We start from the raw sequence: 72,089 nt of genomic DNA on the forward strand, positions 1-72,089 counted from the left end.
TTATCATACTTTTTAAATTCATAAATGACAATACTCAGACTACCGTGTTAAATGGCAATAAAATAAAAGTTGTGGTATGTCACTTGGTCCATGGGCCATAAGACACAAAAAAAGGGTTTGCATTACATTCAATTGATTTGCACCTCAATGAAGTGTTAACCTACAATTCTAATTGTGTTTACATCGTTGCTCCACAATGCTCTTCGTTGCCAAGTACGAGGAAAATCATCCACCTCAAGGTCTGCATTCAATTCAAGCAAAGTACATCCACCAAGCTCACAGAACTCAAGTTCTTTGACTGTCATCTCTTCCCCTTGCTCCTGATCATCTTCATTCATAAACACAGTCCACCGTGGTCTATCTTCTTCATACTTTCTGATTGATATTGCTAAGTAGCCTGTGATTGCAATATAGGTAAACCAATTTCTCGGCTCAGTCACCAAGAAGCCGATTACGAATAGTCGAGTGTACATAGCTGTGCGTACTCCAATTTCTCTTGGAACTTGAATTGGCAGCACATTATGCAAGAACCCTAACGGCCAATCGATGCAATGTAGGCACCAAAGCACCATTCATGAGCCACCATCTCTATGTTGACTGCTTAGGCTTGATCATCTCGATTGTTGTAGAAATTCCTTACCACATCATAGAAGTCTTCATACCTCCTTATCTAAATCATCACAATCATGTTCTACTACTCTAGATCAAGCAAAAAAGCAACATTGTGTAGTGGGCTATGTCCACTAACCCATCAAGCATGTACATACTTATTTAAGATATCTATTTTAGCCTTATTAAAAGGTGCTCTCCATCGCTTGATCAAACTACTTTTTGGCTCTGAAAAAATTTCAAGCTCTCCTAAACATTATACCAGCCCATGTACACCTTCCCTATATTAGGTAACTTAAGATCAAACTGACGCAAAGATATCATCACAAGCCTCCTCACCAAGTATGTGTCCCCAACATCAGACCAAAAGTGTCTATCATCAATAAGCACTTTCACAGATTGAACCTTTGTTTTTACTCGTACTGGTTGCTCTGCTTTCCCACTCATAGAAGCTTGCAAAAACAAATGTCTCCTAAATAGTATTTTTATTTTGCAAAAGACTCTCCACAATGTAGAAGTAAGTGTAAAACCTGGTTCACATGGAAGCTTCAATATTGTGTACATACGTTGCCGATACATGTCTAGCACACGTTGTCTCTTCAAAATAAACTTCACCACCTTCCTTGCATTATCTATAATGATTTTGAACCAATCAATGTTGTCTTTATTATACCAATCCTGCAACATAAGATTCAAGTGATGTGCATTGCAACCAAACCTGTACAAGCTACAAAAGCGCTCCTCCAAAGCACAACTCGCTGCTTTGCAATTTTTGGCATTGTCCATTATCACCTGTACTACATTTTGGACACCAACTTTATGAATTGTTTCTATGATTATATCGGCTATATAGCTCCCTAACTTTATCTCACCCGAGTTGTCAACCGATTTAATGAAGCACTTCCCTTGAGGACTGAATATCATTACATTAATCAACGGCCTGTGTTACACATTTGACCATCCATCACTGACTATAGTGCATTTTGTTTGATCAATCGATTTCAAGATCAATCTATCAACTTCTTTTTGAGTGTCTACAAAGCATTTATCCAAGCATGTTGTCTTCATTTGATGATATGAGGCAATGGAAAAACCAACCCCATACTCACCAATCTTCTTCCATGCATGCTTCCATGACTCTCATGTGACCATCAACATAGAACCACGTGTAAAATAGATAGCTTGTTCAAGAGCAGATTGTACCTCTTCAAGAGAAGTTGATTAAAAGCTTTGCTCTAGACTTACTTGCCTCATTCTATGCATTTCAAATTGGTACTCGGGCGATCCATCTTGAATGCTAGCTCTTTGTGTGTGTGTGTGTGTGTGTGTGTGTGTGTGTGTGTGTGTGTGTGTGTGTGTGTGTGTGTGTGTGTGTGTGTGTGTGTGTGTGTGTGTGTGTGTGTGTGTGTGTGTGTGTGTGTTGGCCGGCATGGAGGGTGCCAATATTTTTTCCGCCTTGTGTTAAGGTAGCACTACCTTGGTGCTCTGAAGCATAACGGCTTGGAGTCGGTATTCTAGGTCACCTGCCTTGGCTACACCTCCTAACAACTCTCTCAAGTGTTTCGTATCACTCTCATGACCTACATTATTACATCTGCCTCCATTAGACCTTTTAGTTGTTCCATTCCCTGATCCAAGGAAGTGTTTCCTAATACGAGGTGCACCTTCTGATTTTTCTTTGCCACATAATTTGCAATGCCAATCCATAAATAATCATACAATTCTTAGCAAATTGCCACTCAGGCCCTGGCACCTTACCAGTGACGGTCTTGCGCTTCCCTTTATTGGAAGCTCCATTGTTTGATACTTCACCACCAGTCGATGGGCGACTAGAAGTAGTTGCATTGATGTTTTGACAGCAAGCATTGGCGTCCATGACAAGTTCACAAACCACCTATACATTCATACAATCGTAAAACTATTAGGTTTTTGAAAAACAGTATTTAATTGAACAATTGTATAATAAAGTAAAATAATATACATATAAACATAAAGCAAAAAGAACTGAAAGTTTGATTTCAGCAATAGAAATGGGCAGACCAGTATGCCGGTGTAGTGATCACGAGCACTCCATCTCAACCATAGAAATGGGCCCCACACACTTGCACCATCTAACCATTCACAAGGATGCTCCCTATCCAAACCTGTTTCCAGATGGATAGACACCTAGGGAAGGTAACTAAATGTAACAAACAACTATGCCGGTGCAGTGATGAGAAGCGCTCCATTCCAACCATAGAAATGAGCTCCAATTATTTGCACCATCTAATCCCTTCACGAGGATGTTCACTACCCAAACCTATTGTTAGGCGGATAGACACCCAGGGCAGGTAACTAAATGTGACAAACAATATGTAAGTGTGGTGATAAGGAGCGCTCCATTCCAACCATAGAAATAAGCCCCAAGCACTTGCACCACCTATACCCTTTGCGGAGGCTCCCTACCCAAACATGTTTACAGGCGGATAGACACCCAAGGAAGGTAACTATACGTAACAAACAATACGTAGGTGTAGTGATAAGGAGCACTCCATTACAACCATAGAAATAAGCCCCAAGATCTTACACCACCTATACCTCTCGGAAGGATGCTCCCTACCCAAACCTGTTTCCAAGCGGATAGACACCCAAGGGAAAGTCAGTTGTAACTATTCTTGATGTTAAAAAATATAGAAATCAAAGCTACGTGAATGAAAACCAACACCTCAACTAAGCCAACAAGTGTGCCAAAATAGACGGATGCAAGGATGAGACATCATTTATATAGCCACCTCCAAAAATGGGGGCAAGAGGAGGATATAGCCGAGCCCGTCGGGCATGACAGCTTGCCTGCCGGCCCCGTAGGGCTTGACAAAAAGATGGTCGGGCTAACTTAGAAGGGCCGGTTCTAGTAGGTGCTTGTGAATTTGATGTTATTATCACTCTCCTGGAGTGTTAATAACATGAGTGATTACCACTTCGCACTTCACGTGAAGACGTGAATGAAATCCTTGACTATAGGCCATATGCTTCAATTTTCTTTTAATATCTATATTCTGGTGATTTGTAAAGACTATACACTTTGGGTAGAGTGTTGACCAAAATTAATCGATGTTATTTAAATATAAAGATGAATTATGAAGCTCAAATGGCTTTGTAAAATCTTTTCTCTATACCTAGGATCTCTCTAGAATTCCAAAGTCGAATGAAGAAGATTTTTTATAGCATAATAATCTAATCATGTTTGTCAATGGCCAAATGCAAATCGATACTAAAGGCATCACCTTAACCGAAGTATCAAACTTGCTTGATATTTGTCTAAGGAACCCTTATGCTACTATGCGTAGAGTTGATGGTGACATGAGATCTTCAAGCATTTCTCCATTGGACTCATGTAAGAGACAATCCCTACATGGTAATTTATCTCAAGAAGTGAAGGAGATGGTTGTTAGGTTTTGGATAGAACATACTAGAGCACCTGTTACATGAATCTACAGCACTCTTAATTCTACTTCAATCTACAAATTTTATTTCTATGACATTAATCAAATGATGATTTTGTTGTTGACCCTCATTTTTAAGAACTTGTTTAGCATTTTACAGTTTGACTACTAGCCATTTCTTTGAACCACCTCGAGGTACGTGATATCTCAATGTTTTCTAAAGCATTTTAATTCTCTTTAATGAGTTAGTTCCTAAAGATATATATCGCTATCATATGTCTTGAGATCTCATCATTATGAACCATCTCTCATCTGTCTATATTGCAATGTACTTGCTTAATACACTACTATGATAATATTCACCTTCGCTACTTCCTTGTAGTGAATATTTTTCCTTCTATGCTTGCCTAGTCCATTGGTCATATGCACACAGATTCTTTGATTTAAATAGTATTTAAATAATCATCGTGGTGTAGATTCGCCAATTTAGGCAACACCAAATATATGTGCAATCCACCAATTTAGGCAGTGCGAGTGCAAATTTTCCGATTTAGATAGCACACCAACAAACTATAGATTTATTATTTTAAGCAATATTAACTACAGAACTGCCAATTTAGGCGGCACAAAATTGAATGCAGATCCGTTGATTTATGCAGCATTAATGCGGATTCGTCAATTTAGGTAGCACATCTCATTAGTGTAGATTAATTGAGGCAACACCGATCACAAAATCGTGCTACATTGTCCGACCACCACTGTCCTTAGTATGAATTTGTTACTCGGGTATATAAAATTCTAGATATTTGGATTTAGATTTAAATTTGGATTTGGAATTAAATTTGGTATATGATGATTTATTCTCGTTACAATGTTTATGGAATTGGAATTGGAATTGGAATTTATAAAGATTGATTACTAAATGATGAGTGTGATCAATGATATCCTGATTCATTAGGGTATGACATATACTACTTATTCTAGTGGCATGGGACACTAAAATATGCACTATGTGAAGGACGGTAGGCATAAGCAAATTCATTTGTTTAAATTATGAGTTTTATTTTTGACATGTGATTTTAACCATTATTTTTTTGAAAATTTTGCACAGGTAACTTAGCACCGAGGATATTTGCCTTTTCTAACGGAGAGGTATGTAATAAAAATTGGTAATTATTTATTTATTGTAGATGACATGTGGCAAAAGCACAAGTACTCTTTGGATTATGCACAAGGATATCACATTTATGGATATTTCATTATTTAAGTGCTCTTTATGAGCTATGGCCATTTTATGTCCGAGCAACCAATTTGTATTCATTTTGAGCATTCAAGAAAGCTATAAATATATACGTCCAAGAAGAAAATGCTCACTCTTGCATGGAGGGAGATCATTGCACCCAATGTCTATGTCTATATTTGTCTCCTCTCCTCTCTTCTCTCTCATTGTGCCAGTGTAGTACTCCGCTCTAGGAGGTGCATCGGCACATGATTTCTCTCTTTTGCTCGCTCTTTGCCTCTCTCTATTCATGTGTAGCTTTGATTATGTGTTGTGGGATTAGACAGCTATGCATATCTATTGTTTTATGCAGTGAAGTATGTTGTTTTCAGTATTTTGCAAGGCCTTCTATACTCCCACTTGTAGCAGGGACAATTGATGGTGAGTTGCCCACCTAGGAGAGGGGAAATCCAAGGTATAATAGGAAAGGGAATGAGGTTCAACCCACCACCCAATTAGCCCGAAAGAGGGCATACAGACACCAATATAGGCAAAACAGCTCTAACCATGAAACAAGGGTGTGAAATCGCAAAAACCAGTGAGCACCTAATTTATGGGCCATTGATTTTGTGTCCACAAGCATTGAAATAGATCAAGATGCTTGTAAGGATCTTTGCAATGATTTTGTAACCACAAACAAACCATTAATATTCAATGTATCCAATTATGACAATAGCAATCTATACATATCATTTTTAAGTCGTTATGTCGATTGTTATGACATAATTGTAATCACAACAAACCATTAATATTAACATACTTGAATTTTAATGTTTTTTTGTGATTAACGTAATCACAAACAAACCATTAATATTCAATGTACCCTCTTATGAAAATAGCACTCTATAGTTAAGTCCATATGTCAATCTCTATGAAATACTTGTAAATATTAGGAACAATTTTTAAGTCTCTAGAAATTGGCTTGTTTGTAGAATTGCTACAGACATTACTATATTTGCAGCAAACTATGCTGCTATAATTGTAGGAAAAAGCACGATTCATTCAAAAAGTTTTCCTTTCCAAATCTTGCACTCATTTTGTAAATATTCTTCAACTTATTTAGCATGTGACCTATTTTTTACATTTTTTGTGTTTTGGAATTTTTTTTTAAAATCCTATCTATAAAAGTGCATAGACAAAGTTACTAGCAACTCTTTCTCTGATTGCATAATCCCCAACCTCTTGCTTTTTTGCTGTAAAGCCACCCCCATTACCTCAAGAGAAACCTAATGACACTCACTCTATCAACTTATCTCACCACCACCGTGAAGAATGGAAGCCTTTATTTCACATATGTAATGGTGGATGTCACCTTATGCGTTGATATTCTTGCATGTGGGGGTGTATCCTATGGATCAAATTGCCTCCCCTCATCTCCCACAGCCGATGTAAAGCTCATACCTATGGCCCTGTGTGCTCCAATCATGGGCGACAAAACCCTTGCCGCAAACGCCCATCAAGGATGAAAATTATACAGAAATAGTATGATGGCCATGAAACAACAATTATGTGCATTGCATACATATTTTGTTTGCCAAAGATTATGCCATTTCATAAAGACGGTCACATTGCTATCAAATCCAAATGAATGTAAGGTTTTGAATTTTTTTTTACAATTTTGGGCATTATAAGTAATGGATTAAAGTGATTAAAGTGTTGCTTAAAATATTGGATTAAGCTGTAGATTTATAACTTTTTCGAAAAATTGATAACACGGTTACAACTTTTTTTGAGATTGTGGCTATGTTCGTGGTTATGTACACGGTTATCTTTATGGTAAATAACCATGCAAATTGCATCTAATATAACCGCGCCACTATCCGTGCATGAAGGTTGCACCAATCGAAGATGTATTGCATACATATCCGCAATCTCTATGTTGTAGTGTGAAGCAAGAGGAAAGATACATGAGCAAGATCACATCTCATCTACCAACCTGACCTTAACAAATCAATGGTACGATGAACACAAGCCTTATTTTTCCCGCTTGAAATATGGGCCTTCGTTATCTAGCAAGCCTCAACAAAATCGAGAAGAATGGAAGAATATGACCCCTACTGCCAAGGGTTACACTTGAGAAGCAACATTCCCCCACGTTCATGGCTAGAAAAAGTTATTTTAAAGAATTAAATCTTATGTTTTATTGTTGTTAATAACAAGAATATCAATTTCTATTTTTCTCTTTTGTACATTCTCTAGATATTTACCAATGTCATTTGTACCAATGTTCTTAGATTTTTCAAATATATATTGTAGAAGACACCTCTGTTCCAATGTGGACACCCTAGAATTTGTATTAATATTCAAATTTTGAATTTATGATTGGTGTTTTCTTTAGTATACCAGTACCCCGCAGTGCAATGCCTGCCTTCGTGTTTTTATCACTTAACCTTAAAGTAGATTTCAAATATATGATAAGGTCTAAAAGTTTACCAAATTTCAATATCCACTCATTTTCTTTGCAACAATTCATCATTCAATTATTGTCCTTCCACTTTATACAGTGTTCAATTCATGCATCACGAACCTCCTCCCAAGAAAGGAAAAAAATTAACATACCAGTAACAACCAAACTACCATCCACTCAGCTACACATATTATCTACCCTAGAGTATCTTTTCCATAGCATCATACACTTCATCACCATGTTTTCAATATGTGCCTCCACCTTCACCTCTTACGACCAATATAAGGAAACATAGGCAAAACTAAACTCTCATCGCCTAAAGGGTTCAAATTTGGTGATAGTTTTCTCAATATTCCATAGTGTATGCCTTCTTATTTTTGGTACTAGGCATACATTTCAAAGTAACATAAATTAACTAACATTATTTTCAAAGTAAAGTAGCGAGCATCGTATCCTGCATCATATATATATCAGTATTGTTTTTGCTCTAATCTGCTTTGCCTTTAATGTACCCATCTTTACCTTATTTTTAATATTGTTCATAAAAAGCGTGATGTCAGCTTAACCTTCTATCTTAAAATTATTGGGTTGTTTTTAGTGCTGAATTACTTTAAACAATTAAATACCATCTGCCACTTTTAGCAAGATTCTCATCCATTCATATAATTCCAATACATTTTGAGACAATACCGTGAAGTTTTATTTTACTTTTTAAAAAATATCTACCTAACTTTAACTATTTCCAATAAATTATTTTGGTTTTAGAGGTCAAGTTCAGTTATGTAGGTAAATTCATACAAATAAGCAAGGGTCATTTGGAACAATACAGGTTCGAACGTTTTTAGAAACTCGCTCGTGTTTATATTCAATATGATAGAAAATGTATTATGCTTATGCCATACCCTATCTATTGGTCACTTGCACATAGATTTTCCGCTTTAGGTAGTGTGAAAATGTTGATCTTGGTGTAAATTTGTCAATTTAGGCAACACGGCCATCTCATACTGCAGATGCAACAACATAAGTATAGATTTGTCAATGCAGGCACACTAGTGTATATCTTCCAATTTAGGCAGCATGAACACAGACAACAAATTCACCACTTCAAGCAGTACAAGTGTGGATCTGCTCGTTTAGGCACCATAAGTGTAGATTCACTAATTTAGACACAGCACACCCAAATTGCTATCGATTCGTCACTTTAGGCAACACCAATTACAAAATCATACTACAATGCTTGGTCATCAATGCTATTAGTATGATTTTGTCACACAAGTATATGATGCACAATGATTTGGAATATAGGGACTTGGATTTGGTTTCTAAGAAGATGATATTCACAATGTTTATGATTTTAGACTTGAAGTTACTGGAACTTGGGTATTGAATGATGATTGTGACCAATGATATCCTGGTACATCACGATATGATATATATTGCTTATTCTAGCTGTATGGGACACTTGAATATATGATATATGAATGATCCAAGAACAAATTAGTTTATTTAAGTTTTTGAGATTCTATTTTGATACATGATTTTTTGATATGTAATTTTAATCAATATTTTTTTGCAAGTATGACTTGCAGCCTTATGAGATAGCAATCGAGGGCAATTGCTTCCTTAACAAAGAGGTATGTAATGAGATTTGTATATGAGGCATTAACAATAATTTGTTGTAGGTGACAGTTGGAAAAGACACGATTGATCATGGCTTAGGAAATTGGAAGACATTTTATAGTTATTTTTATTGATTGAGATCTCTTTATAGCAATGGTCATTTTTATGTTTAGGCAAAAAATTGTAATCATTTCTAGGCATTAAATCAAATCTATAATAAGTACATGCAAGAGTGAAATGTTGACTCTTGCATGGGGGGGAATTTCACCCAGTGCTTTGTATCTATCCTCTTCGCTCTTCTCCTCTTTTTTATCGCCGTATATGTAGCACTCCAATTTTGGAGGTGCACATGGTACGCTCTCTCTCTCTCTCTCTCTCTATATATATATATATATATATATATATATATATATATATATTCATGTGTATCAATGAACAATGTGTACAAACAATTCTGTAGGTATGTGTGTCCAATATCACGTACGCTATGCTATTTTTCATGTATTTGAAAGGTCATCTCACATCCGTCTATTGCAGGCACTATACATTTTGGGCTATTTAATCCCAAGGGGGGGATCATTGCCACCAAGTTTACATGCTTTTTCAGACTCCTATTGGAGTGGTTTCTATGATGCATAAGTATCTCCTAAAAGTCTTTGTTTCATGATCAATAGTTGATTCATATCTTGGTTGAGCAAGAAGCAGCATACATTGGCAAGTTCTAGTTATGAGGCTGAGTATAGGGTTTTCACAAGTAACCTTGAATGTGTTCATCTCAAATGACTTCTGGCTAGCTTGAGAGTTGGATAGCAATATGCCACCACGATCTTCACTAATGGTTATAGTACTTTGACAATTGCAAGAAATTGAGTGTTCCGTAATTGCACAAATTAGCACATCAAGGTACGTTATAATAATTTCAAGAAGACTTTGCAAGAGAGGTTAGCTTGTCTTGTGTGCCTATGCAAGAAAACCTTGCTAATCCTTTCCACAAAGGTGGTGCCTCGTGAGAAGTTCCAAGCTTTTTGTAAAGATTTGGTATAGCCCTTTGTGGATTGATCACATAGAGTGATGTTTGTCGCATCACTCCTGGATGGATTGGTTACCATATCATGGTAGTGATATGTGTTCACACACTTAGAATCGCATTTTTTTCCCTCTATAGGAGGTTTTTTCCCCAACTTGTATAAGTGATTATCATTCTTGAAGACTCCTATTTTTGTGTTAGGACACAATAATAGTACTTCTAGTGTTGTGTGATATTGAGCTTCTCCTTTATCTTTTTCATTTCACAAGTATTCTCACATTCATATTTCAAATAGGAAATAGTGTGGGACCCCAAAGATTAATCACCATCCAAACCCATTAACACCTAAACAAAGTTATCTTGAAATTCTCAGGAAAAAAATTGATCTTGAAATTTGGAGCAATAAATGACTAGCCAATAGAAAGCAAGAAAAGAAAGTAGAAAAGAGAATAGAAAATCTAATGGAAATAAGAAGAAAAGTCACGAAGGAATACATAAAAGGATGAGAAAGATTGTGTGTAACTAGCAGTTCAATGTTCTTCTTTAGAAAGCTAAGAAAACAAACATCACCTCTATCTCACAATGGGCCATGTATACAAAAAGAAGATGCTTAGTTACATTAGGGAAAGTTTAAGGTCTTTTTTTTTTCCTTTTAACATTTAGAGAGAGAGTGCTCTAGGCCAATGAGAGGAGGGCTTCAGTTACGGAACCTTCACGTTTAAAATTGCTTTTGAATTTCTAAAATGAATTTTTTTGGAAAGAATATTTAAGGTAGCTTTCCATCACGTGGTCCTTTTACCTCAAAAAGTCTCCATCATCGACCAAAAGGTGTTTTTGAATCTTCTTACGACCTTCTTTTCCCTCCTATTCCCACCTCTCTTTTGAATCTTCTCACGGACTTCTTTTACCTTCTATTCCCACCTCTCTCCTCATTCCACCATCTTCTTCTCTCTCCTCTTCCTACTATCCTCTCTTCACTCATCTTCTGTGTGTCATCTTGCTCAATCAATGGAGTCCACCTGGTCTAAACATGCACCCTAGCACCTTGGTTGAAACCATTGCCACCTATGCCACATTAAAGGAGAAAAAATAATTGATACCAACATCCATAGTCAAGGTTAGCTGGATTATGATGTAGCAAAACAAGAAAAGAACATACTCCTCAAAAAACCAATTCTTGTCATGTTCGAAAGAAAGAGTGAAAAATTTTAGACTTTCTAGAGCCAAGAACATGTTTACATGCACAAGGAGCTTTATCTCCATCCCAGCAGCTCTAATCTTCCTCTGCACAAAGATAATTGTAAGTGATTCATATGGTGACTATTATTTCTAGTTTTCTTTAGGTCGTTTGTGATACTTTTTCTCTTATGATTTTTATAATTTTTCTTGTTTTGTGCTACTATGTTTCTTGCACATATCTATCCCTAAAGCTAGAGGAATGGAAATTGGTGAAGTATGCCATAGACATTTTGAATGTCTAGCCTTGGCTTCATTGGGAAGGAGATTTTCAAAGGGAAAACTCATGGGTCTTTGGCAGAGAAGGGGGTATTCTTCCATGTTCTAGGAAATTGATATGTGGATGAATAGTGCATACATGGTCACTTTGAAGATAAGATCCATGTGCACATTGCACTAAATAAGGCAAGATCTCCACAATGCACAAACAAATTTTTCTACAGCTTTTGCTTTGCACATAGATGGAAAGGTATGTAGATAATGATGCCTTTCTTTCTACCATTCTTTGCTTCTATGAGGCATAGTCTCACTTTTTTTTAATATGGCTTCTAGATCTTGATAAGGATTGAAAGAAATTTATATGCCACAAAGTTTCATAAGTGATTGTCCATCTAATGCCAAGCTAAATTGCTCCTTAGTTAGAATCCTACACTATTGCTAGTGCTAATGGCATTTGTTTTCAATTTTTTCCTATTTTGTACAAAATATTTTGATATCAATGACAATTAACTTTGTCAATTACTTGTTTGGTGCAAATGTCTCATACTGTTGGTTTTCATTTTGTAAGGCTTCTTTGTGGTTAGATGGAAAAAGTTGTGTCAATGTCATGCACTCAATATTTTGAGGTTTTTGTAAAAAAGAAAGTTCTATCATACCACAGACTTATCATGCCCTTGCTTTATAACACTATAAGTAGCTCAAGCCAATTTTCAAAAATCACCCATACACACTTACAATGGGCAATACAGATACAAATATGGGTAAGGATACATGCTCCTCTTCCTCATTACCTATGAGCAAGAACAAGGAGAAGAAGAAAAAGAGAAAAGAGGATAAGTAGAAGACCATAGAGAAGGAGGAGGAAGTAGAAGAAAAGGTAGAGGCATACTTTGAACCAATTTTCATCCTCTCAACTCTTAGGCCCTCCAGGTGTAGACCTGGAAGATGGCATGGATTATGCTTTGGGGCTTTACATGTTAATTTCAACAAAAATAGATGGGACTAAACAATGCAGAGACATAACCAAGGAGTGTCACAATTGCAACAAAAATTGAAAGACTGTATTGGAAGTCACACTTGACTTGGAGACAATGAAATTATAAAAATGGAAGCCTTTGGTTAAATTTACTTGTATTTACTTAATTTATAATCAAAATGTTTGATTTTACAAGGGGTTTATAGCTATAAAAAATGTTGATTTTCACAAAGAGATATTGTAAATTCTTTACAAAATGTTATGTGCTCTTTACAAAATGTTCCACCTTATAACTATTTTGAGTTGTTCTACACCATGCCTACAAAGTTTCTAGAAAGGAAGCTTAAGAATTGCCACAATGAGTGTCTTCTGTGCTCTACTAATCTCTCTGAAGCATATCACTCTTTGGAAAAATCTTCTCAACTGTGAACGAGAATGAAGTGGAATCTTGGTATCAATCCCTTCCTTAAGCGATAGATTTTTAGGTGCAGCTTTTCTTCTTGCTTTGAGCTCTCTACTTGGTTTTTTTTCTATTCATCATGTAGCTCCTTCTTCTTCCTCTCCTCTTTAGGAATCTTCCTAGTAGTCGCTTGGTATTTTCCATTAATGACTTTCCCTCCATGTATCATCAACCATAGCATGAGTAAAAGGAAGCATATAATTTAGAAGAATACTTCTCTTTCATATACATATGGTGAATAGCATCCAAGGTTATTATCAGGGTGAAGATTGTTTTTAGCAAAGGGTGTCCCTTATGAGTAGAGTACCCTTGAAATTCTTTAAACAATGTACTAAAAAAATTCTTTTTAAAAAAACTAAGAATGTGACTCAAAATATGGTGCTTTTGACCTTGCAAATGCATTTGAAAGGCCCCAAAACCCTAAGAATCGACTCCTCAGTCGCCTCTTTTGGACACCCAGAGAGGGAAAAACGGAAAAAAAAGCCTCTAAAAATGTTGTGTCCTCTCTGTGAAAATTTAGTGTATGTGAAGGGGCCTCCACATACATTAAATTCGTACAAAGAGGACACAACATTTTCAGAGGCTTTTTTTACCTTTTTCCCCTCTCCGAGTGTCCAAAAGAGGGAAGATGGTGAGTATTATCCAAGTTTATTATCAAGGTAAATATTGTTTTTAGCAAAGAGTGTCCCTTTTGCACAAAATTAGAGTACCCTTGAAATTTTTTAAACAAGGTACTAAAATTAATAAGAATTTAAAAAAAAACAATGTGACTCATAATATGGTGATTTTGACCCCACCAATGCGTCCAAAAGGCCGAAAAAGCCAAGGATCGACTCCTAAGTCACCCATTTTGGACACTTGGAGAGGGAAAAACAGCAAGAAAAGCCTCCGAAAATGTTGTGTCCTCCCTGTGCAAATTTAGTGTATGTGGAGGCCCATAGGGAGGACACAACATTTTTGGAGGCTTTTTTTGCCGTTTTTCCCTCTCGGAGTGTCCCAAAAGTGACGACTTAGAAGTCGATCCTAGGGTTTGGCCTTTCGAACGCATTGGTGACGTCAAAATCACCATATTTTGAGTTTTTAAATCAATTTTTTCTTGATTATGTCCTCCTTGTACTAAAACTATGTATATGGGTGGCTTTCCATTTTCACTTAAGGAGAAGTGCCATTAAAAAACAATTATACAAAAGCCTTTGTGGCGTCCCTATGCGAAAATAGCGTAGTTGGACATGCATTCGGCTACACTATTTTCACAAAGGAGGATACCATCAAAAAAAATTATACAAAAGGATTTGTGTTGTCCCTATGCAAAAATAGTGTAGTTGGACAGGCATCCGGCTACACTATTTTCGCATAAGGAGGACACCATCCAAAAAATTATACAAAAGCCTTTGTGTCGTCCCTATGCAAAAACAATGTAGTCAGACATGCATTCAACTACATTATTTTTGTGTAGCAACGATATGGATTGAGAAAAAGTTGTGTTGCAAAATTTACAAAGAAAGTATTAAAATTAAAAAATTTCACCTTACAATGAGCATCCAAAGATTTTAGTATAGAAAATGAGTTGAAGGTAGGGTTGAAATTGACTTTCTGAAGCATTGTGAAGCAATAGAAGAATGGAGTTGACAAAAGACAAAAAAAAAAAAAGTGAAAACTATTGTTTGGGTGCGAACGCCTCTATATATAGTAGTGCACAATTACCTAGGTAAAATTTGAATTGACACAATTTACGATGTATGGACTTGATCGTTGTGCATGGATTTTATCACTGTGCACGTGTTTCGAGGTGCATGATTGAAATACTATTTATAGCTCTCAAAGTGCTTATAGATGTCATTTTTTATCCATCCTTTGTATTTTGTTAAGATTTTTGTATAGAACATAAATCTCAAGAAAGCTCAAAACGTTGTTGAGAAAGCACAAAGGTACATATTGTCATTGGAATTTTTTTTGTAGAATATTTTTTCAATGCAAATCTAAAGTGTGTCATCCCTACGTGAGCATAATGTGCATAGATACCTTGTCAAATACACATAAATCGCATAGCAACGACCCATCCTTGTCAATATATTAAAAAAGTGTTTTTTTCTTATGTACCGTTGTTTTGCTATGCAAAAATAGAACACTCGGACATGCCTCCGAGTGATTTAAAAAAAATAACAATTTTACCTCACTGCTTTGATTCTTTTGTTGTAGCCTCCACCTCCTTGCTTGAGACTCTCTATATTTTTCAACTTCCTGTGTCTTTGTCTAAGCCCAAGCTATGTCCTCTTTCTTCTCATTGTATTCAAAAATGATTGGAGATTCTTTACCTTCTCCTTGCTTTCTTGAAGCTGAAGATTAAGAGAATCCTTCAACTGTAGTAGCAAATGATTTTCTAGCTTAAGAATGTCACTCTCTGCTACAAGGTTTTGTGTACAGCATAATTCTTTCATACCATCTCCAACAAATCTCATCAATGAAGAACAATTGAAAAATGGTGGGGTACATTTGGTGATGGGGTCTATGGGATACAATCTACCATCTTTCCATAGATCAATGTACTTCTTTTGTTCTAATCTCAATGCTTCTATGGGAGAAGGAGGAGTTTTAAAATGCCCGTTTCTTTTTTGGAGAGGGGAATATTCATCTTCCAACTTGACATGGAGATGATAGATACCTCTTTTAGCAGAATTCATGGAGATAATGTGGGGAAGATGACGAGTTGGATATGGTGCAGAGAAAGGGCAGAATGAGCAGAGGAAAATTTGAGATTTGGACCAAAGAGAAAACGGTACGTTGGGAGGGAGAATTTTTGTAAAAGAGATACATTCCCGAGAGATTTGAAAACAACACCACATGTGGGGCCCCGAAAAGTGACATCCGTATACCCAGTAAAAATATGAAGTTTTCTCCCCAATTTTGGGTTTTAAATTTCTTTGTTCATTTTTTCAAAAATGAAAAGTATTTTCTCTCTCTACCATATCTTACAGGACAAATTTGAGACCTCAATTTTTCCCTAATTATGTCTCTCTTAGCCATGGTTATGTGACCAAAGACGACCCCAATACCAAAGGTAGTCACAAAGAAGATAATGACAATACATCCTTAACTATCCCTATAGTTACTATGAGAGCCCGCTTCCCAAGAAGAACTAGCATGGCCTATCACCTACAGACGTACCAAACACAAAACTTGTAATAGCAAGCAAAGTGTCCTATTGATATGAAATAACAATGCATGAGGCATAGCAAGGCCTTTCATAGAAAAGATGCAACCAGTGTTGGGATTTGAAGGGCTCACTATTTAAATTAGTGTACTAAGTAGTACCCTTCCCTATGGAAGAGAATATTTTGAATTCTCCCAAATATCACAAAAAATACAAGCTAATTTTTATAACTTAGAGACATGTTTGGTGAGGAATATAAGATGGCATGTTTGGTGAACAACCCTGATGTAGGTAGAAACATTATCCTACGTAGTTTTAGAAATACGTGAAGATAAAGACTAGAAGAGACTCTTATTTTACATAACCTTTTTTAATCTTATGGGCTTTATACTATGCTTTGGTATACGTAATACCTCTTGTTTGTTCAATGCTTAGGTGGCAAAAATCATGTGGAAGACACCTTACCTGTGTAGGTACCCATGAGGCGCATTTATAGAGGGTATGGACTCTCTTCAACTTAGTAAAAGGGTTGATAAAAAGGCTTTTAAGAGTACCCACAATTTCTCTAATGGATTTGGGTTGATTTGGAGCCTTATGATGTCATGTATGATGCCAAATGAGATGCCTATTCTAGCTCTATATAGTGAGCCTCTTTGTACTAAATTTCATTCAATCTTATAATCGATTTTTGTTTACACTCTATTGTAATCTATATTGTGTGATTAAATAAGTGATTAGCATATTAATGCATGAATGGTACCCATGAAGGGCATTCCTACAAGATGTGGACTCACTTGGACTTAGTAAAAGAGTTCATAAAAAGGCCCAAAAGTGCACCCACAAGTTGTCTAGTGGATCTAGGCTGATTTGGAGCCTCTTACGATGTCACATATGATGCCAAATGAAATGCCTATTCTATCTCTATATAATGTGCCTCTTTGTATTCACTTTCATTCAGTCTAGTTATCATTTTGTGTTTACACTCTAGTCCAATATCTATTATGTGATAAATTAAGTGATTAGCATATAAATTCATGAATGGTTCTCTATTTTATCATCCCTAATCTCTAAAGATGGTACTAGTGCCATTAGCGATATTTAGCACCTCCTAACCATTAAATTAAGACCCCAATGCTAGATCATGTGGCACGTCTCTCTTTGTTGTCGTGGTTGATTCATACCTCTATTGGATCTCCACATAGGCTACATTTCAATCTTCGCTAATTGCCTCTTTTGATTGAATACGTACGCACCGTGTCCCACTACCCATGTTAGGGCACAATCTAGTGAAGAAAAATTGCATAATTTTCATTTTCTATAGGATAGGCTTGTTGTATGTGTTCAAACCCCTCTGCATCACCTTCATTTTGAACCATCAAGCTCGATTTTTGGAGCCAATTCGCACTTAATCATCCCATTAAAGGATTGCGAGGTTGGGGGGCGGGGGGGGAGGAGGAGAACACTCTACAAAGCCAAGCTTAAAGGTCTCCTTTTAGGCTTTCCCCGCGTGCTATCCACAAGGCTAGGTAAATTAAGGCCATTTGACAATGGATTGTGGGGTCAAAATGCTCACGGCTATTTTGGGATTGTGAGCAGACGTCAAGGCCTTGGTCGAATTGAGCCTACAGCTCCTAGCGGGTTCACAAGAGGCTGCTCACATGCATAGAGTTTTTAAGGCACTGTCAGATGCCACACGCCCTCAAACTTGGCTCATAAGCCCATTCGGGTCCTCCTAGCCGCCTTGGTTCCCACATCGCACCTGTCCTTGCTAAAGTCCCCCAGTCCCATTGCAATAGCCTCCAAAGGCTCAAGCCTTTAAACCTTTGCTTAGAACCCGTTCCCGAAAACTATCTCCTTCCAAAGGCCCCAAGCCTACAAGGACAGCTTCACACCATCCTTTTTGGGTGTTTTCCTCACCTAAGAAAAATTTCTCACAGGACTTCCGAGCTTCATTTCAAGGCTGCCAAGGTACTATCAAAGAAGCACGATGGTTACCAAGGAGATTTCAAGCAAGTTGAGCGGCTCTCTCGAGAGTTTGGAATTAAGGATAATTGGCTCAACTCTCTCCCTCTCTCTCATTCTAAAGAATTAAACCCAAAATTTTGCCAATCACTACATAGAAATGTATGTCCTTATATGCATCTGCGGGGATGATCTAGTCTTGATCGTGCCTTTGTGAAGAGGATAGACCTTGGCTTTGGTAGAGCCTTGTAAACTAAGACCCTTCTAATCACACAATGGAAGAGAAAGGGAGCGGAAATTTCAATGGGGTTGGGTTTTGTTGGGTTCAAGCCCTTATTGGTCAGCCCGTGAGAACAAGTCTCAAGGCATGCAGGTATAGACCATTAGTTAGTTGAGTTTGCATGTGGAAAAGGTGTGGTAGACATCACCTTCCAAAGACTATGTAAAGGCTTCCCTTTAATAAAATTAGTGTAGCGTGTGATTTTCTCTGCATATTGTGTCGACTCCTTCTCTCTCGTCCCTCTTCTTGCTCTGCACACTCTGCACCATCATGGTTCCCTAGCACGAGTTTACAACAGGTTTCACACATGGAAAACTAAATTAAATGGTTACCTAATGAAGAAGTGGTTATGGATAATAGTCAAGCCAACAATTGGCAATCCCTCTTCGAGTGATGGGGCACAAGTACAAACACGGGTTATGAATCCATAGAATCCAACAAAAGATAAGTTATGAATGCACAAAATTGAGCAAAAGATTAGCAAGCACTAAGAATCATAATCACTCAGTGCACGATAATTATTTACATTTCACAGATAATAGTGAAACCTCATTAGCTGCATGGGATTCCGTAGAAAAGAATTTTGGGGATAGGAGAAAGAAGAGTAGGGTAAGCTTGAAGGAGGATCTTTACAAACTAAAAATGGACCCGATGAAGATAATGAGCCTTGTCAACCGCCTTAAAAGCATGATCACACAACTCCCCTGTGTAAAGTGTGGTGTACTTGAGGAGCACAATATGGCCATCCTACTAGGAGCCTTGCCATTTAGCTTTGAGTGATGGGATATAAGTGTAAACATGAGTTATGAGTGTGCAAATCAAAGCAAAAGATAAGCAAGCACTAAGAATCATGATCACATCGTTGCACGACAATTATGTACATTTCACATATTATAATGAAACCTCATCAACTATATGAGAAGCCTTAGAAAAGAATTTTGAAACTAGGAAGAGGAAGAGCACGGTAAACCTAAAGAAGGATCTCCACAAGCTAAAAATGGAGAAAATTGAAAATCCGAACTTTATCCACCACCGTAAAAGCATGATCAAGTAGCTCCCCTATGTGAATTATGTACCCAAAGAGTACGAGATTGTTGTCCTACTAAGAGCCTTGCCATGGAAGATTGAGAGAGAGAGAGAGAGAGAGAGAGAGAGAGAGAGAGAGATGCATGGATTAGAGAGAGAGGGAGAGAGCATATGTAAGATTATTCCTACTTGTTATATAAATTGAATCTCTTTTAAGCTTAAAAGAAAGTTATGTTATAGTACTCTTTATCTATTAAATTACCTCTCTTTTAATATTATCTCTTTTATGGCTTGTGCTCTCAATTTTCATGCTTTCAATCAAACTTAAATGTTATGTCTCTTGGCTTGACAATTAATTTTTTGTATTAGGGATGCTCTTAAAACAAAAATATTATATTGCTCTTATATTGGTGTGTTCAAGTTGTCAAATATTATAGTCTAAACCCCAAGGAGAGCATTGTTAGATTCATAGGCTTTATCCTATGCTTTTGTATGTAACATCTTGTCAATTGGATGCTTAGGTGACAAGAATCATGTGGTAGAAAAGGACACCTTAAGTGTGTAGATACCGATCTAGAGAATTTCTAAAGGATGTGGACTAACTTAAGACTTAGAAATAGGGTTCATAAAAAGGTCTAGAAGAAAAACCACAAATTCTCTTATGGATTTGGATTGATTTTAAGCCCCTTTGTGTCATGTAAAAAGCTTAATGAGATACTGCTCTAGCTCTAAATAATAAACCTTTTCTTATTTCCAACCTCTAATTATCATTTTGAGTCTACACTCTACTCCATCCTCTATTGCGTGCTTGTTTTAGTGATTAGCATGTTAATGCCATAAATAGGTCACTATTTTATCCACCCTAATCTCTACATCTTTACCCCGTTTTCGTTTTCAACACCATAGCATGTCCACATTTCCAAAATTAGATGGGCATCATGTACTACTTGCCTCACTCAACAAGTACCCTATTCTACCAGATTCGTTCTCCCAATTTGGCAAAAGTGAAGGTTGGTCTTTTCGTTGTCGTTCCCGCGTGCACCGAAATGCCCCCCCCCCCCCCCCCCCCCCCCCCCCCCCCATTTGGCTGCCTTGATGTGGTCGCGCAAGAAATAATGCAAGGTCACCTTGACCTGGCCTGGTCTACCATGCACTACACTCGTGATTACTGCATCGCCTCTCGCCGATACCTCCTACTCTACAGTCGAGCTCGCCTAGACCGCTGGCCCTCCCCAATTCCTATCTGTGGCATACGTGAAAAGAGAGAGAGAGAGAGAGAGAGAGAGAGAGAGAGAGAAACCAATAATGCCCTGTAGCATCCCTGTTCCTCAGTTCCCGCTCCCCCGGCCCCCATCCTCTGCTCATATCTTTTCCAAAGCCACCATTAATTTGGCTCCTGCCTTGCTATCGCCAGCTCCTACACCTGTGTATATGGCGCAACGTTGCTGCTTTCCTTGCGGTTACGCACCGCATGCACAGAAGCCACGCAAAAAATCTCTCTTCCTCTCTCTCCGCCACCTTTACACATGGCGATAAAATCTGCCCTGTCTGCCCTCCACGTGCCCTCACCGTCGAATGAGGCCCTTTTTCAAAGTCCCTCAGCTCCCCTTTTCCTTTCCATTGTACACAGGGTATCCATTAACTTCATTTCAATCCTCAAAAGTGAACTTCCCTTTTCCCTTTTATAAGCTCCAAGGGATCTCCCAAGATACTGTATAATATTACTGAAAAAAGCATTTATGAGACCTACTAATAAACCACTTTTCAAAATCCAGCACTCAACCAATAGCAACACCGCACAAAAAAATTGGGCTCCAATGCATTTTAACATACCCTGGTTGCTTTTCATAGCAGAGCGATTGCTATTATACAGGATGCTAAAACTAAAATTTGAGTCGGTGATGAATTTCATTTTTTGCAATTTAATTTACGACAAATTACATGCTAAGCACTCAAAAACAGATCCAACCAAAATAGATAAAGGGCATTTTGGAAATTTTCGACAAAATACAAGAGGGGTTTTGGGAATTTTTTAAATTTGAGAAATGTTTTTTTAATTTTCTTGAATCAAATCTCCAAAGATAATACCGTATCTTGGCTAGCGCAACAACTATCCCTCCTCACCCCGACTCGCACACCCTTCGTTGGTCGCCTGCATAAAAACCCCAAACAAAAACCTCAAATCAATAAAGGAAAAGTTTCCCTTTTGTTTTGCTCTTTCTCTCAACCCACCCAAGAATCTTTCAATATTCCCTTTAATTGAACTTAAAAAGAACGTTTTGGGCACCTACCTTACTTTTCCTACCGAAGGGCAATCTTTGAACAAGCCCTTCAAATGGAAGACTCCTGAAAATTTTGCCCTTCATGCGACAATTAAAATACCTATAGACAAGCAAAGAGGGGCATCAAAGCCTATCGCTGGATACAACATTTACTTAACAAAACAGCTACAAGTCACAACCCACATGCAACGAAGATTCTATGTAATTGCAAAAATAGTATTCACAAAAGGACTCCAGTAACCTTCTGCTTACATTGTGCCCATGTACATCCACATCGGCTCATGTTGTACTCATGTGCACACTACAGCAATGCAGCTCCCAGCCCACAACAGTGACCAAGTTATCAAAGTACTACTTCAAAAGGCATTCTCCTAAAACGTTAGCCACACAATCATTGACTGCTCCAAAAACATCTTCAAGAGCACAACGCACAACTCAAAAACTTCTCCTAAACTTAGCTGTATTCATGAACAATTCAAATTAGAAGATTCCAATTTTCTGTGGTTGAACGAAGCTGGACAAATTGTTACTGTTTTCTCAAGTCAGGCAACATCAAACCACCTAACTGATATGCTACAAATTTCTAGTGTGTCTACCTTGAGGAGAAAGAGCCCAATAAGCCACATGGCTACAACTCATGAATGCTCCCAGAGTGATACAGAAAATCAATCTTAAGATGTTATGAGAAAAACAGAGAGAAAAAAAGAAGCAAAACAAAAGGTAGCTTGTGGCTAAAATAACAGGACAAAACTGAAAAAGTCTCTGAGCTTCTCTGAGCGTTGTGATCACTTCCTCCTCTTTACTTTGACAAACTTCCTGCCTGCCTTTTCTAATCCAGTTCCTGCCGTTGAGAAGCTTGCAGGAGTGTCAAGCCCTGCAGGAGCTTGTGAATTTTCCACGGAAGAAAAAGGACTAGAGGGTGCAACTCCAAATAACTGCCCACCAAGCGTGAAAGACTGCTGTGGCAATGAGCCGGACACTTCCCCAGACCCAACCACCTGCCCACTAATAACAGAAGCTGATTTTGCAGCTGAGCCCCCAGAGGAAGGTGATACACCCGAGCCGAAGCAAAATGTTGATTCTGACCCTGTCACTGCAGTTGGGAATGGTAGTGCCCCAGCACCAAAAGTGAAGATTGGAGCTGCTAAAGACGTTTCTTCAGATGCAACCACTGGTAATTCCCACCCTCCAGATGGCGCTGTAAAACTGAACACTGGAACTGTAGAGACATCTTCAGGTTTGGATAAAGATGCCTCAAAAGAGACATTAACCGACCCTGCACTGCTGCCAAAGGAAAAAGTGGGCGTTGAACATGAGACAAGTGGTGGCGGTGGTGAAAACGTGAATGGAGTGCTTGAAGCTTCTAAAGTAAGGGGGGCAACAAAAGCTGGTTTAGTAATGGACGATGCACCAAATAGCTGGCCTGAAGGAGACACCTTGAACAGTGGAGATGACCCTGGCAGAGACCCAAACAAGGACTGGGCAGATGAAACCGGGGCATTGGTAACTGTAGTAACACTAGACAGCCCAGAACTAGACATAAAATGTGGTGAGATAGGGGCTGTAGCTTGAAGTGACGCCGAAAGGGGGGAGGGCGACTCGGACTGAGCTCGAAAAACACCATCCTGCCTTGATGTTGATGGAAGCCCCTTTGCTGTCAATGATGAGTCAGCTGCACCTACTTTAAAAGCAAAAGGAGATCCCAAGAAAGGAGATCCAAACTGAAGACTAGCAGAAGCAGGCCTCTCTCTCTGTCCAATGTCAGCCCTGTCATCATCTTTGTCAACCCTGTCAGACCCCAAGGAGAGGCCATCTGTTCCAAAACGGTCTTCTTTTACCAAGGAAGGTATCGAAAATGGTGCCTCTACATTGGAGAGTGCATTTACAGATGTCATCGATTTACACGGTGATGAATTAAACTCTGCCACTTTAACCAGAGCAGGAACTGCAGAATGCAACCCTGCTTTGTTACTGCTACCTTCAGGATTGATCGGAGGCAGGGTAAAAGCAAACAGGGGTTTACTTTCGGGCTGGATAGAAGCGATTGGAGCAGATATACTGGATAGAACAGCCGAACTGGAATGGACCAGAGATGCGGGAGTTGCAGAAGATCTCATAAGGCTGGTAGTGCTTGCAGCCAATCCAGCTTCATTCCTTGGAAGAAGCCTGTTTACCAGATTCTTGTCCTCAGAAAGTGATTCCTAAAATGAAAAGACCAGGAAATAAGAACAGAATCAGCACCCAGAAAGAATGCAAGCTAACTAAAATTTTATCCAAGATACTGTAGTGGAAATAGACTTACCTTCTTGGTTCCTATGCTTGATGCTAAGTAGTTGATAGGGCTGCCAAACTCGAGCCTTCCATTGGAAGGGCGGGCATCTCTTACACTTGAAAAACTAAAGCTCTCTGTTCTACGCACACTTTGACTTCCATGGATGCTAAAAATATCTGAAGTTCCGACCTCTTTGAGCCCATCACTCTTATACTTTGCCTTCGGGGAAGGTGATAGCATCTCTAGAGTATCCAAGATTTTTCGCGCTGTTTGACTTGATTGCACTGGTGGAGACGTGTAGGTTCGGGGCACCGCATGATCTACTCTGGGCAATGCCCTTGTATAAGGACTGGAATTCATATGAAATAGTTTGTGCCTTGTCCTCCTCACAGGTCCTACAGACATCCATTCTTCGTCTAGGACAGGGCTCCTTTTAGAAAATTGTGGTGCTGGGCTACGAGTCGTTGACCTCAAAACTGGAAATGATCTATATCTATCCTCGGCTAAACCTAACCCAGGAGGAGGTTGGAGCTCTGCAACTCTGTCCATTGGCTGAGCAGTAGCTCGAAAGGATTGTGTTAAGCTGGACTGTAAGCACGTCCGCTCCCCCATGTATGCTTTGGCTACCTCAACTGGCACACAATCAGTGCGCGCTCGTTTAAGTTCCTCACGCCACCTCTGAGCTTCTGAAATTGGTGTGGCCATGGCCATGTTCTCTTCATCTCTACGAGGGGTCAGGTCTCCTGCACTTGCAGCTGCAGCATTTGATTGAAAACCAGCTTCTGCTAGCCTTGAAATAGTAGGAGGATGCTCTATCAACCGTGTATTTAAAAGATCTGTAAGTCGACTTACTTGCTCCCTGCAGCAAACAAGAATCCCATGAACATATAGCAAGATGACAAGCTAGCTAGCTAAGAAACGCTAATGAATATGAGCTCTAAAAGACCCACCTAGACCAAGGCTTCTGCTTCAACATGTCTTCCACGCGGGCAAGATCGAATTCCCTTTTCTCAGTTTTGCCAGTACCAACTAGTAATTGTTCTCCCCCTTGAACCATGGCATCATTTTTCTGAACCTATAGAAGCCCAAAGTCACATGCTTGTCCAGTATATACAAAATGGATGTTGACAGAACTTACCGTAAATTGAGTTTCTTGATTGATGAAAGGCTCTGATCCCTCTTGCTTGTCCTGTTCTTCTGCAGTGGCCTCTTGCACTAACCATATGGGAAAAAAAAGGAATCAAATGTTGACATAAATCACCAAAGAGCACAGAAAACAATTGGAAAACAGCACCAGCAGTGGAGAAAAGCGTTTCCACTATTTCAATTGAATTGTTAGGATAAAAGTCTTTGATCAATCAATTGTGACATTTGACAAGATTTACTAATGTATATATGGGCACACCGAAAAACACCTCTGCCAGTGTTAGGGCTTGGCAGGGGCATATTATGATGGATTAATATGGCAAAAGCATCCAAAACAGTAAAGTACAACAATACAAGCTTCACATTACCTAAGACATGGTGAACTCTACTGCAGGAATTTTGACAAAAAGAGTAGTAAATTGGCATTACATGCACCATAAAATGAGAACACTCAGGCTACACAATGTCAATACAGGAAGCCTCATGTAATGAAACTTGAAAGATAATTGGTTTGTATCTAACCTTGATCAGGGTTACCGTGTGGAAGTGCAAGGGTTCTCCGACCAAAAAGGGACGGGAAGAAGTAGGACGCTGAAGAGGTAATCAAGCGTGAAGCAGAACCAACAACACGGGAAGCCAACGAAGAGGACGGCATTGCAGAACCAGGCAAACTAGGGAGCCCCCCTGCCATAGCATGCCTTCCAGAAGCAGGACGATCATAAGGTGTTGCCTTCTTAGAGCTCCTGCGTGATGTGCGAAGCTTGCCCCCAGCACCATGGCCCGAGTATATCCTGGGTTCTTCACCATCCCTTTCCTCTGCAGTATCTGTTGCGTTCCTTACAACCAGAGCAGAAGGCCCGGGTTCAAATTGCATCTCCATGCCCCAACTCTGACTGCAACTGAGAGCCCGTCCAATTAAATCTGTGATACTGTGTAAAGCATTGCAAATGCGAACCGGGCTACGGACCTCATTAGAACTCACATCGCTAGGGAAATGGGAATATCTGCTGACTCTTTCGGCACGCAAAGGTGAAAGAAGCAGAACATAAAGCCGATGAATCAACTGTTTCCGGCTATGGGGCCTAAGCGGGAACTCCAGACCACGTAATCCGCAAATGAAGAAGAGCTATCCGTCCAAAATGATAACCTCCAAGGAATTCCGCATCTTCGAATGGCGATCTGCGAGGGCACGCGTCGCGATTGTTAGCAACAGCAACAGCAGCAGCAGCAGCAGCAGAGGGTGAAGGGAAACCAAACCCTAGGTGAAGGGGGGATCGATCTCAGCAGAAAGGACTACGTATAAAGTGTCGTACATCAAGCCTTGAAAATACACGTACCACTAAAACGTTCACTCTAATTCAAAATGCAACAAGTCGTTCAAACTCCTCTAGGTTTTCAAAATAAACTGCAACCTAATTTTTGTATAAATGCCAGATACTTCAAAATGAAATAAAAGATGTTATGAATCACATTTGCGAGGCTAAATTGTAATTGTTAGAATAAAGTCAAATAATCATTTTTGTGTGAAGCACGGCTGCAAATATATCCATGATGTCAGAGCACTAACCTTAAGAGTAGTGTGTTTACTGAACGAAGTATGCAATTCCTTTGAGAACAAAAGCAAACAAGTTAGCCTTTTTGAACTATGAAATTGTTGAAAAAACTATAGAGTGAAGTCGGGAGTTGTTGTTGCATGTTGAAACTGAGAGTATGGATACACATCCTTTTAAGGTTGTAGTGCGCTCACTTTGATCTATAGTGAAGTCGGGAGTTATTGTTGCATGTTGAAATTGAGAGTATGGATACACAACCTTTTTAAGGTTCTAGTGTGCTCACTTTGATTAGCCTTGAAGGTAGGCCCCAAATAAAAGTTGTAAGTACTCTTGGCTGTTGAAAGAGAGAGAGATGTTGTTGTTCAATAGCATCCCATTTAACCAAGGACCGAACTCAAGTCTCTGATTATAATAAATCCTCCCCCACCTCATAGAAAAGCATATGATGGCTATAGGTCCTAATTGCTGGGTCGAACAGCCTCATGGTTGGTGGACATTCCGCGACTATAGCGACATCAGGGAAGTTAGGTGCATAAATTATAAGCTGAAGATGCAATTTCAGCTTGTGCAGAGCTTGTGGTTTGAGGGTTTTTGGTAGATTTAGGAAAAGAGTCACGAAGGCGTTTACACACCATCGAAGTGGTCTCTTGAGAGACACGGTTTTTGGAGCACACAAGTGGAGCTTCTTTCACAGGTTTTCACAAAATACTTTGGCAGCGATTTTGTGCTTGGATTCATGGTCTTTGCGAATGGTTTGCATATGGTGATGGCACATGGTTGATGCTCATTGTACATGCATTTTGGCGAGCACTTTCAAATGCCGGTGAGAGGATTGTTTTCGCATTGATCAAGTTTCCTGATTGCAACTCTTTTGGCGCTTGCTTATGCATTGTCACTCTGTTGATGTATGTTGAGTGCGGATTGCCATTATATGTGAAAATGTGAAGCCATTTTGACATTTTTACTCATTGGCATTGAGTAGTGTTATGGTTTATGATAGAGAATGTACTTGAGTTTTTGCTTAGTTTTCAAGGGAAACTCTGTCGCATTTTTCCCAGATTCTCGCCATGGTTTATGCGTATCCGTAGTTTGCTCTCTGATGGTTTAGTGGTCGAGTTTACTCCCACTCTGGTAGTTATCTGTAGTTTTTTGGCTTATGGTTTGCGTTGAGTTTTGGCTCATTTTGCAAAGGAAAGCCTGTTCGTTTTCCACTGTCTTCTCGCCATAAAAGTTTGCAGTGTTATGCTAGTGGTCGATATATTCCCACTTTGACAGTGATCGAGTGTTTACTCTCTCTTTGAGAGGTTTTGTAAGCTTGGACACAGTTTGGTATTCTTGTACCCACTCTCGCAAAAGTGAGGATTGCATATGCTTGTGTGGCTACAGTCTTTGCTAGTCACAGGTTTCACAAGTATTTTGCAGATTTTTGCGAGCAGTTTCTCTAGTGGGATGCATTTTGAGCTAGTTTTCTTTCTACTTGCGTATATGTTTATGCGCTTTACGCTCGGTTGAGCAGTTTGTCCCAATTTGTGCTTGCATATAGCAGATTGTGGAGTTGGTTTATGCATATGTGAGCATCAGTTTTGATGCGATTGATCATGCTTTTGAGCATTGTCTAGTGGTTGAGTTACCTCCCACTTTATTGCCAGTTTTGGGCATGGTTTATGGTTGAGATTGTACTTGAGATTTTCCTCAATTTACAAAGGGAGATTCTGGCAAATGTTTCCTAGATTTCTTGCCATACTTTGGTTCTTAGCCATTCACTTATGGTCGCAGATATATGTGACAGTGTAGAGTCCACTACGGTGACTTTTGAGAGACGGCGGTCTCGTACTTGCTGATGCTTGCGTTGTTGGCATTGCGATCACATAGGGCACATTAGACGTCATTGTTTCAGATGTATGAGACAACAGCGGAGATGTATCCCAGATGCAGATACGGCTTTAACACAGGTTATAGAGGCAGCTCTAGTGGCAGTCTATGCTAGTGATGGTGATGTCATGCTTGCCTCGAGTGTATCTCTTGCAGATTTGTCTATGGTTTGCACACTTTCTCCACAGTGTTTACTAGATAGCGATGTTGCTTTCCACGTCACACCATGTCGTGAGTGGTTTAGCACATTTTCTAGTGGGAGACTTGGTTGTGTGCACTTGGCCGATGGTTCGGCGTTTGACATAGAGGGTGCAGGAGATGTTTGTTTGTCTTTGCCAAGTGGTGCGTCATACACGCTACCGTATGTGCTCTATGTTCCTCACCTGAGATAGAGCTTGATCTCAATGAGATAGTTGACAACTTTTGGTTGTCAGATACTGCTTAGAGGATAGTATTTCCAGATGCATTGCCGTTCACTAGTGATTACTAGAGGAGCCCGCAGTGGACTGGTATATCCTATGCATGTGTCTGAGGTTCGAGACGGCATAGTCTCGATTTTGTTGCTGGCATGCTTGAGTGAGAAACGAGACGTGTCTCTTTCGCCAGTGATCTCCATCATGCTCAAGAGACAAAGCATTTAGCTGTGCAGGACATGCCAGTAGACTCTGTAGAGACAAAGATAGAGCGGTAGTGCTCTAGTGAGACACAACAGGTGTTGTCAGAGTTTGTGCACGCAGAGGTAGAGCAGGTCTGCTCCCTAGAGACATAGACACAAATGACAGATATGGAGTTTTTTGACATGCTCATGCTAGAGGCTAATGACACAGTTTCACCTATGGATGAGAGGGACATAGCTACCCCATTGTCGGTAGTGACACATCCATACGTGATGAGTAGTCCTGATGATGCAGTACATGCACATAGCACAAGGGAGGCAAGTACAACCAGGTTTCCGCTGATTTCATCATCGTTTGGGCGTTTCATGTTCTACTTGTTACTGTCGAGGCCCGACCTAGTAGCTGCAGTTGGAGCATTTGCAGCCGGGAACGTCAATCGTACGGTGACTGACACTAGCATGACGCTTCATGGAGCTTTGTAGACCATACAAAGTTGTCTGCAGGATGTACATGCAGGCTCTAGCATGGGTACGCACACTCGCTTACCAGCGGAGCCGATACGACTGCGTGTAGATCGAGAAAGTGAGCTAGTAGGCATAGGTTGAGAGAGTCTGTCACCTAGTTTCTTGTACATACTAGTAGTTTAGCTAGTAGGTCTCACTTATCGGCACATCGCCTTTAACTGGGAGATTGTTGGGGGTAAAGGCGCTACGCCTTTGCCCGGGGTCGATTTGCCTGGGGTCGGACGTCCTGTGTCCGACCGCCCATCCACTGTGTATACACACTTCCTTATTCTTTCTATATATAAGAATAAGGAGCATCTCACTCACTTGAGTTAGTTCCTGAGGTTGCTCCACACACATCCTCTGTACTCTCTCTCTCTCTCTCTCTCTCTCTCTCTCTCTCTCTCTCTCTCTCTCTCTCTCTCTCTCTCTCTCCTCTTCTCACTCTCCGTATACGCATTGCATTTGCGCACTCACATCTTGCTCCCAACAATGGTATCAGAGCGAGGCGATGCTCTTGGAAACGTGACGACCATGGGGATGAAGATTTAAAACTTGCCGTGCTTCCAAAAGTGCATCAAACTCACACACTATGCAAACACACAAAGCCTGCAATTTCTGTATACAGTCAGTTTGAGCTGAATATCAGCAAAACGGTGAGGAATTTGTAAAAACTTTCTTCTGCAAAGTTGTAGACCACATTAAAACGGATGGAACAACCTCTTACACAAGAATATCACACAGTCAAGCTCCATAGCCCAAGACATAGCTTAAGAAAGTGGAAAGGAAAAATTAAGAGAATCTACACAAGAAAGGCCTAAAGATTCCAACCCCAAACTCCACGACACCTCTTGTGGAGTTTGATATTTAATATTTTATATTGTTGGTTGGTGCCAAAATTTGGAGGGCCCTCTTTTACACTTAGTTCCACTTTAATTATGAGTGGAACACATTACTTATTGCATGACCCTCTTAGGGTGAGTTCTCACTGTCCTACTTACAAAGCATCCATAGTGGCTTATTGATAAAAGATCTAAAACACTGTGCAAAAGTAAAATGACCGAGAGGATTATTATTTGCCGACGCCTCCTTCTCAACTCCCAAAATTCCAATCTACAAATCATCATGCACTCACTATTAGTAAAATCAAATAGATAGCACATATTAACCATTAAGCCACTTGTCCCAATTGCAATTAACCACATACAACAGAAGGGTGCCCAATCTCATAACACAACAACGTTGCTACTATTGTGGGGTCAAAGGTAATGTCAACATTCAAATCCCGCAGTATCCGCCAACAATTTTTCAAAAAGACCAAAAGCATTTTCAACCTTCGAGAGTATTTTGTCAAACTCTCTCTTTTCTCTGATGAATTAGTCGGCCTTCATGCAAAAAGATTTCACTAGGAATTTATTTGCTTTGTATACAGATCCCTAAAGGTGTTAACCACAGGCATCCACTTCTAGTAGTCATGGGTCGGGCTTGTCGGTCCAATACGAAAAGGGTAAGAGTAATCGCCGATGAGAGATGCACTCTAACTGGAACATTCAAGGGTTAGTTGGCTAAGCATGGGCGCCCAAGTGTGAATGGGCGACCTCATATAAAAGTCACATAAACCTAAAAATCACTTATTTTCTCATTTGTGCAATTAAAGAATGCTCTTGCTCCATCTCCATCTTCTTCTTCATCTCCTCGTGTGTGTGTATGAGAGAGAGAGAGAGAGAGAGAGAGAGAGAGAGAGAGAGAGAGTGATCGAGCATTGCGACGGCATGGCGGCAGCGAGGCGGTTGAGCGTGGCACGACGGTAGCTCCCTCTTCTTCACAGCGAGGAATCCTCTATGAAGGCAAGCGTAGGGCGGTGAGTGGCACACCCTTGCTCTTTTGAGCTTGCTATACTAATCTGGTTGTGTGCTCGCAGCCATTTGTGGCTCGCACACAGTGTATGGCAAGTCCCTTGCTTTGACACGTGCGACAGATGCGCATATTTTTGGCTCCGTTGCCGGGGAGATGCCCTGCACTAAGCTCGAATAGCACTCTATGCTGCTTTGTGGTGCAATATGAGATGTAGGAAAGGTAGAGAAAGAAGGTGTATGGCTGTTGAGAAGGATTTGTAAACTTTGTTTTTGTTGTAGTGTTCTGTTTTCTGTTAATAAGGTATTGCAATGTACTGTTTTCTGTTCATAAAGTGTTAGAATTAAGGTATTAGATCTATAATGTTAGATCTATAAGGTGCAGTAAGTAGATCTGTTAGTTGATTAGTTGTTGTAGTATTGTGTTAAACAGTGTGTAGCAGTAGCTCTTTTAATTGCAAGTAGGTAGGTTAGGTGTGTAGGTGCACGCGCGGTGCGGCGCGGCGACCTTATCCCAAAAAACCCAAAAAAAAATAAAATTTAAAAGGAAGGACCGGGATCGGGAACATTTCTCAAGCCCAAAACCAAATGTTGTGTTGTAAAGCACACCACAACCCCTTGAGCGATATGCTCGTTTCGAGCTATCATACGCTCTAATCCAAAAACCGATCGTAAAAAGAAAACATCAAAAAATGAGTGAAAACGGGGTACAAAACGCCCAAAAAATCAAGCGGTTAACCCTCAAGGGTATTCGCCGACGCTTGTAGGGTGCCAAAGGCACATGCATCTGTGCTCTGGTCGTGTGCTAGAGGCCGAGCAACTAGCGAGCACTTCGACTTACGCAGGTTCTCAATACCCACCTACCTTAGGTTCCGGGTGAAGGTGCCGCGAGAAGCATGTGCGAGTGCAAGAGAGAGAGAGAGAGAGAGAGAGAGAGAGAGAGAGAGAGAGAGAGAGAGAGAGAGAGAGAGAGAGAGAGAGAGACCTGCTTTGGGTGGAGCGCATAACAACGTTATCCTGTTTTTGCAGCTCCTTATTCTGTTGTATTAAAGAATAAGTGTATACATGGTTGAGTTAGTAGATGGGTTAGTAGTAAGTGGGATGTCCGGCCAGTTGGCCTGAATCCCAACAAACTCCCACTTGACGGCCAACACAGCCCAAGTGACTTGGTATGTACAACTGTGAAGCAATCTAGTGGCTTCAACCTATACCCATCAACTCACTGCAATGTGTAAACCACTCCTTGATAGGTTGTTTATGCATCTTTGACTCATTGAAGATCACATCTGAACTACGGATGACTCGATGAGATTCCGGGTGCCAGAGACGATATCCCATCTCTCCATATGCACCATATTCAATGAAAATACATTTGTGTCACTTTGGCTCTAACTTTTGGTGAAGTTGTTTAGGCACGTGAGCATAAGCTTCACAACCAAAAACACGTAGATGGTCATAGTGGGGCTTACGTTTAGACCATAATTCTTCTGGAATCTCATAATTCAATGGCGTACTATGCGAACGATTTATAATGTGCACTGCGGTCAAGACGGCTTCTGCCCAAAAGCTTTGTGTGAGATTTGCCCTAGAAAGCATGGTTGTGACTCTTTCCTGAATCGTATGATTCATGCACTCAGCAACTCCCTTCTGAGGTGGTGTGTATGGTGCAGTAAACTGCCTTTTAATCCCCCTTTTAGCACAGAAAGTGTCAAACTCCTTGGAGACATACTCTCCACCGTTGTCAGTCCGCAACCTCTTGAGTTTCTTGCTAGACTAATTCTCAACGAGTGCTAAAAATTTCTGGAACATGGGAAGAACTTGATCCTTATGTTTCAAAGGATATGCCCACACCTTTCAAGTAGAGTCATCTATGAATGTCACAAAATAGATGTCCCCCCCTAGAGATTTGGTTGACATAGGACCACAAACATCACTATGCACTAAATCTAGAGGTTCAGCTCGCTTTTGACCCAATGGTAAGTGCACGGACCTAGTCTGTTTGCCATAGATACAGTGCTCACAAACAGGAAATTCAACATAAGACAAGACAGGTAAGTAGCCAAAACGAGTCAGAGTTCTCATTCCTTTTTGGCTAATATGACCTAGCCGGCAATGCCACAACACAATAGATGGCAGCTCGCCTATAGATATGTAATCATGACCGACATCTGACACATGCATGAAATACAAGGTACCATGCTTCTGACCTCTGAGTACAACAAGATTACCTTTGCGTACTATCTAACGAACCATTGCCAAATGTGGTGTTGTAGCCCAAATCATCAAGCTGACCAACAGAAATCAAGCTTTTAGTCGACTTGGGCACATGTCTGACATTACATAAAGTAAAGTGCATGCCATTCCTTAGATGCAATTTGACGTTTTCGACACCCTCAATGTCTAGTTCATAAGCATCACCAAATCTCTCTTTGCCACAAGAGTGAGAATAAGTAGAGAACCACTCTCTATGTGGTGTCAAATAGAAACTCACAATTATGTGCATAGTATTCACAGAATTATAATTCTATCATTAAAATACAAAACTTCGATTAATCAACCTCCCTTAACACCTGCTTCTTCTCACCTTCATCATCACCCTCTCCTCTCGTCTCTTCGTTAGAAACGCTTAAGAGCAATTTGCCCACTCTTGCGCCCAAGCTCCTCCTCCTCCTCTCTGCTTCACGCCCTTCCGCTCCCCTGCCCCTCTCCTCTCTCCGTGCGCGTCTGTGTTTCTCTCTGTGTTACATACGCTCAGATACGCCTTCTTTTAGCTTGTTAGTCGCTCCCGTCTCACCCGCCGCAAGATAGCTTCTCCGCTTCCTCCGTAGCCAAATTTTCTTAGCTCTTCGGAACTCTCCACCGCCACGCCCATATGCCATCTTCGTTTATGACACTGACAAATTACCACTTGATATTCTCCTTCTCAATCCGCAAACTATTGTCGTCTATCAGGCTCATAGCATGAGGTAGGTTTGATTTTGTGTTACATTCTGTTCTGTGCCTGAAATGGTTATGATTTTTAGCGTCGCACTTCTTCCCTTAGTTTGGATGCACATATCTGAGAGATCGCGTCTTTCCTGTTGTTACCTGGTGACAGTTTTAAGTTGACGGACCTTGCTGCAATCAGCAATGTTCGATTTTCTGAGTTGACGAATGCGACTAGGGGATTGAAGATTGCTTATGTGACTAGGTGATGTGAAGATTGCTTGTGTGCAACTTTATGAATTCGGTATTCTCTAGCGTGCGTGCATGTGTGTGTGTTTTGGGGGGGGGGGGGGGGGGGGGGGGGCGCAGACACTGTGTATGCTCTTCTTTCTTGCAGTTGCCCTCTGTCATTCTGCGCCTTAAATTTCGCTTGTGTAAAGCTTTCTGCGATGCAGGTTTCCTCAACACATTTGAGGATCTTGGAATTTGTGTTTGTGTGGCTTTGAGAGTGACCAGCAGATTTGTTATGCTTCTTCAAATTATGTGTGACTATCCAATTATGTGCATACTACGCATCTTCTGTAATAAGAGCCTCGACAGGTAGATCTGATGTGAAGACCAATACGTCAGAGGTAAGTGGCATAACAACTGGTGGAAAAGTCTCTACAATAGGAGCATTTGAGGACTCTAGCACATTGATCTCCTCTAACTTTGCTTTGCCCTTGTTTGAATCATCAGACTTAGAAGTTTCATCGGATTGTTTATTCTACTTGCTTTGTTGCCATTTCCTGTAATCCTTCTTCACATGCCCTTTTTTATGGCAGTGATAGCACTCAACATTACGCATAGAACTCCTGAGACTTACTGCGTGATCCCCAACGTTCCTTGCTTTTGGCACGACTTTGAGTGCGACCCCTCTGTCTATCACTAGCAACATATGCATCACCATCCTTCTTGCCTTCGAGAGATTTCCTACGAATCTCCTCGGTAAACAGACTCCCAAGGACGTCATTGTAAACTAGACCAGTACCAGGTGTTGAGTTGCTAATTGCAGTATAGAACGTATCCCAAGACGAGGGTAAACTACATAGCAAGAATATACATTTGATTTTCTCATTGAAGACCAAACCCTAAGTGGTCAACTGAGTGAAAATGATACTGAACTCATTAATGTGAGTAGAAATAGTGCCCTCTTCCTTCATACGAAGGTCAAACAACTTCTTCATCAAGAAAACCTTATTAGTGGCACTTTTGTTCTCATAACTGGAACACAACTTATCCCATACATCTCTAGCAGTATTTTCTCCAACTATAGTAAAGTACACATATTCGGCCAAATGCAAACGGAGGGTAGATTTGGCCTTAGCGTCAAGTTTCTCCTACTCAACATCCGTAGACATTCCCTCTGGGCGCTCCATGATAGGATCCAGTTGGCCTTTTTGTATAAGAACATCTTGAATCTGCTCTTTCCAGATAGCAAAATTTATCCCATCAAAGTTCCGCATATTGTAAATATCCTTTTCACCACTAGATGACATGGCTACAAGCTAAAGATAATATGGCGATAAACACTGGTAATTCTGGAAAAATTTTGGCAGAGTTTCCTCAGAAAAACTGACAGAATCTCAATCCAAAACTGTCACAAGAGATTAGTAACGCATCAAAAGTAATGCTCTCAAAGCATCAGTCACTAACTGTGCATAAAAAGTCAAGAGCTGACCAAGACTGCCAACACGGCGTCAAATGCACCTAGCCCTCTCTATGTATGTCCTATGGCGAGGCCATGACAAAGGGGTACTCCAGCAACCTGTATCACCGAAAGGATCTCAACATTCGAGAATCCCCCAGCTCCAGAAAACCTCATGCTATCGACCCTCACAAAAGGTTATGTAGACAAGAAACCAGTCCAGTCTCAGAAAGAGCCTCCGACCCGAGTCACGGTCGAGACTGCAAAAAACAAGCCAAATCGGCTCCACAAAAGGTACATATGGCAGTTTCCGCAACTCAACGTACATCCACTATCAACAATACTGCAAGGTGCAGTATACGCGCTCAAATAGGTGCCAAACGAAATGTGCAAGCAATAAACTGTTGGGAGAAGAGGGGGAGATCGACCGCTTAAGCTATTCAACATATACTCCAAAACATCACCATCAACATGTCCACCTCTTCTTCCAATTTCCAAGCGCGCACACACACACACACCTAAACTATGACACACACACACACACACACACACAAACATAGAATTCACATAGACATGCTTGTAAGAGAGTGTAAGAGATGTGTAAGAGATGGAGACTAGATTAGAGAGTACACATCAAATAACCATAGCATAAGAGAGTAGAGAAGAGAATCTGCAAAAGAAAGGCATAAATCTAGCCCCAAACTCAAGGCACCTCTTTTGTGGAGTTGGTATTTAATATATTATTTTTGAGTTTAAGGTGACAAAAATTGAGGCCCCTCTTTTTACAAACACTTCACTTTTCTAAATGAGTGAAGCTCATTAGTTTTTGCATGACCCATAAGGGGAGTTCCCACTACAACTATTTACAGAGCCATAGTGGCTTATTGAAATGATATTCTAAAATACTGTGCAAATATAAAATGGCCAAGAGTAATTGCCGGCGCCTCTTCATCAACTCCCCGCATTCACTCTACAAAATCATCATCAACTCAATTAGAAAATAAATAGACAACACATAATTAACCATTACGCCAGCTATCCCAATTGCAGCTGACCACTACAATAGGAGGGTGCCCAGTCTCGTAACATCCCTCCCACCAGGGATAGCAACTGTCCTCAGTTGCTCAATAGAGAAATCAACTGGTCCGTGAGTGATGAAAACTGTGGAGAAGGTCGGGGAAGTTGAGAAAAAACTTTTCAGGCATCCATTTGGCATCCTCTCTAGGGTGGCCCTTGAAAGTCAAAAGGTAACGGTTATAAACCATTACAATGCGTGTAGTGGTGGTCTCGTGATCAACTATTTTGTTAGGGATGAGTTGCTCGTCTTGGTCTACAAGTGAAGGTGGGTCTTCATAAATGTGGTGTGTAGGTAGGGGTCCTCTGAACGGGCGTAAAAAACTAATGTGAAAGGCATTGTGAATGTGCCAACGTGCAGGTAAGTCTAAACAAAAAGAAACATCATTAATGACAGCGGAAATTTTAAAAGGTCCATAAAAACGAGGAGCGAGCTTAACAAAGACATTGGTATCAACACTTTTGATTCTTCGTTTTTCGATGCGAAGTAAAACATGATCACCTTCTTTGAGTTGGTGTGCCTTGCAGTGCTTGTTAGCATGCTTGGCGTAAAGTTCTTGTGAGTGTTTAATGGCACAACGTACACTTGCATAAATATCATGAAAGTCATAGTGAAATCATCAGCAGGCACAACCTTAGAAAGACATGAAGCAGGAGTAGGAAGAGAGTGACCATATACAACTTCAAATGGAGATTTACCCGTGGCAATGTGAGTGGTGTTGTTGTATGCAAATTGTAGAATATGCAGGTAATCATCCCATTTCTTAGGTTGAGAAGAAACATAAGCCTTTAACAAGTCAATAATAGTGCGGTTGGTGACTTCGGTTTGACCATCAGATTCAGGATGAAATGCAGAAGTGAAGTCAAGTGTAGTGCCAAGATTTTCAAACACAGTAGTCCAAAAAGCACTACAAAAATTTGAATCTCGATAAAAAATAATCACTTTAGGCAAACCATAATGTGGGAAAACAGTCTTAAGAAACATAAGTGCAGCTTGATGTGCTGTGAGTGTTTTCTTACAAGGAATGAAATACGGTTGTTTAGAAAAACAGTCAATAATAGTCCAAATCATGTCATGTTTCTGCATTGTGAGTGGGAAACCAATAACAAAATTCATTGAAATGTGTTCCCAAGGTCTTTCAGGAATGGGGAGAGGGTGTAAAAGTCCCAATTTCTTACATGTAGCTGCTTTGATTTTTTGACAAATCAAACAAGTTGAAACATACTGTTTAACATCCATTCTCATAGTAGGCCAATAGAAATCACGACATAAATTTTGAAAAGTTGCAACAAATCCTCTATGTCCAGCATAGGGTGGTTTGTGCAATTCTTCAATAATTAATGTACGGAAAGGTTGAGTCACACACAATTTTTGTTTGAAATAAAGGAAGTTTTCTTGAATAGTGTATTCGAGGAATGTGTGCACATAATTATCAAGCATATGCAACCATGTCGTTTTGAAGTCATCATCATGTGCATAAGTGTCAGGCATAGTGTCAAATGAAGTTCCCGTAATGGTTGATAGATGATTAAGTGAGGGTCTTCTACTCAAAGCATCAACTACAATGTTTTCTTTATCAGGTTGGTATTGAATGTTGGGCTGAAAACTTTGAATAAAAGCGGCCCACTTAATATGTCTATCATCTATTAAGGGCTGAGAAAGTAAATATTTGATACTTTGTTGATCAATTTTAATGATCAAGTCAGTACCCATTGCATAGTGTTTCCAAATTTTCAATGCATGTACCATAGCTGTCAACTCTTTATCATAAGTAATGAACTCTGTTTCAGACGATTTGAATTTACGACTTTCAAAAGCAATTGGATGGTTATCTTGCATAAGGACTGCACCGATACCTTTTCCACTAGTATCAGTGACTACCACAAAGAATGGTCTTTCAAAATCAGGCAATTGCAATGCAGGTGCATTAGTCAAAGCATGTTTAAGTGCATGAGCTTTCTTGCAAATCAGTCCATTCATAAGGCGTGTTTTTCTTCAACAGGAGAGTCAAATAATGTGATTTGTAAGCAAAATTACGAACAAATTTCCTGTAATAGCTACAAAGACCAATAAAAGAACATAGCTCATGCAAGTTTTTGGGTTTAGGCCATGACTGAATGGCTTCAATTTTCTATGTATTCTTTTACCTGATACAATGTGTCCCAAATATTCAATTTTAGATTGGAAAAATGAACTCTTTTCAGGATTCAAATACAAGTGATTTTGTGCAAGCAGATCAAATATACGTGTTAAATGTTGTTTATGCTCTTCTTCAGATTCACTGAATACCAAATGTCATCAAAAAATACAATCAAAAATCCTTGATGGTTAATGAAAATTCTATTCATCATGCGTGTGAAGGTGACTGGTGCATTTGTCAAACTAAATGGCATGACAAGGAATTCATAGTGTCCAGTTTGTGTTCTAAAAGCAGTTTTGTAGACATCATATTCAAACATTTTAACTTGATGGTACCCTGATTTGAGGTCAATTTTGCTAAAGATGTTTGCCCCTTTCAATTTGTCTAATAGATCATCCACTCTAGGGATAGGAAACCTATTCTTAATGGTGATCTTGTTTAAAGCCCTGTAGTCGATACATATACGAAAGGTTTCATTTTTCTTCTTGACAAGAAGTAATGGAGCTCCGTATGGTGAACTACTAGGTCGGATTAGGCCTCGGTCAAGTAAATCAGTGATTTGAGCTTGTATTTCCCTGTGTGCGGTTGGATTGACACGATAAGGTGCTCTACAAGGAGGTTCACTACACAGTATAATGTCAATTTTGTGGTCTTCTGGGAGTGATGGTGGAATTCCAGGTGGGAGATTATGCATGAAATAATCTTTAAATTGTGAGAGAAATTCATCATGTGTGGAGTTACGTGAAGTTTCGGTTTCAACAGAAATTTGATTTACCAATACTAGATATGTTTTCCCCTATTTTTGAATTGCTTTTTTGGCTTGAGTGTGAGAGAGGAGTGAAATTTTTTGATGTGCCAGTGTTGCTTGGATGGAGAAATTTTTATTATTATGAGTGAGAGACATTGTACATGTTTTATAATTAATCAATGGGTCAAATTCATGACGAAATGGGATTCCCAAAATCATATCAAGACCATGCAATGGTGCTACCAGAAATGTACGTGCTTGTGTAAATTGATCAATGCAAACTTCAACAGTGACTTGAGTTTTACAATTGAAACGTTGATTATTAAAAACAGTTTTGACCTTGTGAGGTGATGAGATTTCAGAGAGAGATAGTTGCTGTGCCAAACGTGTGGAAATGAAATCATGGCTACTGCCATCATCTAATTAACAGAATGGTGACACTTTCACCCTTAACAGTGCCTTGCACTTTAAACAAAGTGTGAGGAGATATAAGAGGACCTGAGGATGGGTTGTCATCGTTATCATAATCAGGATCATATCCCTCACCGTAGTTAGCTTCCACTTCATTGTCATCGGGTGTAGCATCTTCGATGAGGTTAAGAGTAGCTACATTGGGGTGGTTGTTGTTGAAGGGTTTTTTACTTGAATTTCTATTGACTCCATTGGAATGGCCATTGGATTGACCATTGCCCTTAGCATGACCATTTGGGCACTTATCTGCATAGTGACCATACTGAAAGCATTTAAAACACTTCACCTTTTTGTTACCATTAGAATTTGGAGTAGAACGTTGGTTGAAAGAATTTTGGTTGCCTCATTGCTGGGTGTTGTTCTTGTTGTTGCTTGTATGAGGTTGAGCAGTTGTAGGAGAATTATCGAATCTACGTCTCTTGAAAAAAGTACAGCTTTGGTGCTTGTTTCTGTCAAAATTAGTAGAGAAAGGAGGTCTCTTGTTGCGGTTAGTGTTAGCAGGTTGGTCAGTGTGAGAGGGTTGTCCACCTTTCTTTTTTTTTGCATTGAGAGACAAATTAATAGCCTTTGACAGAGAATCTGGTTCGAACATATCTACCTCAACACCAATTTGTAGTGCCAAGCCTGTTATGTACTTACGCTTCAATTTCCTGCGACTAACATGTTCAATAGCTTGCAATTGAATTAAACAATTCCAAAAACGGTCAGTGTAACCCTGTACATCTTCATTTCGACCTTGTCGAATTAAATCCCATTGACGTCGTGCTTTAGCTTTGTACTGTGTAGGAAAATTTTAGGGTAAAAATACTTTTTTAAATGCATACCAGGTGCGTGGTCTTCTCCCATACTGTTTGGTGGCGTTCCACCACAATGCAGCGCTGCTAGTGAGATGATTTGATGCACATTTTACCATTTCACGCTCGAGAAAGTCTTCATCATGAAAATAGTCATCTAGTTGACTAACCCATGCTAGAACCGTGCTAGCATCTTTAGTGCCATCAAAATCCTTGAAAGTGAAGGCTTTTCTGCTAATTTTGTTTTTCTTGGTGCCGGTGCAGATTTGGTGCGTGTAGAATGCAATAATTTATCTTCAAGTTCTTGCCTTTGCATGCGTTCATATGTGAGTGACTATTGCAGATTTTGAAGTTGTTCCGCAATTGTGAGTGCCTGAGGAAGGTGTGCCATGATTGCGTGCTTTTTATATTTTTTCTCTCTTTTTAAAAAAAAATATAATTTTTAAGAATAATGCTTAAAAATGGCTATTTACTGATATTTACAGGTACAATATGCGGAATAAAAGAGTAAAACAAATAACAGAAATGTAGTGTACTTAGCTGAAAAATTTCGGTGGCGTCCAGTCTGGAATGGCGATGCGCTAGGAAATTGCCAGAAAAGTGGGTGGTCCGAGGGTGCGTCTGCGAGTCTGTCAAATGGCGTGGCATCTGATCTCCCTTATCCTCCCAAAAGAAGACAACAATATTAGTTGTAGAAGAGGAATCCACAGGTTATTCAAGTGATTTTTTTAATTTGAGATAGTCGGTGTAAGTTGGAGAAGCTGATAATTTTTCTTGCCAAAATATTTGGCAACTGTGGGAATCTCCCATGCCAATACCAATCCGTTGACTTGTAAGAGGGGAAAGTCGAGCTTCTTGGACTTACCTCGGTGGTTACCCTTCCATATCTTGATGGCACTCTACGAGTTTGATACCTCTTAGAAAACACAGTGACCGAATGGGGAAGACCCGGTTGAGTTGGAAAGTGGAGGCAGGGGGTGTAGCTCACTTGGTAGTGAACTTGAGCAATAGGGTGTGACTCGAGGTTAAGCAAGGGCCCCTTTTGTTTTTTAAAAAAAAAGACAAGGTTGGAATTTTGGGCGGGCAGCCAAAAAAACTTAAGCCACACTTTTTTAAAAGTGTGTAAAGGCTTTATAAAGCCTTGCATGATGGCGTGCGAGCTGCTGCAGACAGCACGATGTAGAGGGAGGGACTCAGAGCCGTGCAGCATCGTTTTCAGCCCTCGGGGCAAGAGAAGAAAGGTTTTAATTTGCCAAGGCGATTCCTGCCATGTTGACTCGGCCCAATTTTGCAGAGGTCGATGGCGAGGCTTTCTTGTTTGCAAGAGGTGTTTCCCGCAGTTTGCAAACTCGAGCTTTTAACTCAAGGAGGATCGGTCGAGTGCAGAATTTAAAGTACCCCGTTGAATTTTCAGAAGCTTGTAATTCTGTCGTGGCTTCACATTTCCTCAAAATCCTTCAAAGCTTCAATCTTTACGGAGTCGAGCCGTAGCCGTGTTGATCATATCACGTCGTCGTCAATTAAATTAGGCAATTAACTCCTTCTTTCTGTCCTCTCTTTCTCGCCTTCACAATCCGCACTAAGTAGGCATTAAATTTGAAAATTGAGACTCTTCATACCGTATCGGAATATCATGAAGCCGAAACTGAAAGCCGCTTACCGATTAGTTGCCGATGCATCGTCGATTAGCGACCAAGCAAAATTTGTTTTGCAAATTCGATCGATTAAGCTTTGAATTTCCATGAATCCTTGAGTCTTTGTATTGCAAATTTGATAAATTGCAATTTTGAGGTTGTCGATTCGAGAAATTCCCTTCTTGCAATTGAATCTGATGCCAATTGACTCGAACCTGTTAGCTCTAATATCACTGTTGAGAGAAGAGAATCTGCAAGAGAAAGGCCTAAATCTAGCCCCAAACTCCACGGCACCTCTCTTGTGGAGTTGGTATTTATATATTAGTTTTGAGTGTAAGGTGCCAAAAATTGAGGCCCCTCTTTTTACAACCACTTCACTTTTGTAAATGAGTGAAGCTCATTATTTCTTGCATGACCCATAAGGGGAGTTCGCACTACAACTATTTACAGAGCCATAGTGGCTTATTGAAATGATATTCTAAAATACTGTGCAAATATAAAATGGCCAAGAGTAATTGCCGGCGCCTCTTCATCAACTCCCCGCATTCCACTCTACAAAATCATCATCAACTCAATTAGAAAATAAATAGACAGCACATAGCCAGCTATCCCAATTGCAGCTGACCACTACAACAAGAGGGTGTCCAGTCTCGTAACATAAACAAATCCCTGCGGGGAGTAAGACCGCTCTGAAAAGAGCTCAAGCACTATCAAAAGTGCCAAAACAATGCATATCCGCATTAATTACTCCCACTGAAATCTGTGCTGATGCTAAACACTACAACCTGTAAGAGACTTGGATGTCTTGTATGTATGCAAGAACCTGTGAGGAGATGGATGCCTAAAAAACCCGAGACAATGTCGATGCTAAAAAGTGCTCCTAATCAGTCCATAAACACCGTCTCAATAGCACATAATAGCCATAAAACGGCTATATACCATCCCAAATAGTCTCTAAACAACCTACAGCTGTGTCCTGTACCTGTACTAGTAGCTGTAGCAAAAGTGGAGTTGAAAAGTACAACTCCTGAAGTGTAGCTCGGATGAAGCTTTCGACTGCACGAACAGCTTCGAAAGGGGGGTAAAACCCCAGGACACCTTCTGGAAACTCTCTCAGAACGCTGAATTTGCCAATGCCGAAATCGAAAACCTATTTGCACTTTTAAAAGTGCGCACGCGAACACGAAAACGGCAAGCACAAATCCTCCTCTGATACCAGTTAAAGGTGCCGTGGAAAGCGTGTGCGAATGCAAGTGTGTGTGTGTGTGTGTGTGAGAGAGAGAGAGAGAGAGAGAGAGAGAGAGCGAGAGAGAGAGAGAGAGAGAGAGAGAGAGAGAGAGAGAGAGAGAGAGAGAGAGAGAGACCTACTTTGGGTGGAGCACACAGCAACTTTATCCTGTTGCAACTCCTTATTTTGTTGTATTAAAGAATAAGTGTAAGTTAGTAGATGGGTTAGTAGTAAGTGGGATGTCTGGCCAGTTGGCCTGAATCCCAACACCGGGCCCTCGGTGGGGACCCAAGGTAGTACAACTCAAGACCCAAAACATAGCGGCTAATGACTCTTCATCTGATTACGATTTTATGGAAGGACATCCTACACCAAACCCCGAGCAAGTAAACAAAAACGTACATGTCTGGGCCCCACAGCCTGGATCTAGTGTGTTTAGTCGCTTTATAGAAACTTTTAGTAGAGCTACTCGCTTTGAACCTGCGGCTAGTGAAGTTAACGAAGGTGAGGGAGAGGTAGATTCGCCTTTGGTATCTCAGGGGGATCCTATACTCCCCAAGAGTGTCCATGTTGATATCCTACTGCCTGCTTTCATGGAATACACTGCAAAGCAATCACCCCCCGAAGTTCTACTACTCGATGGTAGGAGTCTTGCGGAGGTGCAAGAAGTTGAGCGCTATATGCAAGTGGCTAGGGAGAGGGAAATGGAGAGTTTCCTGGAAAAATGATGAGCCATGAAGGGAAAGACTCCTGGGACAACAGGCATAGCAATTAAGTGCTCCCAAGGGCAATGTGGGTCATACTATGGGGAACAACAATGCTTCCACCTCAAGGGAAACCTCTAGTACGCCGAGCCTAGAAGGGTTCTTTCTCAAACAAAAATTGGGAATATGACCTACAAATTGAAACCTTGACTGACCTGTACACGGGTTACACATACCATATAGGTTGGTTAGAAGTTGTACAATCCACTTCTAGCGCCACAAGTCTAGAGAAGTGGCAACAAATGGTCTGCAATGTCATCCATAACATCATCCAATCGGAGAGGAAAAACCGAGGGATTAACATTCCTTCAATGGGCCTTATGAGATTCTTCGATACGGGCAAGGGCAGACAACCGACACTATCACAGATGGAAACTCCTTCAGTGAGTTTAATGGACCCTTCATATATTGTATCGCATGGAGTTTTGGTACAGTTTGAACCCACAAGTAGTAGTTTTACTTTTCTAAATCTAGCTCATTTGTCTCTCGGAGACACTACGGGTACGATACCTACTCCAGTGATGAGTACAAAAAGTACACATTGGACCTCGTTTGTTAGCACTGCACCACTACCTAGTAGCATAGTGCCCCCAACAATACCTACACGGGTGCATCAAGCCTATGTACCTATCGCACCTCCTGCCCATGTAGCTCCCACACCCCCAATTATGCCAAGGGCTCACACTCCACAATGGAATTATCCGAGCTCTTATTCAAGTGGGACCATACCATTTAGCAATAACATGTCGTATCCGGCATCGGCTATGCCTAGAGCCACACCTATGAACTCTGGACCACCATGTGGTACACCACCATACGAGGTATGGGACCCGAGGGCCGTGCGTATGCCAAGGCCAAGGCCAACTCCCATCCCACATGTAGTTCCAGGAGCGCCTGCACCTGCGGCTACTATACCTTCTTATTTAGGAGATTTGGCAGCATTTTCTCAAAGCATCGGTCAATCTATTGCTGAGAATATGCATAGCACGCCTGATAGAGAGCCTACAAGTAAGGTAGTACAAATAGCCAAGCTCTCATAAAAATTTAGTGGAGACGGGGATGTGAGAAAGCATATCGAAGTGTTTGAACAAATATGTGATTCTCTAGGAGAACACAATGACCTGCATAAGAGTAATGACCTTAAGTGGAAAGGTTGGAGATTGGTATAGAACCCTAAGGGTGGAAGAAAAAATGATTTACCCCACTCTTAGGAGACTGTTCTTAAAAGAATACATACGAGAGGGAGTGCTTTGAGGTGTAGCCTCTCAGCCTCAAAAAGCCCAATGAGAGGAAGGAGAGTCGGTGAGAGACTTTATTAGTTGCTTGAAGCATTTGAATTCTCGTTGTAATCCAAATGAGCGCTTCAATAATAATCAATTGCTTGATAGATTCATTAGGGGATTACGACATGAGGATATCTACAATGGACTAGTCATTAGAGATATCACCACTTGGGAAGCAGTCACCACCAATGCGATCCAAATGGAGGATAATTTAACGATTCAAGGAGAAAGAGTGTCTGTTGAGCCTAATCTACTAGCTTGCAAGCATCGGGGCATCAGCCAATGATCCTAAAGCCTATTGCTAAGGAGCCAAAGATATCTGAGATGAATTTAGCAGATCTCACCAAGGCCATTCAAGAGAGTCTTAGAGACAATCGTGCTCCACAAAACAATCATATGTATCTAAGAAGGGAGCAACAATGGTGCTCGGTATGCTATGGTCCGCATAGTACCAGTGAATGCCCTACTTTTAATGTAAAATTCAATGGGAATTGCAATGCCTGTGGGAGGTATGGTCATCAAGCTAAGGATTGCATAGTATTTAAGCGTGCGATGGCCAATAGACCAACCTTAGCATGGACAGACACACCTCGAGTGCATGCATTGATGCCGGGCCCACCTCTTGAACAAACGTCACAACACATGGTCCCTAGGGTCCAAAATGTTGTTCAAACAACACCCTTACCACCTCCAGTGCTAGGACCGCAACCATCGCATCCAAGAATCACGTCTGTGAATCAAGTGGGTTGTGAGTCATCTATTGCTTGTTTGAAAGGCTGTGAGGAAGATATAGACCCTAATATTGCCTATGGGATTCATGTGCTTGATGAAAGTCCACAATACTACATGGAGGACTATTGGGGACAAGTCAAACCTATTTATCAGCTGCTCTTGCTGCGAGAGGCCAAAATATCAATTACACTGCCAAGATATCACCTCTTCAATGCTATGAGTGTGGAGGTCCCCATTGTGTGGCCGAGTGTCCTATTGGGCTACAAAAGAACTCCACACTAATGCAAACCAATCAAGCGAGCACGTCTACAATGCCGATACTCATGTGTAATCGATGTGGCATAGATCATTTGATTGCCCAATGTCCAAATAATCCAAATGCACCGAAGATCACGCCATTAAACTTGATTGAGGTTACCGAGGAGCCATCACAAAGTACACATGTGGTACTAGTAAACGTACTCATATGATTGGTGCTCCAAAAACAAATTATATTCTTGAAGAAAGAGACATGGCATCAATTGTCCACTCTTAGAAGAAGAAGAAAACACGAAGGAAGAGATCGCAAAAAGTAGCGAAGTCAGACCTCAGTTCAAAGACCAACATAGGGACTGGTGACGACCCCGTATATATGAACGACGTTGAAGAGGATTCTGATTCAGGTGAAACCATGGAAACCAAAACAACCACTAAGAAAGAAACCAACAAGGAAGATCGTCATGAGCCACAATCGCGCGGATCCAAGAAGAAGATAGTAACTTATGCAAATCCTACAAAGGAGATCGAGCGAGTCAAGCAATTAAGGGGTTTGGTAGAAGATACCCAAAGGGATCTAGAACGAGCACCTAGGCAGATCCAGATTACAGACACATTGTTCCCTACGCGACAACAACCTCACAGTCCATAGACCCCTAGCCATACCTAGTGTCATCCAAGAAGAAAGTGACTTAAAGTCATGGGAAAGTGGGCATACTCACTTTTTGTTGGAAAGAATGTTTACAGAGGGACTACCTGACCCTATCGAAGAAATGGAGATCCCATCTTCCCCACGTCAAGGGACTGAAGCCCAAAAGGTGCCGTTAAATATTGCCAAATTGATGGATTTCATGGCTTCAGAAGTTAAAACCACCATCATGTCCAAACTATATGGAGACCCTGTGCTATTCTTAGCTCTTCAAGCTTTCCTCAATGGAGAACTAAAGGTCGGGCTACCACAATTTGCATAGATGGATGGAGCTAGGGAGCTGCCAATAGAGGAGGAACACTTAGATCCACAACCCAACCTAGATGAGAACCCTATTGTAGAAATACTTGTTATAACACGTCGGGAGAATATTTTGAGGGCGATGAATCCAATGCAACCATACCAATCACTACCAAGGGAATCCTTGATGGTGGCACTGGGGTTAGCATTGTGACTAAAAATTGCTGGGAAACCATGGGAAGACCTCACCTTGGGACCACAACCATAGTAGTAAAGATGGCCAATGGGTCTATTGTTAAACCTATTGGGATACTAGAAGATCTCAAGATCAAGGTCTTTGGACATAAAATAAGAAATACCTTCATTGTTATGGATTTCTCCAAGGCACACTATGGCATCTAAGATTATCTTAGGACGTCCTTTTATGAGGGAAGCAAAAATGGTGCATGACTGGTCTAAAAACCATGTCTTCTTGCGGTTCCAAGATTCTGCCATTCGAGTGGATCTTGTAACTGGTCAAGCACATCCTCTAGGAAACAGGTTTATAATTGATCATAGATCTGACACCACAGTTCACTTGATCCCATTGCAGTATTGTTACACATGTGAAATGGACACAGATGTTGGGGAAGATTCTCCTTATATGGATGTACTACCTGGGATTACTGAGAAGGAAAATGTGGATTGGGTCCACTTAGCAGCAACCATAAACACTTGGGGAAACATGGGGACGACCTGGGTAACACCTGAGGGGGATGAAATGCCACCACTCATACCCTTGAATATGCTAGAAGCAATGCATATAGCTTCTGATGACCTACAAGATGAAGGTTTGACTGGCATTAGAACCAATAGCGTCTCACAAGACTATAGCCCACACGATTTGGGGTCAGAATCATCAATTGAAATTGACTATGAGGACAAAGAATCTGAGTTAAATCTTAGTGCAAATGTGGGGATAAACCATTCAGGGCCCAGTGGTACCCTAGATAACAATCTATCCAAGGGAGCAAGAGACACAAGTAGCGATTCATCTAGTGACTCTTCTCTAGAGATCGGCCATAATTGAAAAATTAGACAAGAAGAGTAAGAGATATAAGAGACGATGATATCGAGCAAATGTGCGTGCTAAAATAAATGAAAAGAAAGCAGCCAAAGAACATGCAGAGCTTAAAAAGATCCAAGCAAGAGTTGAGGCTCGAGAAAGACAACAACATCTTAGATACCAACGAGAGGCTAATCTGGGAATCACGGAAGCATTTTTTGAAGACACTGATGATAATTCATTGAAACCTAAGCCACCTCTACGATATCCAATTGAACTAAATAGCCTCTATGGGAGAGTACTATATAACGCATTATTGGATAGAGGAGCTCAACATAATTTGTTATCCTATGGAGTTTGGTGTCAGCTAGGAAAACCACCCCTATCCACAAGCATCATCCAAGTCAAGGGTATCAATAAGAAGAAGACCACTGTTTTTGGAATCCTACACACTCCTGTTATTTATGACAATGAAACCGTGGTTCAAAGCTTTTTGGTCATGCATGTTGGTACTATGGAGGGTAATATAAACCTGGGGTGCAAATGGATGTCTGCAGCTAAATGTAATATCGATTGGGAGACCGGGAGTATCACGACGCAGAAACCAACTCATGGCCCTACGGCTCAAGGAATAACACCTGAAATCTCATCTCTTCATAACACCATAAACAACAAAATATTGTCAATCCAAAAAGTCACAACATCCTTGCCAGTAGCACAACCCTCTAAAGCTTCAACTTCCATGGCTACGACAGACAGTGCTACATCAAAAGCTCCATTTGATATGACCAAGTACATATCAATGGGTCCCCAAGGTATCGTTATTGGACCCCCCTATAGTTCAAGTTAATTCACAAAGGAAACCTCAAAGGAAGGCATCCACTCAGGTTAAGAAGGTGAAAACCAAATCATTTTGGATTCCCAAACAACTATTAGAAGCCCAAGGCTACTATGATGGAAATGATTGAATTTGCTTACCTAAACGTAAATTGCGTCCTTCCCTATCCACTACGAAACCATGTGAGTCAAACCTTGTGATTCCAAAGCCGATGGAAGACCGTGGGAAGGGAAAGATCACAGAATGCTACAACCTATTCCAAAGCTAGTTTAGGTTCCAAGGCAAAACCAATCTATTCAGCTTAGCTCAGGAAAGGGGGAGTTCCATGAAGCTTCTAGCTCCTCATGTAATGTATTCATAGAGGTGAAAGCTTCTACACAACCTCCACCTACCATAGGTAGCCTCCATGAAGCTACAAAAGATTCGACACCTCCCATTGTTCAATTATTACCTGATGCACTACTTCAAGTTCGTTCATGGGAGAGTACCTTACCACCCTTGCAACTCGATGAGGCACCCAAGGTAATAGAGAACAATTGGCTAAAATCCTCACCTATCACCAATTGGAATAACTGGTTCCAAAAGGTGATGACATCTTTTTAAAGCATGATCTACCCAAGGAATGGGGGAGTCTTCATTCACGTCATCCTATTGAATTATTCCCTCTTACCCTTCTTTCCTTAACCCCTGAGCTTTTCGATTTTAGGGATTGTGTATACATATATATATATATATATATAGTAACTAGCCACCCTAGTTTAAAAAAAAAAAAAAAAGTAAAGAGCAAGAGCAATTAGCAAACGAGTGTGCACAATACTAGTCAAAATCATTGACCCATACCTACACATGTCACATCAGGTACACTGAAACAAAAACCTATGTCATCAAACACCTAACCATCCTCTATTTGTGTTCACAAATATGGCCGATTCTTACGAATATTCTTTTTACCTTATCCTCATATTTCCTCTGAATGGGATTCGGTTGAAACACTCGCTTGTGAGAGAAATGTTGAGGAGTTAGAGTGGCTGCTCCGCCTATAAACTACGACGGATCCCTATTCTATCTAGGAAGTTCGCCCAATTGCCCAAGTTTACCCTTTTTCCCAGGCTGAGTATGCATGCCTCGTGACATTCCTAATACTATTCTGCGCAGAAGAGGTTGAGGACGATAATGGTGATTGGACAAACAAGACACACGGCCTTACCGAAGAGGATTACACCTACCTTAATGAAGAGGATGGTGGTTTAGCCTTAGAGCTATCGACCAAGCTCTCCAAGCTCCCCTTACTTTGATCCTCATCACTTGAGTGATGGAGGGTAGGTAGGATTAGTACGATAAGAGTGTTTCTGTTTTAGAGTTTAGTGATTAGCAAAGTTCTTTTTTCCCACTGATGTGCCTCTGGAAGGTGGATGTTTGGTGGTGACTATTGTGCAGTTTGTGACTACATAAGGATGCCTTTGAAGGACAACGACAATGGATGTTTACATGTTACAATGGATGTTCTCCATTATATCAGGTGTACTACTTCCTTTTATCTATGCTTTCCACAGTTACATGTTTGCATCTTGTCATTTGAGTTTCTAACAATGCATAAAATTTATGAAGTTGTGACATTGCCAATTTAGATGCTATAGTTTTTTCAAACTTCTAGTACCTTGTTCTTCTCTTTGAGTTTGGTTTATTAGTTGGCTTTAAGTAGGTATTAGGACCTTATACTAAACTAAGCCACTTAATTTTGTTGACTTTAATTCCTAAATAGTCTATTAATTGTAGTAACTTAAGTAATGTTTTATGCTATGAGGATATAGTTCTCTCTAGCTTATTCCACCTAAGTGTGACTTGTGTTGTGGAAGTCCATGTGTTAAAGCTGGTATTTGAGACCTCGAGTCTCCCGGCTAATTTATGCTCAAGCTGATATTTGAGACCTCGAGTCTCCCACTTGTTGATATTTGAGACCTCGAGTCCCCCAGCTACTTATAGCAACTATGACAAAAAAAAAAAAGAGAAAGCAAATAGCACAAACTTCCTTGTGTTTTATGTTGATCACACTTAAGTGGTATAAGTGACAAGATCACTAGTTCTTTAGACCCCGACGAGCATTCCTAGGGTTAACTACTCTTTAGTTAACATTTTTTAATTAACGTTGGTCAATCTAGTACTTACTTTAGCCCTAGCTCTTGTGTACTTCTCTTAGAGTCAACCGCATAGACCTTAACTCAATTGCATTTCATTCAGGTACTACGCTTGTTCTAGTTGACAATGTTACAACTCATGATTTTTTTTTCATTTTCTAGAATATCATAGCATCTCTCTTATTGCATGCCTACACATGCTGCCTTTGAGCTTTCACAATGTTGTTTTTCTTCTGCTATAGGTACTCCTATCGTAGATCCCGATGCTGCATTGTTATATTCCGAGGGCGGAATCTACATCAGGAAGGGGGGCATGTTAACCACTGGCATCCACTTCTAGTAGTCATGGGCTGGGCTTGTCGGTCCAATAGGAAAAGGGTAAAGAGTGATCACCAATGAGAGGTGCACTCTAACTGGAACATTCAAGGGTTAGTTGGCTAAGCATGGGTGCCCAAGTGTGAATGTGCGAGCTCATATAAAAGTCACCTAAACTTAAAAATCACCTATTCTCTCATTTGTGCAATTGAAGAGTGCTCTTGCTCCATCTCCATCTTCTTCTTCATCTCCTTGTGTGTGTGTGTGTGTGTGTATGCGTGTTTGTGTGTGTGTGTGTGTGTGTGAGAGAGAGAGAGAGAGAGAGAGAGAGAGCGAGAGAGAGAGAGTGATCAAGCATTGCAACGACACGACGGCGACGAGGCAGTTGAGTGCGGCACGACGGTAGCTCCCTCTTCTTCACGGCGAGGAATCCTCCACGAAGGCGAGCGTAGGGTGGTGAGTGACACACCCCTTCTCTCTTGAGCTTGCTAGATTAAGTTGGTTGTGTGCTTGCAGCCATTTGTGGCTCGCACACAGTGTACGGCAAGTCCCTTGCTTTGACACGTGCGACAGATGCACACAAAAGGGTACGACCGAATTACTTCACCTTGTAGCAATATGTGAGGACCATCAAGTGCATCATTACGCTTCAATTTTGTGTCATAAAATATAATATCTAACCAACCCAAATGATTTTCTCATATTAAATTGATCACTTAATGTGGGAGAATAAACGGGAATAAGTGTTAAGATATAGATATGTGCTTATAGATCTATCTCAACATGGGGCCAATAGTAAAGGGGCCCAAATGGGAGATGGTCTATCAAGAGCAAGGCTAACCAATGGAGCATAAGACCTTAGGGTTAGCTTCATTGAAGACCTCCAATAATGTGTGTAAAAGTCCTTTGACCTTAGGTAAGCTAGGGCTGAGCTTGAGGTGGGAACCCGGCCCAAACTCGAGGTGCTTGTCGTGCTTGAGGTGCTTGAGGTGCTTGACTGGCTCCATGCTTGAGGTGCTTGACTTGGTGCATGATTAAGGTGCTTGAGGTGCCTTGATGATGATGATGCATGAAGCTTTCCATCTTCATTGCTTCACCTAGGTCACAAGGAACACAAAGAATGTATTGTAACAAGTCTCTCTTTATGGGAGAAATCATAATACAAATGCCTATTGGAGGGGGGACCGGCTCCACATAAATCCGTTCCTCAACTGTTGTCATGTTCTCTAAATTATATCTCTTGCAAAAGTATTGTCTATGCCAAGTTAACTAATTGCTATGATTATGTTGCTATCTTCAATTAAGTCAACCCGCTATGCTCACAAAATCATTTCTTGAAAGTACTCTCATTAAATTTCGCTACTCTCAAATTGAATAGGCAAATTCCATTACATTGGTATCAAATCATTTGGTTTCTCTTTTCTTGCTTAAGAAGAGAGGTCCTTAAGTAGCCTATAAATGGTTGATGTTGTTAATTATAATAGAGTAAGTGGAACTGGGATCTAATATCGGTTTTGTTAAGCCCACTATGTGGGGGATGGTGCACACCTCGGGAGCTTTGGACTTAATAATGGAGTCATTTTAGACTTGCCTACGGCTTTACCATTATTGAGCCATAAGAAGTCCGAAAGGAGCTAGCCCTTGGCAACTCTGCTATGTTAGACCTACTCCTCTACTCTCTATAATTAACCACTTTGAGCCGTGGGTGTAGATACTTAATAGCCGATTTTCAAAGGCTAAGAGGAGTGGCAACTAAGGTTTTGTATTGCCAAAGCATACACTAAGTATAAACATAAATTTTGTTAACATGGCTGACAATAATCAAGAGAGTAGAATAAACATTGATAGCTTTGATTTTGCACATGAAGGTGCTAATGATGATGCTCCCATGTTTGTGAATTATCTCGTCACTAGGTTGCAACAAGCTATGGGCAACCCTGTTTTGCAAGCCGAAGTTACTCAACAACTTCGTGCTTATGGAATTTCCCTTCCTCTCCCAGAGGAGAGAGAGCTTAGGAGGCCTCTTGAAGAGACCCCCAAAAGAAGACTCTCTCCCATTCGAGAGGAGGAATCCAAAGAGAAAGAAAGCAATGACAGTCTAAGTTCTTCTGAAGATGTGGCTCCACGAAGACGGCGGTCTAGACGATCGCCTACTCCTCCCAAGAGGAAAAGAGCAACCCATAGTCCTTCTCCTCATCACTCTGAAAGGCAAGAGAGGAAACAAAGGAAGAAAAGGGCTAGGAAGAGGTCACCCTCTTCTCCTTCTTCTTCACCTTCCTCCTCTTCCGATGAAAGTTATGGCTATTCTTCTAGAGAATACAAGAGGGGAGGACATCACAAATCATTTCTTTCATGGCGAAGGTCACAAAAGCTAAAGAAGTTCAAGGAGGGAGGAAAGAGTATCTCTTTTCTCACCTATGATGGCACCTTTGGTGCTACCGACAAAGTGTTGGCCTTCATCCAGCAATTTGATGCGGCCTTTGGGGACGAGGGCTTCACAGAGTCCTCCAAGCTACGCCATGTAGCTATGCACTTCCAAAAATCAGCTCGTCAATGGTGGGCTAGCCTTCGTGGCAATGGAGAAGCCCCAAAGACATGGAAAACTCTACGAGTTTCCATCATGAAGCAATTTCTTCCAAGTGATACTAAAGATAAAGTTCTTACCGAATGGCACGGCTTGAAGCTTCTCTCTCATGAGTCTATGAACAAGTATGTAGAAAAGTTTTGGGATTTACATCTCAAAGCTACTGTCTTTCAAAAGATAGACTTTGCCAAGCAAAGACAACTATTCTGTGCGGGATTACCTGAAGAGATGGCCGAATACATCAACTTTCAACGGCCCGGTACTATTACCGAAGTAATCCACCACACCATGGTTGCTTCACGCATCAATTTCTATCAAGGGGCTAGACGTAATGTCAAGCCCATGGAAAACAAAGATAAAAATGATGCAAAGGGGAAATCCAATGCTCAAAATAATTCCCAAGGCACTTCCAACAACAACAATAACAACAACAACAATCGGTCCAAGGAGAAGGGAGTTTACAAAGGTAAAAACAAACTCTCTCCTGAAGAGCTTGAAGCTTTTCGCAAGGACCATAAGTGTTTCAAGTGTGGGGAGCAAGGACATGGCTATCGTTCTTGCCCCAAGAAGAATACTCGCAATGAGACTCCTAGGGCTTCCACCATCGAAGCTCCAAAAGAGGATGCTCATTGCAAAGGATCATCACTTTGCTATGCATGGGGAAAGGTAAGAGAGCATGATGCCTTCATCTTGTTTGACCCAGGCTCTACTCTCAACTTCATATCAATCGAGTTGGCCACCAAGTTGGGCATTCAAGCTTTTGAGATGGGAGATATAGTAACGGCTGATGCAGCTTTCAAGGGACAACAAGCCTCCGTTAGTCCCTTGATTGGGAAGTTGAGGCTTCATGTCCAAAGCTATGTCGACAAAGAAGACTTCTTCATCTCTCCTCTCCAACATCAGGATGTTATCCTAGGGGCACCATGGTTTGATCGCATTGCTGCCAACATGAAGTTCCCTGAAAGGAGAATTTACTTCACCTACAGGGGAAAGAACATGTATATAGATGCTAGTGAGCGTGGTCGCACTATTCCACTTGTAAATCCTCTTTCTTTTGATAAATCAATGAAGAGCTCAGTTTCTGCGTACATGATTTATGTCAAAGAGTCTCTAAAAGCTAATAATGTTTCATCAAATGAAAATAATAGGAATCAAGAAGAGTTAGACTTGTCTACTTTTCTAAAAGGATTCCAACTTCACCTACACGGGAAAGAACATGTATATAGATGCTAGTGAGCGTGGTCGCACTATTCCACTTGTAAATCCTCTTTCTTTTGATAAATCAATGAGGAGCTCAGTTTCTGCGTACATGATTTATGTCAAAGAGTCTCTAAAAGCTAATAATGTTTCATCAAATGAAAATGATAGAATTCAAGAAGAGTTAGACTTGTCTACTTTTCTAAAAGGATTCCAAGATGTGTTCATCGATGATATCCCTATGGACCTACCTCCAAAACGAGGGGATGATGACCATCGTATTGAGCTCCTTCCAGGAAGCTCACCGCCTAACAAACCTCCTTATCGAGTCTCACAAGCTCAACAAGAGGAGATTATGAGGCAAGTACAGGAATTGGTAGACAAAGGGATGGTGAGGCCTAGTTCCTCTCCCTTTTGTTCTCCAGTCCTTTTAGTGCAAAAGAAAGATGGTACATACCGTATGTGTGTGGACTATCGAGCACTAAACCATATCACTATCAAAAACAGATTTCTCGTGCCTCGAGTAGAAGATCTGTTTGATAAGCTACAAGGCTCTACCTACTTCAGTAGGATTGACCTTAAGAGTGGCTATCATCAAATAAGGATAGTGGATGAAGATATCCTAAAGACCGCGTTTCTCACAACATTTGGTCTTTATGAATATCTAGTCATGCCTTTTGGCTTACTAATGCACCAGCTACTTTCAATCGTCTCATGGAGAAAATTTTTAGACCATATCGTAAATTCACTGGAGTGTTCTATCATGATATCATCATCTACTCCAAGTCTTTGAAGGAACATAAGCAACATCTCTAAGTGATTTTTCAAGCCTTGAGGGAGAACAAACTTTTTCTCAACGAAAAGAAAAGTGAATTCTTCCTTCAAGAGATTCAATATCTAGGTCATATTATCTCTCACGATGGTATTCGTATGGATCCATCAAAGTTAGAGGTAATAAAATCATGGCCTAACCCAAGGAATCTACATGAGCTAAGAAGCTTTATTGGTATGTGTGCATACTATAGACGCTTCATAGCAAAATTCTCTCAAGTAGCAAGACCACTACACGACTTAACAAAGAAGGACGTTAAGTTTGTATGGACTACTAAGGAGAAAAATGCTTTTGAAAAACTCAAAGAGAAGCTTACTTCCCAACCAGTCCTCGTGCTTCCGGATCTCTCAAAGCCATTTGAGGTCCAATGTGATGCGTGTGGTGATTGCCTTGGAGCGGTTTTGCTTCAAGAAGGGCATGCCATAGCATATGAGAGCCGAAGGCTCAATAGTGATGAACGAGTCTTGGGCATTTATGAGAAAGAGCTTTTAGCTGTTCTACATGCCCTAGACACATGGAAGCGCTACCTATTGGGGACTCCATTAATCCTACGAACCGACCACCAAAGTCTCAAGTATTTCATGACGCAAACCAAGCTTTCCGACAAACAAATGAGGTGGGAAAATTTTCTTTCGCAATTTAATTTCCATATTGCTCACATAGCTCGTAAGCACAATCAAGTTGCCGATGCACTTTCACGACGACCAAAAGTTAATGCGGTGTCTATAGCTACTCACAATGATCTATCCTCTATGATAGATGAGTATGCTACTGACCCTGACTTTAGAGACATAATGTCAGCCCTTGCTTTGGGGAAGAAAGAGGAACCATTCACCTTGTAGGATGGTTATCTTCTCCACGGAAATAGGCTATGTGTTACCCATTCCCTTCGTGAGAAGGTTATGTATGAATCCCATGCTCCTCCATATGCAGGGCATAGAGGTATTCAACCTACTCTCCGAGGAGTAGAGACGTATTTCTATTGGCCTACCATGAAAGTGGACATACAAGAGTATGTTTCAAAATGTGTAGTATGCCAAAAGACCAAGTATGATAGAGGGAAGCAACCTGGATTACTCCAGCCATTGCCTATTCCAAATTCGCCATGGGAGAGTATATCCATGGATTTCATCTTTGGATTACCCAAGTCTATCCATGGGAATACAGGAATATGGACAATAGTCGACAGGTTTAGCAAGCAAGCACATTTTATTCCTGTCAAAAAGACTATTAAGGCACATCAAATGGCAACTCTCTTCATATCTCAGGTTTTCAAGCACCATGGATTACCCACATCCATCGTGTCAGATAGAGATCCTAGAATGACCATTAATTTTTGGAAAGGTCTCTTTGAAAATCTAGGAACAAGATTGAATTTCTCTTCGGCCTATCACCCACAAACGGATGGCCAAAGTGAGATAGCCAATCTTACGATACTCGATCTACTCAAGACTCATGTTACCGAAGTAGATCAACGCTCACAATGGGAAAAGTATTTACCTCTAGTAGAGTATGCCTACAATAATACTGTCCATACTTCTACGGGGAAAGCACCTTTCGAGATCATAGAGGGAACACCTAAAAGTCCCTTGCTACTCAAAGTACATGGGAAGATCTTCGCCGCCGATGAGTATAGCCGTGACGTACAAGAATCTTTTCAAAAGATTAGGGAGGCTATAGCCATCTCTCAACAAAGGCAAAAAGCTGCTGCTGATAAGCACAGAAGAGCCTTAATGTTCAAAGAAAATGATTGGGTCTTACTCAAGTTTCCTAAGGCTCGATTAAGGCAAACGACATGCAAAAATCCTACGGGCCATCAAAAGTATTATGCTAAACTAGCAAAAAGATACTATGGTCCTTTCCAAATCTTGAAGTCCATCAATGAGACGGCTTATCAACTCAAGTTGCCCAACCATTGGCTTATACACAATGCCTTTCATGTAAGCCTACTTAAGCCCTACAAAGGAGAGCCACCAACTGAACCAATTATTGAAGACCCTCCCGAAGTTGAAGACCAAGAAGAGGTGCTACAACCCGAAGCTGTCCTTCGGCATGAAGACAAGGTACTACGACATGGTAAGATAATCCGACGGTATCTTATTAAGTTCAAAAATTATCCTTTTGAAGATGCGAGATGGATGCAAGGAGTACAACTTAAGGATAGTATGAACCTTGTCAATGCTTACAATGCTACATTAGAGTAAGCAAATGTACAAATTTCTTTTAAATGACTCATGTTTTTGTCTTATAAGACTAGTCCTCTTTTTAATTGTGCACAAATTTAACTAGTATGCATGCTTAGAATCATGTTTGTGATGACGACGTCTCTCAAACACCAAGTAGAATTTGTCACTCTACTTTGGGAGAATGAAATGGACTAAAGAGCAAACATGCTTGCGGCAGCTATGTCTCCCAAGCACCAAATGGATTAGTCATCCATCTTGGAAAGATGTCGTAGGGTAAAAAAGGGATCCTCTACCCGCTAAGTACGATTGACTAATGACTAAGTCTTTATCTCTTCTACCTCATAGTCGAGGACGACTATGATTTCAAGAGAGAGGTAATGTCATAAAATCTAATATCTAACCAACCCAAATGATTTTCTCATATTAAATTGATCACTTAATGTGGGAGAATAAACGGGAACAAGTGTTAAGATATAGATATGTGCTTATAGATCTATCTCAACACGGGGCCAATAGTAAAGGGGCCCAAATGGGAGATGGTCTATCAAGAGCAAGGCTAACCAATGGAGCATAAGACCTTAGGGTTAGCTTCATTGAAGACCTCCAATAATGTGTGTAAAAGTCCTTTGACCTTAGGTAAGCTAGGGCTGAGCTTGAGGTGGGAACCCGGCCCAAACTCGAGGTGCTTGTCGTGCTTCAGGTGCTTGTCATGCTTGAGGTGCTTGATTAAGATGCTTGAGGTGCTTGACTGGCTCCATGCTTGAGGTGCTTGACTTGGTGCATGATTAAGGTGCTTGAGGTGCCTTGAGAAGCTTGCATGAGATGCTTGTGGGAACACCCCCTACTTCAAGTGCTTAGTCATGCTTGATGACTAAGGGGCTTGCTCATCCAAAGCCAAAAAGATCCCTACAAGGAGGGGGGGCGAGCCTACAAGGGGGGGGGGATGAGAGAGAACACACACACACACACACACACACACACACACACACACACACAAGGGAAGCCCCAGCTTGAAGAGGCAGCAAGGACACTTGTCAAGTTCCTCCTCATGTTGCCCTCATGGTGTGCCTGAAACCTATTGGTTGGCCACCCAAGGGGTTCAATGATAATAAAGGATATTTAATTAATTGATTTTGCATTTATCAAGTCCTCTCTCTCAAAGGGGAAAGGGGGACACTTGTCCCAAGGCTATCCCTCTTGCTTGTAATGGCTTCTGCTTGTGATTGGCTAGGCCTGGAGGGGTCCAATGAGCTTCAAGCATGAGCTACAAGGGGGGGTCGACCCAAGCAAGCTACGGGGGTGCTTAGGGGGTACACTCACCCACACACACTCACAAACACTCTCATTGTGTACTATGCAAAGTGCAATAGCTCCCTCTCTTTCTCCAGGAAAGTAGAGGTTGAGAGCCTACACCAACACTCTTGGCTATGGAGTGCAAATCCATCCAAGAGCCATGCTTCAATGCTTGAGCTTGCCATCTATTTCTTCTTAATTACTATGCTATTATGTATGCTAGCACGAGAGTTATGATAAGTGAGGAACTAGCTCTTTCTCGTATGAAATGTTTCTTCTTCCTCGTCCCTACCCTCATTCCCTGCTAGCTCTCTCCACCTTCGAAGGTGTTTGAGGTCTTGGGACTGAGGCTTGGTATAGTTAAAGCTTTCTTCAAGTTTAGGTTATGCTATGATGATGATGCATGAAGCTTTCCATCTTCATTGCTTCACCTAGGTCACAAGGAACACAAAGAATGTATTGTAACAAGTCTCTCTTTATGGGAGAAATCATAATACAAATGCCTATTGGAGGGGGGACCGGCTCCACATAAATCCGTTCCTCAACTGTTGTCATGTTCTCTAAATTCTATCTCTTGCAAAAGTATTGTCTATGCCAAGTTAACTAATTGCTATGATTATGTTGCTATCTTCAATTATGTCAACCCGCTATGCTCACAAAATCATTTCTTGAAAGTACTCTCATTAAATTCCGCTACTCTCAAATTGAATAGGCAAATTCCATTACATTTTGCATACAAATTTCTATTTTAGAAATGAATAGAATCATGCACTCCACCTTCTGCCTTGCAAACTATACTCCAAAACAACTTGTTTGAATCCACTACACCTTGCAAAAGGATGCTTGGAAAACCATGTTGATAAATATATTAGGCATGATAAAATTCCTTTTCGGGCTTGCACTATAGACAAATGTGGCTCCTGTGATGCACCAAAAATCTGTGGATGCCATGTAGTGCTTTCAAAGTCCTGCATGATTATGGTGAGTCAATCTCCACAAGGGATATAAATACCATACCTTTGATGGAAGGCTTCACTACTCAAAATGTGAAACATTTTTTACATATTTCTTTATTGTGCTCTCCCCTACTCCATACAACTCTGCCATGATTTACGAGGATTGGCTTGAGCTAACCGCAATAAGACGGAAGCAAGTTCTTTCTCAGGCTCTATGGACTATCTGACATATCCCTCAGTGCACTTTGAAGGTATAAGTGGCACAACCAGACCTAGCAATGTATGGAAGGACTCATATGACATCCTACAAACAAAATAGAAGTGATATTGGCACCCTTTGACAAAGGACTTTGTGCTTTGTCAACTACTTCCTTTTTCCATAGACAATTATCTTTGTAGACTACTCTTGTCTCTGATGCTCCACACATCAAAAAGTGTGTTGTTGCATTCAACCACTTTTCATCATTGAATCAAATTCCTTGATAGGTGTTTAGAGATGTCTCTATACAATTGATCTTTCAAGTTAGTACATGTAATGGATCCAGCTTGCCAAAGGTATAAGTAATCATGACCCATTCTTGAATCATTTGCAAAATTGGAATGACCTTTCATTTGCAAAATGTTGCATGAAAGGTCTTCCAATATGACCTTACAGTTAGATTTCCTACCAAAATATGCTATTGCAAAGGTGTGTTAATAGTCAATCCCATTAAAAAAACTACCACCTTTTTCAACAAACCCAAAGGTCTTTCTACATGTATATCCACCAATTGAAGCTTCATATCCAAAGGTCTTTCAACATGTCCATCTGCTAATTTGCTAGGGTTATGGGGGCATAATTAGAGTAGCATTCACGGTGAATGAATAGAGATAGCAATGAAACAATGCTCAAGGTGTAAACTGATAGAGATAACTTCATTATGAAATAAATTAGAAACACTTAATGTGTACAAGATGTGCCTACTTAGAAAGCAATAAAATGGAAAATGCAAGTGGTAATACAATGGCTAGATGGACCTCTCAAGGACTAAAAGTTATCTCCCCAAAGGGCAAAAGGAAACTCCTAATGTGGCACTTTGTTGGCTCCTTTTGCAACTCATTTAAGCCCACATGGTGTCACATGATCACCTGTTGATTGAACTGCTAACTAGATTGGACATGGTACACACCAATGTGTTGTGGCATAGGCCAAAAGTCACACACCCAAAAACCCTCCCCTTGGACTTTGGACTAGTAGCTAAAAATTGCCTAGAGACTCACTGCAACACATGCTAAAGAAAGTCACACAACTTATAGTCACATTGGCTAATGCGACCTAGGCTACAATAAGTGGTCTCATCATGATATGGTGTCGCATAGACTGAAGTATCCTCCTCTCAAGCAAAGGATCACTACAAAATCAATGAATAGACTAAAGATCATCCATATCCTTTATAGTACATCATTGTAATCATTGTAAGGGTCATGTGCAATACAAACATGGAGACACCTCTCCTCTTCATCATCTTCATCCTCTACAATGTTGACTCTACCTTTATCCTTACTGTCGTTGCTAATACGATGCTTTGATGACCGATGACCTTTGATGCCCAATTGCTACAATACTTATTTTTATTGTAGTCCTTTGAAAAGTGTCTCGATTTGCCACACTTGAAAACTTCTTTTCATTGTTTGATCAAGATGATGATGATGATGATGCCCTAGATGATGATAATGTAAGATATGACCCTCCACTTGATGTTGTCTTCTTTGTTTGCTTATTTTCTTCTTCATGAAGTGTAATTAACTTGTTGGAGTGAAGGTCTAGGATCCTTTCGCTCTAAAATTGTGACTATGTTGTCAAAGTTGTTGAGTAGAGCACTCAATACAAGTGAATTGCATGATTATTCTCATTAACCTATTTGCTAAGCTAGAGACATCCTTCCCTTGAAGCATAGTAAGCTTATAAAGATTCTACTTTAAGATTATTTTACTTTACTTTTGTTGAACACCAAAAATTTCTTATAGGATTGTCCGTGCTTGAAGTATTGTAGTGCAATTATCTATGAAGTGGACATTATTATCACATAGAGAAGTGATAATTATTTTCTAGATCTTTTTTTGTTGGAATTAGGGTTGCAGAGAAACGCACACAGCTTGGAGAAGACGAAGGAAGCTCAAGGCACACAATAGAGAGTGTGTTACTTAGTGTGTAATAGAAAGATGGATAGCCCTAGAGTGATGGGCGTATATACAATCCTCGGGGGGGGAAACCTCCTAAAGAGGGAAAAAATGCCTCGGCGGTCCTAGTGTGTTCACACACATCACTACCACATGTATATGGTAACAAATCCCCCCCGGAGTGATGCGGTGAACGAGAGCTGGTACATGAGTAAAGGGAAGTGCCATGCCCTTAGGACATGATCGGTCCACAAAGGGGAGTAAGCCCAAAGCTTTGTGGAAAGCTTCAAGCTTCTCATGAGACAATGCCTTTGTGAAAAGATCTGCAAGGTTGTCCTGTGTTGGCACATAAGCCAAGCTGATCTCTCCTTCTGAGAGCCTCTCCCTGACATAGTGGTAATGCACATCAATGTGCTTTGTGCGAGCATGAAAAACTGGGTTCCTCGCAACTGCCAATGCGCTCTGATTGTCAGTGTAGATAGTGTTGGCAGTGTCCTGTCCAACACCCAAATCAACCATAAGGCATCTGAGCCATACACACTCAATCGTAGCTGTGAAGACTGCCCTGTACTCAGACTCACAACTTGAAGTGGCCACAGTAGGTTGCTTCTTGCTCAACCATGATATACATGAACTGCCACGCATGAAACAAAAACCACTTGTGGACACTCGCGTGTCAAAACAACCAGCCCAATATGAGTCCGAAAAAGCATGTAAGTCTGGCGGCAATGATCCCCCCTTGGGATAAAACAAGCCAAGATGTAAAGTGCCACTAAGGTAGCGGAAAATCCTCTTGACAGCATGCCAATGCTTAGACCCTGGGCTATGCATGAATCTGCTGACCTGTGAGACTGCAAACTGAATATCTAGCCTCGTGTTGCATACATAAATGAGGCAGCCAACAGCAATTTGGTAAAGAGTGACATCAGCAGGATCGCCAGCATCATGTAGACTCAACTTCAAACCCGTTTCCATGGGAGTGGCAATAGGTTTGCAATGCTCAAGTCCAAACCTACATAGCAATGTCTCTATGTAGCTTTTTTGACACAAGGCAATACCACCATCACACTGCTTAAACTGTATACCCAAGTAATGATGCAACAGCCCCAAATCTTTCATCTTGAAAGTAGCATTCAAATCAGCCTTAAATTCAGCAATATGTCTCTCATTTGATCCAGTGATCAGCAAATCATCAACATAAAGAACCACAATGAGAAGTACATCACCCTCACGCTTTTCATACAATGTGCTTTCTGTTGGACTGTTACGAAAGCCTCGTTTCACCAAATGAGTGTCAGCTTTCTCATACCAAGCACGAGGAGATTGCTTCAACCCATACAAAGCCTTCTTACATTTGCACACTTTGTCCTCTTGTCCTTTTATGACAAAACCGCGAGGTTGCGTTACATAAACTTCCTCAAATATGTCACCATTCAAGAAAGCAGTAACAATGTCTGATTGATGTACATCCCAACCAAAATGAGCTGCCAATGCACATAGAAAACGCACAGTAGTCATACGACAAGTGGGAGCAAAATTCTCTTCATAATCTACGCCTTTTTGCTGTGCATAACCCTTTGCAACAAGTCGAGCCTTATGGCGATCGATCTCACCATCCGGCTTGCGTTTCAAGTTGTAAACCCACTTCGTACCAATGGCCTTTTTGCCAGGAGGCAAATCCATAAAGTCCATGTGTCATTTTCTATAAGTGCATCATATTCTGATTGCATGGCAGCCATCCAATTTTTTGAATTCTATGCTTCATCAAAAGACAGAGGCTCCTCAACATCATGTAAACTAGACACAACCAAAGCATAACACTCTGGTGCATAAGATGCATGGCGAGAGCCTAAACAGTACGACTAGACAAAGGTGCATCCAATTTACTGTCACGCAAAGTGTGCACCAGCCATTTTGGCATACCTCTAGCCTGCTCATTTTCAGCCCTTTCCTCGTCAAGTACATCATGTACATCTGCATCAGTAATAGGCTGATCTGTAACATTTTCAGAAACCCTCATAGGCTGTACATTTGCCTCATTGGATATTACATTCGTATTTCCACCACTGAAAAGAGGCAACAAAGTGTCATAAATGTCCTGTGAGCTTACATTATTGTCTCTAGTACATGACAGCAAGGGCTGAACAGAATCTTCCACAAACACTATATCCCATGAATCCAAAATACGCTTTGTTTGCGGATTATATAACCTGTAACCTTTGCTTTCAACACTATAACCAACAAAAATACATTTGATAGCCTTATCATCCAATTTTCTGCGCTGTGTTTGTGGCACCAAAGCATATGCCAAACAACCAAAAACACGCATGTGCTCAATAGAAGGCTTTCTGTCATGCCATGCTTCATATGGAATAATAGACTGCAAAGCTTTCGTAGGACACATGTTAAGTACATAAGTGGCACACATGATGGCCTCAAGCCAAAAAGAATGCGGCAAAGCTTGACTTTTGACCATACATCGTGCCATTTCCGTCAGTGACCTATTTTTCCTCTCAGCAACACCATTTTGATGAGGTGTATAAGGCACTGTACATTGGTGTTTTATCCCACGACTAGCCAGAAATGCGTTAAATTCATGAGACATATACTACCCCCCTCGATCGGAACGGAGGGTGCCCATAGTATATTTCGAGACATTTTCAGCCATAGCCAGAAATTATTTGAAGCACATAAAAACTTCGGACTTCGCTTTAAGCGGAAATACCCATGGATGCCTGGAGTAATCATCAATGAAAGTCACGAAGTACAGGTAATTGCCCAAGGACGGAGTTTGCATGGGCCCACAAACATCACTATGCACAAGCTACAACCTGCATGTGGCCCAAACTGAACCATCCTTTGGAAACTTAGAACGCTGCATCTTACCCAAAATACAGCCTTCACAAGCATGTTTGACAGGTGCTTCAAGAGGTGGCAAAGAAGCAACCATATTAGATTTCTGCAAACGCAGCAAATTGGCAAAATTCAGATGACCAAAACGTGCATGCCAAAGTTTTGCATCTAAAATTGCCCTTGAATCTGCAATAGCATTTGCAAAATTTTGTCCACACTTGTCATACAAAGTGAGCTTATGCAACCCACGTCACAAAAGGCCAGATGCAACAATTTCATCACCAAAACTGAGATCATGAACTTTACATCTGTCATCCACAAATTTTACTACAAGTCCAAGTCTAGCAAGTGCGGATACAGACAAGAGATTCTTCTTGATCCCAGGTACATAAAGTGCATCAACAAGTGTGAAAGAACTACCATTAGCAGCAGTAAGCACAATCTTTCCAACTCCCTGAACTGGATAAGAGGCATTGTTGGCACAAGTGATTGAATTCCCATGAGGGACAGACTCGAGAGAGGTAAATGATTCACGATGTGAGGTAATGTGCTTTGTAGCACCACTATCAAAATACCACACATGTGATTCTGGAGCAACTGGCAAGCATGCATCATGGACAACAAGATTGTAAGTGCACTCTGCGCTAAAAGCCCATTCTGCATCAACATCAGCATTAAAGTCTCCTTTCACAGAAGACTCAACAATGGCTGCATTTGTAGTGGAACCAGCATTTGCAGTGGAACCACCCTCTTTCTTCTTAGCCTCTTTGGCCTTCAACTTAGGACACGACTTGATCAAGTGATCATTAGCTTTACAATAATGGCAACGCATCTTCTTTTTGCCCTTATCACCAGAATTTCCAGATGAATTGCTGCCAGCAGAAGCATTACGAACAAAATTTTGTCCACTCGTAGGAGAACCATAAGAAGTGGCTGCATTACTGTTACCACCCTTTCTTTGAGAAGCAATAAAAGCCTGTTCAAATGCACGCTGCCTAGTCCTGTTTTTTCTAGAAAATGACTCTTGCAACAGCAATGTGCATAATGCATCAAACTTGACAACTTTAGGATTTCCTTGGGTCATCAATCTCCAAGTACTGGCAAAAGTCTGGTAGGAATCTGGTAAGGCATCAAGGACAGCCTGCACAAGGGAATTGTCTGAAATGACTTCACCTGCAGAAATAAGTTGCTCATTGATATCCTTGACACTAGCAAGGAAAGTGTCAATATCATCTTCCTCATGCATAATCTTCGACTCCAGCTCTTTATGCAACAAAGCAATTTTAGCCTCATTGCGGCTTGCAGAAAGACCTGCTAGAATATCCCAAGCCTCTTTTGCAGATTTTGCTGAACAGATGTGAGGAACAATGGTGCGCTTCACAGACAACGCAATCAATGCATGAGCCTGCGCATCCTTTACATCCCAACGAGCTTGTTCTGATGTAGGCAAAACAACTCTAACAGCAGCAATCCTTGCAGCAAGACCTGCAACATCCTCAACATCGCCTACATCCTCAGAACCAGGACGTACATCAATGCCCTGCACAATGTTCCAGACGTCCTTCGACACAAGAACATGTTGCATCATATAAGCCCACATAGGGTAGTTGTCCCCATCCAACCTGTTCTCATCAAAAAACATCTTGAACACATATGTGTTGTTGTTGTCAGCCATGGTAAATGCTGAACCTGATGTAAAAACTGCTCGAAAATAGGAGAAACGGCTCGGGAACAACACGTGCTATATAGCACAAACCGTAGAAGACTATAAGGGACATGTTATGCAGAAAACGGCACTGACAGAAATTCTGCACAAAATGACGAAATAGCCTGTGCAGTACTGCCTGTAGTGGAAACAGAGGCCGAAATGAGCCCAAACCAAAAATCTCAGCAGACTCAGCTGTATGACCTCCCCCAAAATATTTGTCGACCTGCAAACACTCGCCAAAGCTCATAGAATTCGAAGAAAGTGAGCAGGCGTGAACTGGAGCAGCTGGCGACTAAGCCCGGGAGGACGCAACCTGCTCTGATACCAATTGTTGGAATTAGGGTTGCAGAGAAACGCACACAGCTTGGAGAAGAGGAAGGAAGCTCAAGGCACACAATAGAGAGTGTGTTACTGAGTGTGTAATAGAAAGATGGATAGCCCTAGAGTGATGGGCGTATATACAATGCTCGGGGGAAAAAACCTCCTAAAGAGGGAAAAAATGCCCCGGTGGTCCTAGTGTGTTCACACACATCACTACCACATGTATATGGTAACATTTTTTTCTTTTGCTATGCTTGTGTAATTTGAGCTCTAGGAGGGTGACTTATGTAGTGAATGGCTCATTTGCCCTAGGCTTGACAATAGCCCAAAATTGCTTCTTCATGAAGTATCCCTCTAGCTTAGTCTACCACATGTGGAAACCCTCCTCCTTGAATTTTCGAACCCCTTTGTTCCCCATAGGACAAATAGAGGGGTCTTAATGATTGGCAATGTGCCAATGTCAGTGTCAACCACTTTATAAAAGCACTATAATGACATCGTTATCATAAAAGAGAATGAGAGTATACATTTCATGTGTTGTGCCTTCGATGCAAAGATTTTAGCCTTTGAATTGAGGGGGATCGAATGTGTGTGTGTGTGTGTGTGTGTGTGTGTGTGTGAGAGAGAGAGAGAGAGAGAGAGAGAGAGAGAGAGAGAGAGAGAGAGAGAGAGAGATTTCCCCTTTGTCTTAAGTCCTTGAGCTTGATGTGGTAAGAGCTCAAAGTTGAAGATGCTTTGAAATTGATTTGAAGGCGGAAAGTCTTGAGGTTGAACCTCTATTGTGGGAACACCAGATTGATCAAAAAGTGTTGGGAGCCCTTAGGGGTGAGAGTATTGTGTGAACTCCCCTTTGGAGGGTAAGCCAAGCGTATATCATAGGGGCAAAGAGTGGGAACTTTAGCCTACAGACACAAAAGGGGGTATGAGCTCTATTTCACGGAAAAGCTTATGTCCGAGCATGAAAGCAAGGCAAAATGCCACTAACACATGTGAGGCTTCTAGCGGACCTGTCCATATCATGAGTTTTATTGTAATCGGCTTCATGCATCTACCCACCTTGTCATGGCTAAACTTGGGCCTTGATCCCACAACCTTCCACACACACACAAATTTAGTGTGGTGAGGTAAGACAAATGCTCCAAAGAGCTCCATGTGAGGGGAAAGCCGAATAAAGTGTCTTTTTTTTTGGCTTGGCAATGAACTCCCTTACACAAAGCACACACGCGCGCGCACACACACACACACACACACACACACACACACACACACACACCAAAATTCAGCAATGATTTGAGTCTCAGGTTTAGGGACTTTGGAGCTTGGATTGCAGAGCTTAAGAGCTCAAATGAAAGCTCATGACAAGGTCTTTCTCCACACACCCACAATGCAAAGATTATATAGGTTGAAGGGGGCAATTTGGAGGATAAGGCATGCAAAAATTAATCAAAAAATGCACAATCAAATGAAGTGATTATGAGTTGGCAATTGATTGGGAATTGGAGAGAGAGTACCCAACCAGTATAGCTTTGGGGGATTGCCAAAATGCAAGAGAACCTACAACCCTTAATCAAATTTTAACCTAGCTATGTAAGGTAGGGGCCCAATGGACTTTCACCATGAACTTGCCCACCCATAGCAAACCAAGAAATTGATTAGGGAGTGACTTAAAACCTAATTGATTTAGTGTGAGTAGCAAGGTGCTAATCACTAGCAAGCTCTAATACTAATTGCTATAATTATGGGGCATAATAAGAGTAGCATTCATGGTGAATGAATAGAGAGATCAATGAAACAATGATCAAGGTGTGTATACATTTCATGTGTTGTGCCTTCGATGCAAAGATTTTAGCCTTTAATTGAGGGGGATAGAATGTGTGTGTGTGTGTGTGTGTGAGAGAGAGAGAGAGAGAGAGAGAGAGAGAGAGAGAGATTTCCCCTTTGTCTTGAGTCCTTGAGTTGTTAAGTATGGAGCCTGATTTACCCTTGTAATTTTCTGTGGTAAAAGCGCATATTTGTAAGGCCCCCATTATGAGCAGAATCCATCGTGCGTGAACGAAAATCACTCACTGGAAACCAAAATTTTCACGGACGAGAATCAGGGGCAACTTTAAAGGCCTCGGGGACGGAGGCCCCCGAGACTTTTTTTTTCGCCAGAATATTATGGCAGGAGGGTGGCCAGAAAGTGGTCGGAAAACAACCGGTCGGTTGGCCGGTGGCCGGTAGTCAATGGCCAATGGCCGGTGGTCGGAAGTCAATGGCCGGTGGCCGAATTCAAAAGCGGACTTGTCTTCTCAAGGGTGGCCACACATGGGCGGATTGGAGAGTCCGATTTGGACTTATTCGCACAAGGGCGGCTACACATGGCTGTCTCTCATAAGAGAGGGCAGCCCTTTTGGCCTATAAAAAGAGGCCATTTCTACACACATTTCATAGTGTGAAGTTGATGCAACAAGGTGAGTGTGAGGTGGTGAGAGTGAAGCAAGGCGGGAGCTCCATTAAGGGTATAATCCCTTTGTAAACTACTTCTTGTTTTGAAGTACTAAAGCCATTGAGTGGCTGCTTTCCCGTGGACGTAGCCCACATTGGGTGAACCACGTATATCGTGTGTACTCTCTCTCTCTCTCTCTACTCTATAATCTCGTGTATATAAATCTGTCTCTCTCCATTAAGTAATCTACTCAATTATCTATTTAGCTACGTCTTATTTCCTAACAACTGGTATCAGAGCAAGGTTTGCTCGTAGCTAAATTATCTCAAGGAAAGGATTCCTTGAATTGAGTGGGAGTTATGGCGGAGGAAGGGAAGCTCAAGATTGAGAAGTTCAACGGCAAAAACTACCAACATTGGAAGATGCAGATTGAAGACTATCTCTACCAGAAGGACCTCTATTCACCACTAGGCGGTCTTGCGAAGAAGCCCGCAACAATGGCAGATGAAGCATGGATTGTCCTTGATCGAAAGGCACTGGGAACATTCCGGTTAAGCTTGGCGTCAACGGTGGCCTTCAATGTTTCGGAGATGAAGACCACGGAGGACTTGATGAAGTCACTTGACGACTTCTACGAGAAACCATCGGCATCCAATAAGGTATTTCTTATGAAGCGCTTGTTCAATCTAAAGATGGCAGAGAATGGTTCAGTTGCAGAACACCTAAATGACTTTAACACAAACATAAGTCAACTTCGATCAGTGAAAATCAAATTCGATGA

At 40.9% G+C, this 72,089-nt stretch overlaps 1 protein-coding gene across 1 annotated transcript; it reads right to left on the reverse strand.

Moving 5' to 3' along the window:
* Positions 1 to 22,471: 22,471 nt before the first annotated feature.
* LOC147441791 (uncharacterized) lies at positions 22,472 to 26,686 on the reverse strand. The gene is made up of 5 exons (XM_086528179.1): positions 25,897 to 26,686; positions 25,367 to 25,443; positions 25,179 to 25,303; positions 24,259 to 25,087; positions 22,472 to 24,157 (listed from the first exon to the last, which is right to left on the reverse strand). Exons 1-5 carry the CDS (start codon positions 26,252 to 26,254, stop codon positions 22,742 to 22,744), a joined length of 2,805 nt encoding a protein of 934 aa, XP_086384305.1. The 5' UTR covers positions 26,255 to 26,686; the 3' UTR covers positions 22,472 to 22,741.
* Positions 26,687 to 72,089: the final 45,403 nt, after the last annotated feature.

This window comes from Adiantum capillus-veneris, chromosome 14 (genome assembly GCF_014529385.1).
Source record: "Adiantum capillus-veneris isolate H3 chromosome 14, ASM1452938v2, whole genome shotgun sequence".
In the NCBI taxonomy this organism is placed as follows: Eukaryota; Viridiplantae; Streptophyta; class Polypodiopsida; order Polypodiales; family Pteridaceae; genus Adiantum; species Adiantum capillus-veneris.

What these genes read in the sequence shown, in the direction of transcription:
- LOC147441791 (XM_086528179.1), bottom strand. Translation starts at nt 26,254, where the DNA reads ATGGAGATGCAATTTGAACCCGGGCCTTCTGCTCTGGTTGTAAGGAAC. An exon ending in ACACGGTAACCCTGATCAAG is followed by an intron (nt 25,444 to 25,896) that starts GTTAGATACAAA and finishes CCATATGGTTAG; the next exon opens with TGCAAGAGGCCACTGCAGAA. An exon ending in AAGCAGAAGCCTTGGTCTAG is followed by an intron (nt 25,088 to 25,178) that starts GTGGGTCTTTTA and finishes TGTTTGCTGCAG; the next exon opens with GGAGCAAGTAAGTCGACTTA.